The sequence below is a fragment of the Oncorhynchus mykiss genome, chromosome 5, assembly GCF_013265735.2.
Source record: "Oncorhynchus mykiss isolate Arlee chromosome 5, USDA_OmykA_1.1, whole genome shotgun sequence".
In the NCBI taxonomy this organism is placed as follows: domain Eukaryota; kingdom Metazoa; phylum Chordata; class Actinopteri; order Salmoniformes; family Salmonidae; genus Oncorhynchus; species Oncorhynchus mykiss.
The window spans coordinates 91,753,605-91,821,692 of record NC_048569.1 but is presented as its reverse complement, the minus strand read 5'-3'; the positions used below and the strand labels follow the sequence as shown (position 1 = coordinate 91,821,692).

The following is a 68,088-nucleotide window of genomic DNA, read 5'->3' as shown; positions in this document are numbered from 1 at the left end:
TTAGCTAATCCATGTTGTTCTACTTTAGCTACACTGTGCTGTACTACTTTAGCTACACTGTGCTGTCCTACTTTAGCTAATCCATGTTGTTCTACTTTAGCTACACTGTGCTGTTCTACTTTAGCTACACTGTGCTGTCCTACTTTAGCTAATCCATGTTGTTCTACTTTAGCTACACTGTGCTGTACTACTTTAGCTACACTGTGCTGTCCTACATCAGCTACACTGTGCTGTCCTACTTTAGCTACACTGTGCTGTCCTACTTTAGCTAATCCATGTTGTTCTACTTTAGCTACACTGTGCTGTACTACTTTAGCTACACTGTGCTGTCCTACTTTAGCTAATCCATGTTGTTCTACTTTAGCTACACTGTGCTGTTCTACTTTAGCTACACTGTGCTGTCCTACTTTAGCTAATCCATGTTGTTCTACTTTAGCTACACTGTGCTGTCCTACTTTAGCTACACTGTGCTGTCCTACTTTAGCTACACTGTGCTGTCCTACTTTAGCTACACTGTGCTGTCCTACTTTAGCTACACTGTGCTGTTCTACTTTAGCTACACTGTGCTGTACTACTTTAGCTACACTGTGCTGTCCTACTTTAGCTACACTGTGCTGTCCTACTTCAGCTACACTGTGCTGTTCTACTTTAGCTACACTGTGCTGCAGCCACTCTATACCCTACAGCCACTCTATACCCTAATAACATACAGCCACTCTATACCCTAATAACATACAGCCACTCTATACCCGAATAACATACAGCCACTCTATACCCTAATAACATACAGCCACTCTATACCCTACAGCCACTCTATATCCTAATAACATACAGCCACTCTATACCCTAATAACATACAACCACTCTATACCCTAATAACATACAACCACTCTATACCCTACAGCCACTCTATATCCTAATAACATACAGCCACTCTATTCCCTAATAACATACAACCACTCTATACCCTAATAACATACAACCACTCTATACCCTAATAACATACAACCACTCTATACCCTAATAACATACAACCACTCCATACCCTACAGCCACTCTATATCCTAATAACATACAGCCACTCTATACCCTACAGCCACTCTATACCCTAATAACATACAGCCACTCCATACCCTACAGCCACTCTATACCCTAATAACATACAGCCACTCTATACCCTAATAACATACAGCCACTCCATACCCTACAGCCACTCTATACCCTAATAACATACAACCACTCTATACCCTACAGCCACTCTATACCCTAATAACATACAGCCACTCTATACCCTAATAACATACAGCCACTCCATACCCTACAGCCACTCTATACCCTAATAACATACAACCACTCTATACCCTACAGCCACTCTATACCCTAATAACATACAGCCACTCTATACCCTACAGCCACTCTATACCCTAATAACATACAGCCACTCTATACCCTACAGCCACTCTATACCCTAATAACATACAGCCACTCTATACCCTACAGCCACTCTATACCCTAATAACATACAGCCACTCTATACCCTACAGCCACTCTATACCCTAATAACATACATCCACTCTATACCCTAATAACATAGAGCCACTCCATATCCTACAGCCACTCTATACCCTAATAACATACAGCCACTCTATACCCTACAGCCACTCTATACCCTAATAACATACATCCACTCTATACCCTAATAACATAGAGCCACTCCATATCCTACAGCCACTCTATACCCTAATAACATACAGCCACTCCATACCCTACAGCCACTCTATACCCTAATAACATACAGCCACTCTATACCCTACAGCCACTCTATACCCTAATAACATACAACCACTCTATACCCTACAGCCACTCTATACCCTAATAACATACAGCCACTCTATACCCTAATAACATACAGCCACTCTATACCCTAATAACATACAACCACTCTATACCCTACAGCCACTCTATACCCTACAGCCACTCTATACCCTAATAACATACAGCCACTCTATACCCTAATACCATACAGCCACTCTATACCCTACAGCCACTCTATACCCTAATACCATACAGCCACTCTATACCCTACAGCCACTCTATACCCTAATAATATACAGCCACTCTATACCCTAATACCATACAGCCACTCTATACCCTAATACCATACAGCCACTCTATACCCTACAGCCACTCTATACCCTAATACCATACAGCCACTCTATACCCTACAGCCACTCTATACCCTACAGCCACTCTATACCCTAATAACATACAGCCACTCTATACCCTAATAACATAGAGCCACTCTATACCCTACAGCCACTCTATACCCTAATAACATACAGCCACTCTATACCCTAATACCATACAGCCACTCTATACCCTACAGCCACTCTATACCCTAATAACATACAGCCACTCTATACCCTAATACCATACAGCCACTCTATACCCTAATACCATACAGCCACTCTATACCCTACAGCCACTCTATACCCTAATACCATACAGCCACTCTATACCCTACAGCCACTCTATACCCTACAGCCACTCTATACCCTACAGCCACTCTATACCCTACAGCCACTCTTGGAGGAGAATAATAGCTCAAGTAAAAAGTGATTGTTTATAAAATACATCTTGCTGAGACTGCATCTGTTCATCATGACAGAACTACAGGTGAAGGAGCCTCTACTGTTCTCAGGAAATCCTTTGTTTAAGGACTGTTTTTTTCCCCCCGTGCGGTCGGTCAAACACACACACGGACAGTCTGTCTTACCCTGGGTCAAACAGGGGGAGTGCGCACACAGAGCACATCTGTGAACGTGAACCCGAATGCCCCCAATTACACTCCATAGTCACCCTGTTCCTCACAACACACGAGCATGCACACAGACGCACAAACACCTCCGTCAGAGGAAACACAATTACCGCACAGGTTAAACTACACTCATCACTCAACCATGACACGTCCATTGGTGTCTGGTCTTGTAATAAAGGCTATGTTGAAAACGGCCACATAATAGAGAAACAAGAATATGAAATGATGTTCTTATTTTCTTTTGATCACTTTGTTGTAAAAGCACACGTTTATTCTGGTAAACACTAAGCCGAATTCCAGGCGTTCTTCACCTAGGTAAAATCATTTTTATGTTGGATATTCGGTTCTCTCATCAATAGCTATTGAACCAAGCATGCCATGGCAATGAAGATGGTATATTCTGAATCAGGGGTGGATGGACAAAAATCTGTGTGTTTATTTTTTAGCTATACATTTTGTTTTAGCTTTCAATCTTCAATAGTTGTTACACAAAAGCCCCTGTCCCCAGAATAAAATTAAAATGGTAATAAAAAAAGGTGTGGATTGTTGTCCATCCTCCCCCGATTCAGAAGATACCATCTTCATAGTCATAGAAGGAATTGTGTAAGACCTATTGAAGATCGAAATATGAAAACGTACTATTACATTTTGGGGGAGGGATTTTTCTTTATCCACCCGATTTAGAAGATACCATCTTCACAGTCATGGCATGCTTGGTTCAATGCTATTGATGAGAATATCCACCGAGTATCCAATGTAAAACTAATTTTTCCTTGGGTGTGTTCTTCCAGTTCTAACCGACTTATTACAAATAGATTACAATACTAAATGGTAATTTCTTTCGTATCAAACACTTATCAGGAACATTGTTTCTCAGAGGATCAGAGAATTCCAGGTACCAACAATCCAGTTTCCAAGGAAAAACAAAGCAGCCTTTTCCAGGATTTCCAAGGTTAATGATAATAACATATCAACAGGCCCATTATCAAGATGTCGGCTCATTGCCACCCATAGATGTAGACTTCCTTAATTCCAATAACTTGTATTTTGTTTTGTTACTTACTGTGTTCTCCATTGTGCTCTATTGATTCAGCAGTGTTTTACAGCTGGGTCAAACACATCCCCTAACTGCTGGAGAATTCATCAAGACCTGAGTAGATGCCAAAAAGAAAGGCATTTCAATATAGAGGTCTGCGCGCCACTAATTTATTCATCCCACTCCCGCAGCTTTTCATATCGCACCAGGAATAACTGGACCTGACCTCAACCCGTAGTCCCGCAACGTTCATTTAGGCGTCTGTGAGGACGCAACTCACTTGTCAGCCATGGTCCAGCAATTTTGAGCCCTATAGGCAATATCAAAAATCCACCGACATAATCTTAGAAATAGTTTCAATTACCAGAGATTCTCACGAATCAGCCGAGAGAGTTGGAGACGTTTGCACTTTCTCTTGAGCAACGTTTTATAGCCTACCTTTCAGGAGTGGGACGATTTTCAGACAGAGACAAATATGGGTGATCGATAATTATTTTTAGGCAATATAGTAAACTATAGCCTAATCATATTTAGGGAGTACATTTCCTTGGAAAGATATCTGCCCCATTCTTCTCCTACCCCAGCATAGGCAGTCTACTCTATTGCATTGGGACCACACATACACTGAGTGTACAAAACATTAAGGTCACCTTCCTAATATTGAGTTACAGCATGAACAATACAGACTGCGCCACAATGATCTCTGTCGGGACCCGCAGCCCTCTACTTCAACACCCGCAGTAAACAATGTGACAGAGAGACGGTGTGACAGAGAGACTGTGTGAGAGAGAGACGGTGTGTGCGTGTACGGCCGAGCACTGCCTATGTGACAGAGACCTGGGTGAGTAGGAATAAACTGGGGAAGAGGGGTGAGGAGTTCAGCGAGGAAACATAAATATTTAATCAAGGCCAGATGGAGAGAGGGAACAAAGGGCGCAGAGATGATCGCCTACCAAACTGTCTCTTTCCCACAGAACAGAGATGATCACCTACCAAACTGTCTCTTTCCCACAGAACAGAGATGATCACCTACCAAACTGTCTCTTTCCCACAGAACAGAGATGATCACCTACCAAACTGTCTCTTTCCCATAGAACAGAGATGATCGCCTACCAAACTGTCTCTTTCCCATAGAACAGAGATGATCGCCTACCAAACTGTCTCTTTCCCATAGAACAGAGATGATCACCTACCAAACTGTCTCTTTCCCACAGAACAGAGATGATCACCTACCAAACTGTCTCTTTCCCACAGAACAGAGATGATCACCTACCAAACTGTCTCTTTCCCACAGAACAGAGATGATCACCTACCAAACTGTCTCTTTCCCATAGAACAGAGATGATCGCCTACCAAACTGTCTCTTTCCCATAGAACAGAGATGATCGCCTACCAAACTGTCTCTTTCCCATAGAACAGAGATGGTCGCCTACCAAACTGTCTCTTTCCCATAGAACAGAGATGATTGCCTACCAAACTGTCTCTTTCCCATAGAACAGAGATGATCGCCTACCACACTGTCTCTTTCCCACAGAACAGAGATGATCGCCTGCCAAACTGTCTCTTTCCCATAGAACAGAGATGATCGCCTACCAAACTGTCTCTTTCCCATAGAACAGAGATGATCGCCTACCAAACTGTCTCTTTCCCATAGAACAGAGATGATCGCCTACCAAACTGTCTCTTTCCCATAGAACAGAGATGATCGCCTACCAAACTGTCTCTTTCCCATAGAACAGAGATGATCGCCTACCACACTGTCTCTTTCCCATAGAACAGAGATGATCACCTACCAAACTGTCTCTTTCCCATGGAACAGAGATGATCGCCTACCAAACTGTCTCTTTCCCATAGAACAGAGATGATCGCCTACCAAACTGTCTCTTTCCCATAGAACAGAGATGATCGCCTACCAAACTGTCTCTTTCCCATAGAACAGAGATGATCGCCTACCAAACTGTCTCTTTCCCATAGAACAGAGATGATCGCCTACCAAACTGTCTCTTTCCCACAGAACAGAGATGATCACCTACCAAACTGTCTCTTTCACATAGAACAGAGATGATCGCCTACCAAACTGTCTCTTTCCCATAGAACAGAGATGATCGCCTACCAAAATGTCTCTTTCCCATAGAACAGAGATGATCACCTACCAAACTGTCTCTTTCCCATGGAACAGAGATGATCGCCTACCAAACTGTCTCTTTCCCATAGAACAGAGATGATCGCCTACCAAACTGTCTCTTTCCCACAGAACAGAGATGATCGCCTACCAAACTGTCTCTTTCCCATAGAACAGAGATGATCGCCTACCAAACTGTCTCTTTCCCATAGAACAGAGATGATCGCCTACCAAACTGTCTCTTTCACATAGAACAGAGATGATCACCTACCAAACAGTCCCTTTCCCACAGAACAGAGATGATCGCCTACCAAACTGTCTCTTTCCCATAGAACAGAGATGATCGCCTACCAAACTGTCTCTTTCACATAGAACAGAGATGATCGCCTACCAAACATTCCCTTTCCCACAGAACAGAGATGATCGCCTACCAAACTGTCTCTTTCCCATAGAACAGAGATGATCGCCTACCAAACTGTCTCTTTCACATAGAACAGAGATGATCGCCTACCAAACCGTCTTTTTCCCACAGAACACAGAGATGATCACCTACCAAACTGTCTCTTTCCCACAGAACAGAGATGATCACCTACCAAACTGTCTCTTTCACATAGAACAGAGATGATCGCCTACCAAACTGTCTCTTTCCCATAGAACAGAGATGATCGCCTACCAAAATGTCTCTTTCCCATAGAACAGAGATGATCACCTACCAAACTGTCTCTTTCCCATGGAACAGAGATGATCGCCTACCAAACTGTCTCTTTCCCATAGAACAGAGATGATCGCCTACCAAACTGTCTCTTTCCCACAGAACAGAGATGATCGCCTACCAAACTGTCTCTTTCACATAGAACAGAGATGATCACCTACCAAACAGTCCCTTTCCCACAGAACAGAGATGATCGCCTACCAAACTGTCTCTTTCCCATAGAACAGAGATGATCGCCTACCAAACTGTCTCTTTCACATAGAACAGAGATGATCGCCTACCAAACATTCCCTTTCCCACAGAACAGAGATGATCGCCTACCAAACTGTCTCTTTCCCATAGAACAGAGATGATCGCCTACCAAACTGTCTCTTTCACATAGAACAGAGATGATCGCCTACCAAACCGTCTTTTTCCCACAGAACACAGAGATGATCACCTACCAAACTGTCTCTTTCACATAGAACAGAGATGATCGCCTACCAAACTGTCTCTTTCACATAGAACAGAGATGATCGCCTACCAAACTGTCTCTTTCCCATAGAACAGAGATGATCACCTACCAAACTGTCTCTTTCACATAGAACAGAGATGATCGCCTACCAAACTGTCTCTTTCCCATAGAACAGAGATGATCACCTACCAAACTGTCTCTTTCACATAGAACAGAGATGATCGCCTACCAAACCGTCTTTTTCCCACAGAACACAGAGATGATCGCCTACCAAACCGTCTTTTTCCCACAGAACACAGAGATGATCGCCTACCAAACCGTCTTTTTCCCACAGAACACAGAGATGATCGCCTACCAAACCGTCTTTTTCCCATAGAACAGAGATGATCGCCTACCAAACCGTCTTTTTCCCACAGAACACAGAGATGATCGCCTACCAAACCGTCTTTTTCCCACAGAACACAGAGATGATCGCTACCAAACCGTCTTTTTCACAACGAACACATAGATGATCGCCTACCAAACCGTCTTTTTCCCACAGAACACAGAGATGATCGCCTACCAAACCGTCTTTTTCCCACAGAACACAGAGATGATCGCTACCAAACCATTTATTTCCCACTTAACACAGAGATGATCGCCTACCAAACCATTTATTTCCCACTTAACACAGAGATGATCGCCTACCAAACCGTCTTTTTCCCACAGAACACAGAGATGATCGCTACCAAACCATTTATTTCCCACTTAACACAGAGATGATCGCCTACCAAACCATTTATTTCCCACTTAACACAGAGATGATCGCCTACCAAACCGTCTTTTTCCCACAGAACACAGAGATGATCGCTACCAAACCATTTATTTCCCACTTAACACAGAGATGATCGCCTACCAAACCATTTATTTCCCACTTAAGACAGAGATGATCGCCTACCAAACCGTTTATTTCCCACAGAACACAGAGCGATGATGACTCAAACAGTGACTCAGTAGAGAGTCACAGATGATCTGCTAAGATGTTTACACTTCTTCAGTCTGGCTAGAGTTGAGATCCACCAGTTCAAATGATCAGGACAAACAATGAAATACACTACTTACATTTTGGTATATTGCTAGAATAACTACACTTAAAGTCTGTGTTAGTGTTCCACCCTGTCACGTGATCTAGTGTGAGAGTGTCCTTTCTGCATGAGATGTATCCACGTTCAACCATTTATTTCCCTATACAGAAGTCTCTGAATATGATGTCCAGGATCTCCTCGGCTCCGACCCGTCCTGTAATGCGTCCCAGGTGGGTGAGGGCGAGGCGGACCCCCTCTGCGGCCAGGGCCAGGTCTTGGTCTCTGTACTGGTGGTACTGGTTCAGGGCCTGGACACTTTGCTGGAGGTGGGCTCTGTGACGGGCCTGGGTCAGACTGGGAGCTCCGCTCAGAGGGTCACCACACCTGGATGGAGCAGATGTGTTATAACTGATGTACTGTATGTAGGTGAGCCGGCCGGCGCTGCCAAATGTTTCAAAATAATGGGGTGTTTGATCTTCAGTCTGGGAGATGCTATCAGCGTTACTTTCTTCAAAGACTCAGGATGTATCAAATCTAATCAGAGTTTATTCCTCATATCCACAGGATACGGCAGGCTGTACGACACAATGAAACTCCTACCGTAGGGTAAGCACAGGGTGTTATGACTCATGTTATGACAAGTCATGCATGATATTATCAAAAGCTTAGGGACCAATCCTAACTTACTTGCGATATCAAAGTGTTACCTAAGTTTGATTTCGAATGAATTGCACAATGAATCTATCAATCAGAGTTAGGATTCCGCCCATGGTGAATACCTGATATACAGGAAAACCATTTTAAAAACCTACGTAGAAGCATACAGTAACATTAACACAGAACTGTACTCTATACTTACAGAGTCTTGACCCTGCTCTGCAGCACAGTGAGGAAATCCTCCAGCCCTGTACTGGTAGAGCAGGACAGAAAACATGCAGGAGGGAGACCCGGTCTCTCTCTCAGCTCTCCCTCTGTTCTTTCCCTCTGCTCCTCAGGTACCAGATCACTCTTGTTGAGCACCAGCAGGACCCTGTCTGAGGCAGCCTTCATGCCGGCCTCAGGGCTGGGCAGCACAGTGCTGAGGTGCTCCTGGAGGAAGGCTGGTACTAGCTGAGGGTCTGGGGGTAGCTGGGTGGAGTCCACCACTACTAGGGTCAGATCAGCCTGCTCCACCCTGAAGGGAAAATACGCAATCAAATAAAATGTTATTTGTCACATGCTTCGTAAACAACAAGTGTAGACTAACATGCTGACTAGACCGGGCGCGCGAAGGCATGCATCCACGTGCGCAATCGTGCACATGTTGATTTTGTCCACACACACCAGACGCGATTAGGACACACAGGTTGAAATATCAAAACAAACTCTGAACCAACTATATTAACTTGGGGACAGATCAAAAAGCATTAAACATTCATGCTGGCTAGCTTACTGTTGCTAGCTAATTTGACCTGGGATATAAACATTGGGTTGTTATTTTACCTGAAATGCACAAGGTCCTCTACTCTGACAATTAATCCTCCTTCATTTGGGGCGGCAGCATAGCCTAGTGGTTAGAGCGTTGGACTAGTAACCGAAAGGTTGCAAGTTCACATCCCTGAGCTGACAAGGTACAAATCTAATATATAAAAATATAACACGAATAATAAATATGTGATGAGTAACAATAACTTGGCTATATACATGGGGTACCAGTACTGAGTCAATGTGTAAGGGTACTTGGCTATATACATGGGGTACCAGTACTGAGTCAATGTGTAAGGGTACTTGGCTATATACATGGGGTACCAGTACTGAGTCAATGTGTAAGGGTACTTGGCTATATACATGGGGTACCAGTACTGAGTCAATGTGTAAGGGTACTTGGCTATATACACAGGGTACAAGGTATTTGAGCTATACACTACATTAACAAAAGTATGTGGACACCTGCTCATCAAACATCTCATTCCAAAATCATGCAGTAACAGCTCTTCTGGGAAGGCTTTCCACTAGATGTAGGAGCATTGCTGCGGGGACTTGCTTCCATTTAGATGTTGAAGCTCCCAGACTTATTCCAGTCTGGGGTAGTCCTGCATCCGCTTCATCGGACCACATGAATTGAATGAATCAGGAATAGAGTTCACGTGCATCCACGTGAGGGAAAGCCTTGTATGCATTTCTGTGTATGGAGTAAAGGTGATCTAGAGTTTTTTGGCCTCTAGTTGCACAGGTAAAAATGAAGTTTTTACAGAATTTCAGTTTCCCTGCATTGAAATCACCGGCCACAAGAAGTGTGTTTGCTTTTGGCCCTATAGAGCTTGTAGTGCCAGCATCGGATTGTGGTGGTAAATAGTATGGCCTGCAGCTTATCATAAGGTATTCTAACTCAGGCGAGCAAAAACTTGAGACTTCCTTAACATTAGAGATCACGCAGCAGCTGTTGTTAAGAGACACCCCTCCCCTGCTCAGCTTACCAGAGGCTGCTGACCGGTCTTGACATTGAAAAGCCAACAAGATGTACATTATCCATGTCCTTGTTCAGCCACGACTCCATGAAACATAGAATATTACAGATCTTGAGGTCCCGTTGATAGGATAATATCAAACAGAGCTTGTCCAGTTTATTCTCTAGTGACTGTACGTTCGGCAACAGGCGGTTTATTTGCACGCCAACGTAGTCTCGTCATGATGCCGGCTCGTCTGCCTCTTTTGCGCCGTCACTTCCTCTTTTGAGTCCCCGGGATTAGGGTCAGGTCCAGAGTCAAGAGAACGTCCAGAGTCAACAGAACGTCCAGAGTCAGCAGAACGTCCAGAGTAAACAGAACGTCCAGAGTAAACAGAACGTCCAGAGTTAACAGAACGTCCAGAGTTAGCAGAACGTCCAGAGTAAACAGAACGTCCAGAGTAAACAGAACGTCCAGAGTTAACAGAACGTCCAGAGTTAACAGAACGTCCAGAGTAAACAGAACGTCCAGAGTAAACAGAACGTCCAGAGTTAACAGAACGTCCAGAGTAAACAGAACGTCCAGAGTTAACAGAACGTCCAGAGTAAACAGAACATCCAGAGTTAACAGAACGTCTAGAGTTAACAGAATGTCCAAAGTTAACAGAACGTCCAGAGTAAACAGAACGTCCAGAGTTAGCAGAACGTCCAGAGTAAACAGAATGTCCAGAGTTAACAGAACGTCCAGAGTAAACAGAACGTCCAGAGTAAAGAGAACATCCAGAGTAAACAGAATGTCCAGAGTTAGCAGAACGTCCAGAGTAAACAGAACTTCCAGAGCTAGCAGAACGTCCAGAGTAAACAGAACGTCCAGAGTTAGCAGAACGTCCAGAGCTGCCGACTCGTTGAAGTACAAACTGCCATTCAAATGGAGGTTAGTGATCACTGTTCTGATCTCCAGAAGGTCATAGGAAATGATGGTGGAGACATTGTGTAAAAAAACATTTTTTAAGATCAGTGTAAAAAAACACTAAATAGCAGAACTGGTCAGGAGTCTGTAAATGTGTTGCTATCCACTGCAGTCCCACTTCATAATCCCCCAGATTAGAATAGAATTGCGTAGCATTGTCCATTTTTATTGTCCATTTTTGTTGAAACAAAAAAGCATAGGTAGGGAATCTAGAGACAGTCACATAATTAACTGTATCTCTGTGGGGACCCCCCCTCCCCAGGGACTCTCCCCTGCCCCCAGGGACTAGCAGCAGCAGAAGCAGCAGGATGCTTATTCTGACTACCTCCTTCCTGCCCCCCCCCCAGGTCATGAGCCCTGGATCCCCTGACAGACATACAGAAAGTACCTTTAAGCACAAGAACTGCCTGCACTTCCTACCGGACCAACTCTCCCCTCGATCCCTCCCCTCTCTCTCCCCTCTCCCTCTCGTCAGTCTGGCCAAGTCTGTGGAGGGTGTGTGTGTGTGTGTGTGTGTGTGTGTGTGTGTGTGTGTGTGTGTGTGTGTGTGTGTATTCAGGGAGGAGTATATACATTTATGCTGCTGCTATTCTACACTGGTGTAAACAATGGAGGCAGCCGTCAGTGCTCCGGTATGTATGTATTTGACTCTGTCACTGTGCGTGTGTGTGTGTGTGTATGTGTGTGTGTGTGTGTGTGTGTGTGTGTGTGTGTGTGTGTATGTGTATGTGTGTGTGTGTGTGTGTGTGTGTGTGTGTGTGTGTATGTGTATGTGTGTGTGTGTGTCTGTGTGTGTGTATGTGTGTGTGTGTGTGTGTGTGTGTGTGTGTGTGTATGTGTGTGTGTGTGTGTGTGTGTATGTCTGTGTGTGTGTGTGTGTGTGTGTGTGTGTGTGTGTGTGTATGTGTGTGTGTGTGTGTGTGTCTGTCTGTGTGTGTGTGTGTATGTGTGTGTGTGTGTGTGTGTGTGTGTGTGTGTGTGTGTGTGTGTGTGTGTGTGTGTGTGTATGTGTGTGTGTGTGTCTGTGTGTGTGTGTGTATATGTCTGTGTGTGTGTGTGCCTCACCCTCTGTATGGTAAATATTAATGTGTATAGTGGCACATCCTCCCACCTCCTGAGTGTGTTTACGTCTGGTATTTATACCCATACATTCTCTTTCCACTGAGGAACTGGAGCTGAAGCCAAAATACACCATAAGGAAAAAGCCTTGAATTATTTCTTCCTTTTTTTTTGTTTTCCAGGATTTTCAAGTATCTTGTTCATTTTGTTCATATTGCCCATACAATGTAGACAACACTAGACTTTGTTCTGTACAGAAGTCACAATTCACAGGAAGAGACTCCCAATAATTCTCCATTAGGTATTGTTTAAGGTCTTTCCATATCCTAGTCCTGATGATAAGAATTAGTGTATTCATTTTAGGTGAACTGCAAAACAAAGATATTCAACTAGTTGAAATGGAACATGCATTTGGACCATCATGCTTTGTACCATATGTGTGTGGTATGTATGTGGTGTGGTGTATACATGTTGATATTGATTGATAAGCACCTACCTCTGGCGTGCTCTACGGACCCCCTCTCTCTCCACGCTGTCTGAGGAGTCTCTGAGCCCTGCGGTGTCACTCAGGAGGACAGGGAAGCCCCCAATGTCCAGAGAGGTTTCCACAATGTCCCTGGTGGTGCCCGCGATGGGGGACACGATGGCTGCTGGACGCTGGCCTGGACAGAGGAATGGAGAGAAAGATGGAGATAGACAGAGAGATGGACAGAAATTGGGATAGAGAGATGGAGACAGACAGACAGACAGGGAGGGAGGGAGGGAGGGAGGGAGGGAGGGAGGGAGGGAGGGAGGGAGGGAGGAATTGGGATAGAGAGATGAGAGAAAGAGACAGAGAGAGAGGGAGAGAGAAGAGAGTGGAAAATTAAAGTGGAAAACCACACTACAGGCTGATCCATCTTTGATGTAATGTCCTTAAAACAAGTCAAAATGAGGGTCAGTAGTGTGTGTGGCCTCCACGTGCCTGTACGACCTCCCTACAACGCCTGGGCATGCTCCTGATGAGGTGGCGGATGGTCTCCTGAGGGATTTCCTCCCAGACCTGGACTAAAGCATCCGCCAACTCCTGGACAGTCTGTGGTGCAATGGGGCGTTGGTGGATGGAGCGAGACATGATGTCCCAGATGTGCTCAATTGGATTCAGGTCTGGGGAACGGGCAGGCCAGTCCATAGCATCAATGCCTTCCTCTTGCAGGAACTGCTGACACACTCCAGCCACATGAGGTCTAGCATTGTCTTGCATTAGGAGGAACCCAGGGCCAACCGCACCAGCATATGGTCTCACAAGGGGTCTGAGGATCTCATCTCGGTACCTAATGGCAGTCAGGCTACCTCTGGCGAGCACATGGAGGGCTGTGCTGTCCCCCAAAGAAATGCCACCCCACACCATGACTGACCCATCGCCAAACCGGTCATGCTGGAGGATGTTGCAAGCAGCAGAACGTTCTCCACGGCGTCTCCAGACTCTGTCACGTCTGTCACACGTGCTCAGTGTGAACCTGCTTTCATCTGTGAAGAGCAAAGGGCACCAGTGGCGAATTTGCCAATCTTGGTGTTCTCTGGCAAATGCCAAACGTCCTGCACAGTGTTGGGCTGTAAGCACAACCCCCACCTGTGGACGTCGGGCCCTCATACCACCCTCATGGAGTCTGTTTCTGACCGTTTGAGCAGACACATGCACATTTGTGGCCTGCTGGAGGTCATTTTGCAGGGCTCTGGCAGTGCTCCTCCTGCTCCTCCTTGCACAAAGGCGGAGGTAGCGGTCCTGCTGCTGGGTTGTGGCCTCCTCCACGTCTCCTGATGTACTGGCCTGTCTCCTGGTAGCGCCTCCATGCTCTGGACACTACACTGACAGACACAGCAAACCTTGTTGCCACAGCTCGCATTGATGTGCCATCCAGGATGAGCTGCACTACCTGAGCCACTTGTGTGGGTTGTAGACTCCATCTCATGCTACCACTAGAGTGAAAGCACCGCCAGCATTCAAAAGTGACCAAAACATCAGCCAGGAAGCATAGGAACTGAGAAGTGGTCTGTGGTCCCCACCTGCAGAACCACTCCTTTATTGGGGGTGTCTTGCTAATTGCCTATAATTTCCACCTGTTGTCTATTCCATTTGCACAACAGCATGTGAAATGTCTTGTCAATCAGTGTTGCTTCCTAAGTGGACAGTTTGATTTCACAGAAGTGTGATTGACTTGGAGTTACATTGTGTTGTTTAAGTGTTCCCTTTATTTTTTTTTGAGCAGTGTATATTCATGGGAAATACTAACTATCGAAGTGTCCTATTCTTGGTTATTTGGAATCAAAATAAGATCCTCGACAAACTCATCAATCTTCTCCTGCCATGGGATATTTTCATCCAGAACCACGCCTCTGTTCAGTGGAACTACGTACATAGAGCAAAGTGCTGTACGGTAGGATCCCTCCCTCCCTCCCCACAGCCCAGCCAAAACGACTGACAGCCCATTACTCTGTGTTAAGAGCTGTGGCCGGGAGTCGGGCCCTGGGAAAGACCAAGCTCAATAGGAAACAATAACAGGATTTTATCTGGAGTCTGATAAACACGTGTATTATTCTGATAGGAAGCTCTGTGGCGCAGCAGCCAAACAACCGTTCCACACGGTTTATACAGAGCCTTGCTTTATGACACAGGATGTCATATCTCAAACTCACGAGCACATGAGTGATAAACAAAAAACAGGTTCATTAGAAACAGATTCATTAGAAACGGATTGTCACGACTTCCGCCGAAGTCCCTCTCCTTGTTCGGGCGCGAAGTCCCTCTCCTTGTAGGTGCATATTAGGTGTGTATCAGGTGTGTATTAGGTGTGTATTAGGTGCGTATTTGGTGTGTATTAGGTGTGTATTTGGTGTGTATTAGGTGCGTATTAGGTGCGTATCAGGTGTGTATCGGGTGTGTATTGGGTGTGTATCGGGTGTGTGTGTTAGGTGTGCGTTAGGTGTGTAGTAGGTATGTATTGGGTGTGTATTAGGTGTGTATCGGGCGTGTATTAAGTGTGTTGGGTGTGTACCGGATGTGTATCTGGAGTGTACAAGGGGTGCGTCGGGTGTGTATTGGAGTGTATTAGGCGTGTATTGGGTGTGTATTGTGTGCTGGGTGAGCATCGGGTGTGTATTGGGTGTGTATTAGGTGTGTATTTGGTGTGTACTGTGTGCCGGATGAGCATTGGGTGTGTATTGGGTGTGTATTGGGCATGTATTGGGTGTGTATTGGGCATGTATTAGGTGTGTATTTAGCGTGTATTAGGTGTGTATTGGGTGTGTATTGGGTGTGTATTAGGTGTGTATTGGGTGTGTACTAGGGGTGTATTGTGTGCCCGGGTGAGCATTGGGTGTGTATTAGGTGTGTATTGAGTGTGTATTGGGTGTGTATTAGGTGTGTATTGGGTGTGTACTAGGGGTGTATTGTGTGCCCGGGTGAGCATTGGGCATGTATTAGGTGTGTATTTAGCATGTATTAGGTGTGTATTTAGCATGTATTAGGTGTGTATTGGGTGTGTATTGGGTGTGTATTAGGTGTGTATTGGGTGTGTACTAGGGGTGCATTGTGTGCCCGGGTGAGCATTGGGTATGTATTAGGTGTGTATTTAGCATGTATTAGGTGTGTATTAGGTGTGTAATGGGTGTGTATTGGGTGTGTACTAGGGGTGTATTGTGTGCCCGGGTGAGCATTGGGTATGTATTAGGTGTGTATTAGGTGTGTATTGGGTGTGTATTAGGTGTGTATTAGGTGTGTATTGGGTGTGTGTTTCACTTGTTTATGAGAAACGTACACCAACCAACGATTCACTTCCTCATCCTCGTTGTGTCGTACGGGGGGCTCTGAAAAAACATGACGACAAATGATCCAAAAAACCTTTTAGAAACACCCAGGATAATGACGCGGGGCTTTAGACGTTGTGCACATGAAATTATGTCATTCTGAACTTTATCCGTAACGTTATATTCCATTTGGTTTGCGACTCAAAATCTATCCAGAATGGAACAGCTGGATTGGGGATACAGCTCAAAGTCACACAACATGGAATACAACGCTGCGAACAGTGCCCCCATACTGCAAAAAGACGATTAGGAATTGAATCGCTGGTTGGTGTACGTTTCTCAAAAATAAGTGAAATCGCAACAACAACAACAACAACAACAACAAAACGTGTCTGGAACCTTCTAGAACATGCCATTTACATCAGAAATAGAGATTTGGTTATAAAAAAAAAGCATATTTAGGTGTATGACTGAGTGCACTCATACATGGCTGTCCAAATAAATGAGGACTCGCTCTGCAATGTGTCATACTTTGTGTGTGTGTGTTGTTCTTACAGAGCGTGTTGAGCAGACTGCTCTTCCCAGCATTGGTAGCTCCTGCTATCACCACCTGTACTCCGGTGCGCAGCCGCTCTCCTCTCCTCTCGTCCTTTAGGTGTCTCTCTATCTCTGTCTCCAGCTGGCGCACTGAACTGTCCACTGGGAAGGGGAGACGGGCAGGGATAGGACAACAGGGAGTCAAGTTCAATTTCATGTTTGCTTTCCAAATAACCAATGCCATGGAAACAGGAGAAAGTCTCTCTGCTCTGTGACATGTGAAACTAAACAATTAATGTCAACAATATTGTGACATATTTATAATGTGTCTCTGATGTGAAACAACCTTTTTTAAATTCCGATTACATGAGATGAATGAATGTCACCCATCGTGTAGACCCCTGTCCACCTAACTATGAACCAGAGGTGGCTCTGACTTCTCCTCTGAAAGGAAAGGACCCAATGGCGTGCCACCAAAAACCAAATGGCACGCAGCAAAGCATCTGTCCCTAAATCAAAAGATCAGAGGCTTCTGTTCTCTCAGCTGCCCCACCAGACTGCAGCAGGCGACGCTGAGGGGAATTTCCCTTCCCTCCGCTTCCTCTCTCTCCCCTTCTCCCCCCCACACCATGGGAAACACAGAAAGACAGAGAGACAGAGAGAGAGAGAAGAGAGAGAGGGAAGGAGAGAGACAGAGAGAAGGAGAGGGAGGGGGAGAGGAGAGAGACAATGGAAGACAGAGACAGAGGTGGTAGAGAGAGAGAGGAGAGAAGGAGAGAACCAGAGAGAGAGAGAGGGACAAAGAGGTGGTAGAGAGATAGAGACAGAGAGAGAGAGAGAGAGATACATTGAGAGACAGAGAGACAGACAGAGAGAGAGAGAGACAGCAAGGTGGTAGAGAGAGAGAGAGAGATGAAGAGGTGGTAGAGAGATAGAGACAGAGAGAGAGACAAAGAGACACAGAGAGAGATCGTTAAATTGAGAGACAGACAGACAGAGAGAGAGAGAGAGAGAGAGAGACAGAGACACCACTGTCAGATCACAGCCAGATCAACGTGTTTCTGAAGAAATTAACCGGCAATATTCATTCAGAAAAACAACCCATTAAACTCTACAACATGAACCAATGGTACAGATGGGCTCCAAACAGTGCAGAGAAATTCATTGAAACTTTGAACTCAAATGAAATGATGAACTCTATACAGGTCTTCAATAACTCACAATACCAAAACAATAAAGAAGGTGTCAATTTGGCTACTCAAAACATCAACTGCCTATTCCATAAAGAAGCATCAAAAGCAAATATGAGAAAAACAAAGAAATGCAACATCAGAAACAAATAAACAAATTGTTTCTGAAAAGTGGTTTGATAAATAATGTAAAACAACTAAGACAAATGTCAAATGCAAAACATTAGCAGCTAAACAACCCAGAGCTACCATATGAATACTAAGAAACTCTGAAACAGTATAAACAAACACTGAAACGCAAGAAATTGAATTATACCAACAAGACACTTGATGAAATTGAAAACGGACCAAAATCAGTTCTGGGACATGTGGAACAGTTTAAGCACGACAAAGGCACAACAATTAACCATAGAAGATGAAGGAATTTGAAAAACTTATTTTGATAATCTATACAAAAACATCCCACAAAAAGACTTACAACACAACCAATTAGAAATTCAAGAAAAATGGAACATCCTTGAATCAGTCATTAAAAACAACCAAAATCCATTACATTACCCACTAACCCAACAAGAACTAAATGAAAAGCTCAAATCTATAAAATCTAAGATGGCTTGTGGTCTAGGCAACATCAGAAATTAAATGCTGACAAACAGCCCACCTGAGTTGCAAAATGCTGAGCTTAAACGGTTCAACATGGTATTAACTTCTGACTGCTTTCCTGATGTCTGGAACCAGGGGCTCATCTCCCCTGATCCACAGAAGTGGAGACAATTCAGACCCCAATAATTACAAGGGAATTTGCATAAACAGCAACTTGGGAAAGGTTTTCTGTAGCACTTAGAATTAAGGTGTAAGGTGTATGTAAACTTCCGACTTCATCTGTATGTACACAGAAAATGTGTGTAATAAAAATCCAAAACCAAAGAACAGTGTTCTTTTCACAACGTCGAGGTGTGAGACAAGGCTGCAGTTTGAGTCCAAATCTTTTCAACATTTATATCAATGAATTAGCAGACATGTTGGACTATTCTCCAGCGCCAGGACTCACACTATTTGACACAGAGGTGAAATACCTGCTATATGCTGATGATTTGGTACTTCTATCACCAACCAAAGAAGGTCTTCAACAGAACCTTAACATTCTAGAGCAATATTGCCATAATTGGGTCCTGGCAGTAAATTTCCCAAAAAACAAAAATCCTGATTTTCTCTTAAAAAAAAACTGATGTCCGAAACACAAATATAAATTCACCCTGAACAACACCATAATTGAACACACAAAAAATGACTCATACCTTGGGTCTGACCATATCTGCATCGGGAAACTTTAATATGGCAGTGAATGCACTCAAAGAAAAAGCCCGCAGAGCAATGTATGCAATAATAATGAAATTATTCAAAATCCCAGTTAGAATTTGGACTAAAATATTGGACATTGAAATCCAGCTCTTTACGGAGGTGAGGTTTGGGGGCGACTCAATAAACTGGACTTTAAAATGTGGGACAAACATCCAATTGAAGTGAGGTTTGGGGGCGACTCAATAAACTGGACTTTAAAATGTGGGACAAACATCCAATTGAAGTGAGGTTTGGGGGCGACTCAATAAACTGGACTTTAAGATGTGGGACAAACATCCAATTGAAGTGAGGTTTGGGGGCGACTCAATAAACTGCACTTTAAAATGTGGGACAAACATCCAATTGAAGTGAGGTTTGGGGGCGACTCAATAAACTGGACTTTAAAATGTGGGACAAACATCCAATTGAAGTGAGGTTTGGGGGCGACTCAATAAACTGCACTTTAAAATGTGGGACAAACATCCAATTGAAGTGAGGTTTGGGGGCGACTCAATAAACTGCACTTTAAGATGTGGGACAAACATCCAATTGAAGCCCTACATGCAGAATTCTGTCGGAAAATTCTACAAATCCAGAGAAATACAGCAACTAATGCAGGAAGGGCAGAATTGGGCCGTTTTCCAGTAATAATGAAAATACAGATAAGATCATCAACATTTTGGCCACATCTAAATTCAAGTCTGCCATTTAAAGCACTTCAAACTCAAGAGCTGAGCCCAGAAACGAGCCCTCTCAGTCAGCTGGTGTTGGACCTCACCAACCAAGCTGACACCAGCACTGCTTCAAAAGAAAGAATTCCAATAAACAAAATCATGAACCAATCAAAGGACTCATATTTACAACATTGGAAAAACGAAACAAAATCCCAAGCCGACTAAATTGCTTTCTGGCCCTAAAAAGAGAATATGAATTGGCTGATTATCTCTACTCTGTCAGAGATACGAAGCAGAGACAGAGAAAGAGAAATATTCCTCACCAAGAGATTCATTATTCACAGAAATGACTACATTTATTCCAAATGTTAACTTATTAAACCCAGAGGAAAATCTAAAAATACTTATGGGTGAAGGAGCAATGGCTCCTCTTGCAGCCAAATATGTATTTTCCTGCCAAAGCCTGAGGGACACTGGATAATAACATCTGCATAGTAAGCAATAACTTATTTATTATTATTATTGTTGTTGTTGTGATTATCATTCCAAATAGTAGTGGTATGGGTAGTAGGGTGATGGTAATGATAGCAGTTTAGTGATGGTAGTAGTTGTAGTAATGATGATGGTGGTAGTTGTAGTAATAATGATGATGGTAGTTGTAGTAGTGATGATGATGGTAGTTGTAGTAATAATGATGATGGTAGTTGTAGTAATGATGATGATGGTAGTTGTAGTAATGATGATGATGGTAGTTGTAGTAATAATGACGATGGTAGTTGTAGTAGTAATGATGGTAGTTGTAGTAATAATGATTATGGAAGTTGTAGTAATGATGATGGTAGTTGTTGTAGTAATGATGATGGTAGTTGTAGTAATGATGATGATGGTAGTTGTAGTAATGATGATGATGGTAGTTGTAGTAATGATGGTAGTTGTAGTAGTAATGATTATGGAAGTTGTAGTAATGATGATGGTAGTTGTCGTAGTAATGATGATGGTAGTTGTAGTAATGATGATGATGGTAGTTGTAGTAATGATGATGATGGTAGTTGTAGTAATGATGATGATGGTAGTTGTAGTAATGATGGTAGTTGTCGTAGTAATGATGATGGTAGTTGTAGTAATGATGATGATGGTAGTTGTAGTAATGATGGTAGTTGTAGTAATGATGGTAGTTGTAGTAATGATGATGATGGTAGTTGTAGTAGTGATGATGATGGTAGTTGTAGTAATGATGATGATGGTAGTTGTAGTAATGATGATGATGGTAGTTGTAGTAATGATGATGATGGTAGTTGTAGTAATGATGATGATGGTAGTTGTAGTAATGATGATGATGGTAGTAGTAGTAATGATGATGGTAGTAGTAGTAATGATGATGATGGTAGTTGTAGTAGTAATGATGATGGTAGTTGTAGTAATGATGATGATGGTAGTTGTAGTAGTAATGATGATGGTAGTTGTAGTAATGATGATGATGGCAGTTGTAGTAGTGATGATGATGGTAGTTGTAGTAATGATGATGATGGTAGTTGTAGTAGTAATGATGATGGTAGTTGTAGTAATGATGATGATGGTAGTTGTAGTAATGATGATGATGGTAGTTGTAGTAATGATGATGATGGTAGTAGTAGTAATGATGATGGTAGTAGTAGTAATGATGATGATGGTAGTTGTAGTAGTAATGATGATGGTAGTTGTAGTAATGATGATGATGGTAGTTGTAGTAGTAATGATGATGGTAGTTGTAGTAATGATGATGATGGTAGTTGTAGTAGTGATGATGATGGTAGTTGTAGTAATGATGATGATGGTAGTTGTAGTAGTGATGATGATGGTAGTTGTAGTAATGATGATGATGGTAGTTGTAGTAGTGATGATGATGGTAGTTGTAGTAATAATGACGATGGTAGTTGTAGTAATGATGATGATGGTAGTTGTAGTAGTGATGATGGTGGTAGTTGTAGTAATGATGATGATGGTAGTTGTAGTAGTGATGATGATGGTAGTTGTAGTGATGATGATGATGGTAGTTGTAGTAGTAATGATGATGGTAGTTGTAGTAGTAATGATGATGGTAGTTGTAGTAGTAATGATGATGGTAGTTGTAGTAGTGATGATGATGGTAGTTGTAGTAATGATGATGATGGTAGTTGTAGTAGTGATGATGATGGTAGTTGTAGTAGTGATGATGATGGTAGTTGTAGTAGTGATGATGATGGTAGTTGTAGTAGTGATGATGATGGTAGTTGTAGTAGTGATGATGATGGTAGTTGTAGTAGTGATGATGATGGTAGTTGTAGTAGTGATGATGATGGTAGTTGTAGTAATGATGATGATGGTAGTTGTAGTAGTGATGATGATGGTAGTTGTAGTAGTGATGATGATGGTAGTTGTAGTAGTGATGATGATGGTAGTTGTAGTAGTGATGATGATGGTAGTTGTAGTAGTAATGATGATGGTAGTTGTAGTAATGATGATGATGGTAGTTGTAGTAATGATGATGATGGTAGTTGTAGTAATGATGATGATGGTAGTTGTAGTAGTAATGATGGTAGTTGTAGTAATAATGATTATGGAAGTTGTAGTAATGATGATGGTAGTTGTCGTAGTAATGATGATGGTAGTTGTAGTAATGATGATGATGGTAGTTGTAGTAATGATGATGATGGTAGTTGTAGTAATGATGGTAGTTGTAGTAGTAATGATTATGGAAGTTGTAGTAATGATGATGGTAGTTGTCGTAGTAATGATGATGGTAGTTGTAGTAATGATGATAATGGTAGTTGTAGTAATGATGATGATGGTAGTTGTAGTAATGATGATGATGGTAGTTGTAGTAATGATGGTAGTTGTCGTAGTAATGATGATGGTAGTTGTAGTAATGATGATGATGGTAGTTGTAGTAATGATGGTAGTTGTAGTAATGATGGTAGTTGTAGTAATGATGATGATGGTAGTTGTAGTAATGATGATGATGGTAGTTGTAGTAGTGATGATGATGGTAGTTGTAGTAATGATGATGATGGTAGTTGTAGTAATGATGATGATGGTAGTTGTAGTAATGATGATGATGGTAGTTGTAGTAATGATGATGATGGTAGTAGTAGTAATGATGATGGTAGTAGTAGTAATGATGATGATGGTAGTTGTAGTAGTAATGATGATGGTAGTTGTAGTAATGATGATGATGGTAGTTGTAGTAGTGATGATGATGGTAGTTGTAGTAATGATGATGATGGTAGTTGTAGTAGTAATGATGATGGTAGTTGTAGTAATGATGATGATGGTAGTTGTAGTAATGATGATGATGGTAGTTGTAGTAATGATGATGATGGTAGTAGTAGTAATGATGATGGTAGTAGTAGTAATGATGATGATGGTAGTTGTAGTAGTAATGATGATGGTAGTTGTAGTAATGATGATGATGGTAGTTGTAGTAGTAATGATGATGGTAGTTGTAGTAATGATGATGATGGTAGTTGTAGTAGTGATGATGATGGTAGTTGTAGTAATGATGATGATGGTAGTTGTAGTAGTGATGATGATGGTAGTTGTAGTAATGATGATGATGGTAGTTGTAGTAGTGATGATGATGGTAGTTGTAGTAATAATGACGATGGTAGTTGTAGTAATGATGATGATGGTAGTTGTAGTAGTGATGATGGTGATGGTAGTTGTAGTAATGATGATGATGGTAGTTGTAGTCGTGATGATGATGGTAGTTGTAGTGATGATGATGATGGTAGTTGTAGTAGTAATGATGATGGTAGTTGTAGTAGTAATGATGATGGTAGTTGTAGTAGTAATGATGATGGTAGTTGTAGTAGTGATGATGATGGTAGTTGTAGTAATGATGATGATGGTAGTTGTAGTAGTGATGATGATGGTAGTTGTAGTAGTGATGATGATGGTAGTTGTAGTAGTGATGATGATGGTAGTTGTAGTAGTGATGATGATGGTAGTTGTAGTAGTGATGATGATGGTAGTTGTAGTAGTGATGATGATGGTAGTTGTAGTAGTGATGATGATGGTAGTTGTAGTAGTGATGATGATGGTAGTTGTAGTAGTGATGATGATGGTAGTTGTAGTAGTAATGATGATGGTAGTTGTAGTAGTAATGATGATGGTAGTTGTAGTAATGATGATGATGGTAGTTGTAGTAGTAATGATGATGGTAGTTGTAGTAATGATGATGATGGTAGTTGTAGTAGTAATGATGATGATGGTAGTTGTAGTAGTGATGTAATGGTGAAGATGATGCAGTATAAGTTAGTTATAGTTTCATTTTCCATGTTTAGCTTTTTATATTTATTACATTTCTACTATTGACTGTTACCATTTTATTGTTATTTTTTAAATGTAATTTTGTATTATTATTTACTACCATTTTATATTATTATTTGTTATTCTTAATAATTTTATAACCATGTATATTGTATACATTGTTGCTTTGGCAATATTGACAATGTTTTTCATGCCAATAAAGCAGCTTGAATTTGAATTTGACAGAGAGAGAGGTGGTAGAGAGAGAGAGAGACAAAGGCAGAGAGAGAGGTGGTAGAGAGAAAGCGACAGAGACAGAGAGTGAGAGAGAGGTGGTAGAGAGACAGAGAGAGAGGGAGGCAGTGAGAGAGACAGAGAGAGAGAGGTGGGAGAGAGACAGACAGAAAGGTGGTAGAGAGAGAGCGACAGAGAGAGAGAGGGATGGTAGAGAGAGCAGGTTTGTAGCTGCTGACAGTGTATTCCTGTGTTGGACAGCCTGAGAGGCCAGGCTTTGAAGACAAGATGAATGCCTGCAGTGTCCCTGTGGCCCCTTCTCCCCACTTCCTCCAAGGAGACAGTCTTTTCAGCACTTTGATGCATATCTCCTCTCAATGACGCTAGCTCTCCCTCTCCGCAGATACAAACAGGAAAGCCATGCCAACTCCCCCTGGAAAACTCACTTCCGTAATTGTTATTTTGTTCCAGAGAAGGGGGAGTACCCACCTTGATTTAACACCCCGTCCTCGATGAGCTCATCTTCACTGAAGTCTATGAAGGCTTCCACGTGAGCCAAACACTGAAACAACAAACAGACAGATGTTGAGCGAGAGAGACAACAATATATGCGGTCCTCTCTATATTAATTCCTTTGGCAATGATTTAAGTTTCTCTGTCGTGACTGTCTTCTAGGTCAGAGGGATAGACTAAAACATCTCAGTAGACTAAATCATCTCAGTAGACTAAAACATCTCAGTGGACTAAATAATCTCAGTGGACTAAATTATCTCAGTGGACTAAAACATCTCAGTAAACTAAAACATCTCAGTAGACTAAAACATCTCAGTGGACTAAATCATCTCAGTAGACTAAAACATCTCAGTGGACTAAAACATCTCAGTAGACTAAAACATCTCAGTAGACTAAAACATCTCAGTGGACTAAAACATCTCAGTAGACTAAAACATCTCAGTGGACTAAATCATCTCAGTAAACTAAATCATCTCAGTGGACTAAATCATCTCAGTGGACTAAAACATCTCAGTAGACTAAATCATCTCAGTAGACTAAATCATCTCAGTAGACTAAAACATCTCAGTAGACTAAATCATCTCAGTAGACTAAATCATCTCAGTAGACTAAATCATCTCAGTAGACTAAATCATCTCAGTAGACTAAATAATCTCAGTGGACTAAATTATCTCAGTGGACTAAATCATCTCAGTAAACTAAAACATCTCAGTAGACTAAATCATCTCAGTAGACTAAATCATCTCAGTAGACTAAATCATCTCAGTAGACTAAATCATCTCAGTAGACTAAATAATCTCAGTGGACTAAATTATCTCAGTGGACTAAATCATCTCAGTAAACTAAAACATCTCAGTAGACTAAATCATCTCAGTAGACTAAATCATCTCAGTAGACTAAAACATCTCAGTAGACTAAAACATCTCAGTAGACTAAATCATCTCAGTGGACTAAAACATCTCAGTAGACTAAATCATCTCAGTGGACTAAAACATCTCAGTAGACTAAATCATCTCAGTGGACTAAAACATCTCAGTAGACTAAATCATCTCAGTAGACTAAATCATCTCAGTGGACTAAATCATCTCAGTAGACTAAATAATCTCAGTGGACTAAATTATCTCAGTGGACTAAATCATCTCAGTAAACTAAAACATCTCAGTAGACTAAATCATCTCAGTAGACTAAAACATCTCAGTAGACTAAAACATCTCAGTGGACTAAATCATCTCAGTAGACTAAATCATCTCAGTAGACTAAATCATCTCAGTAGACTAAAACATCTCAGTGGACTAAATCATCTCAGTGGACTAAATCATCTCAGTAGACTAAACAAAGCATCCTCTCCTTGTCTCCCTTCCTGTGCCATGACAGAAGTAAACAGGTGAAGGCATCATCGCTACTGAAATGCACCCTAAAGATCTGAGTGTTTATTGACACATGGAATGATTGACAGTTCAATAGGCCCACTAGGAGAGGAAACATCAGCCGACTGCAGGTTCCCTCCATCCACACATTGTACCAGAGAAACAATAGCAAAACAATAGCAGCATTGTCTGCATGCCGATCTAGGGAAAGGGTGAAACTACAGTAGGTAGATTCCAAACATACTATTTTGACAAATAGAGATTGGATTTTGTTAGGCTGCTGACGGTTTTCCTCAGGAAGGCCAAAATTAGGCTCTTTTCTGTAGCACTCCTCTCAGGAGAGGTGGCGAAGCGTTGATACCCAGGTCTGGTGCCAAGGTAGAGATCACACGATACACTCCGGGTAGAAGCTGCCCATGGGCACAGATCTAGGATCAGCTGGTTCCTGATCCCTGATCTCTCATCCCTGCTGTCAGACAACTACAGTATAGACAAGACACTCTCTGGACATCACACTTAATCAGACCACTATAACAATTGCCTGGAGGCGACTCGAAGCCAAATGGCAACCACGCCAACTCAAACAGCTCACCCTAGACTTCTAAAGTCTCCACAAAGGCCAGAATCCTAACTTTGAGATCTGTGTGTTTTTTATGCCACACCGCTAAACAACTGCCTGGCTAGCTTAGAGAACAACATGTTGGGTGAAGCCGATCCAGGCTAGGTAACCATCCACGTATTTTCTCTTTCTCTGGGGAACCTACTACCTACCCGTTTGAGCCTGTAACTCCAGTCCTGGTAGAGGCGGCCCAGCTCCCCATCCATCTGCCTGAGGGCCTGCCTCCTCTGGGCCTCAGTTTCAGCGTGGATCAGGTCCCCCAGGCCCTCCACCTCCGTCAAGCCCAGTTTCCCTGCGTGGAAGGCCCTCCGCGTGAACTCCCCTGCCTCCGCAGGCCTCACACCCTCCAGGCTTCCTGCATAACACACATCGCACAGCAAGACAGAGAAAACAGGGTCAAAGTCAGGGTTAATTAGTAACACACACACAGCAAGACAGATAATTACTCAAACAGGGTCAAAGCCAGGGTTAATTAGTTACACACACACAGCAAGACAAAGACAACACTTAGGTCACTAATAAGGTTCCCTATCGTTCACAAGCCAAGGTTACTAAGGTTCACTAAGGCAATGTACACTACCGTTCAACAGTTTGGGGTCACTTAGAAATGTCCTTGTTTTTTAAAGAGAAGCACATTTTTTTGTCCATTAAAATAACATCAAATTGATCAGAAACACAGTGTAGACATTGTTAATGTTGTAAGTGACTACTGTAGCTGGAAACGGCTGATTTTTTAAATGGAATATCTACATAGGCGTACAGAGACCCATTATCAGCAACCATCACTCCTGTGTTCCAATGGCATGTTGTGTTAGCTAATCCAAGTTTATCATTTTAAAAGGCTAATTGATCATTAGAAAACCCTTTTGCAATTACATTAGCACAGCTGAAAACTGTTATTCTGATTAAAGAAGCAATAAAACTGGCCTTCTTTAGACTAGTTGAGTATCTCAAAACAGCCAGAAACAAAGAACTTTCTTCTGAAACTCGTCAGTCTATTCTGGTTCTGAGAAATGAAGGCTCTTCCGTGCGATAAATTGCCAAGAAACTGAAGATCTCGTACAACGCTGTGTACTACTCCCTTCACAGAACAGCGCAAACTGGCTCTAACCAGAATAGAAAGAGGAGTGGGAGGCCCCGGTGCACAACTGAGCAAGAGGACAAGTGCATTAGAGTGTCTAGTTTGAGAAACAGACGCCTCACAAGTCCTCAACTGGCAGCTTCATTAAATAGTACCGTAAAACACCAGTCTCAACGTCAACAGTGAAGAGGATGCTGGCCTTCTAGGCAGAGTTACAAAGAAAAAGCCATATCTCAGACTGGCCAATAAAAAGAAAATATTAAGATGAGCAAAAGAACACAGACACTGGACAGAGGAACTCTGCCTAGACGGCCAGCATCCCGGAGTCACCTCTTCACTGTTGGCGTTGAGACTGGTGTTTTGCGGGTACAATTTAATGAAGCTGCCAGTTGAGGACTTGTGAGGCGTCTCAAAATAAGCATACAACGATTAAAACACCTGGTTTTCTGATCAATCTTTCAAATGAAACGTACATGGTCTAATCAGCGTTCCAGCGGTGTATTTGATCTGCACATGTCTTAGCACCAGCCGAGCGATCCGCCCTCTTTAGCGCGAGTGAAGTGAGTTTGGAACACCTGAATTTATGCGTCTTAGAAGTAGTGTTCACGTACAAACTGAATTTATCTGAACTCAGATCTGCTTCCCAAAAATAACACGGTCACTGTGTTAGAACGTTTATTTTGATTGGCGATTTTCTGTATTTATCAGAGTACCATCGGGTAGCCTGATTTCTGTATTTATCAGAGTACCATCGGGTAGCCTGATTTCTGTATTTATCAGAGTACCATCGGGTAGCCTGATTTCTGTATTTATCAGAGTACCATCGGGTAGCCTGATTTCTGCATTTATCAGAGTACCATCGGGTAGCCTGATTTCTGCATTTATCAGTGTATCATCGGGTAGCCTGATTTCTGTATATATCAGAGTACCATCGGGTAGCCTGATTTCTGCATTTATCAGAGTACCATCGGGTAGCCTGATTTCTGCATTTATCAGAGTACCATCGGGTAGCCTGATTTCTGTATTTATCAGAGTACCATCGGGTAGCCTGATTTCTGCATTTATCAGAGTACCATCGGGTAGCCTGATTTCTGTATTTATCAGAGTACCATCGGGTAGCCTGATTTCTGTATTTATCAGAGTACCATCGGGTAGCCTGATTTCTGTATTTATCAGAGTACCATCGGGTAGCCTGATTTCTGTATTCATCAGAGTGCCATCAGGTAGCCTGATTTCTGCATTTATCAGAGTACCATCAGGTAGCCTGATTTCTGTATTCATCAGAGTACCATCGGGTAGCCTGATTTCTGCATTTATCAGAGTACCATCGGGTAGCCTGATTTCTGTATTTATCAGAGTACCATCGGGTAGCCTGATTTCTGTATTTATCAGAGTACCATCGGGTAGCCTGATTTCTGCATTTATCAGAGTGCCATCGGGTAGCCTGATTTCTGTATTCATCAGAGTACCATCGGGTAGCCTGATTTCTGCATTTATCAGAGTACCATCGGGTAGCCTGATTTCTGCATTTATCAGAGTACCATCGGGTAGCCTGATTTCTGCATTTATCAGAGTACCATCGGGTAGCCTGATTTCTTAATTTATCAGAGTACCATCGGGTAGCCTGATTTCTGCATTTATCAGAGTACCATCGGGTAGCCTGATTTCTGCATTTATCAGAGTACCATCAGGTAGCCTGATTTCTGCATTTATCAGAGTACCATCGGGTAGCCTGATTTCTGTATTTATCAGAGTACCATCGGGTAGCCTGATTTCTGCATTTATCAGAGTACCATCGGGTAGCCTGATTTCTGCATTTATCAGAGTGCCATCAGCATTATTAGGGAAATCATTCTTCTTGCAGAGTATGTAAAAGTTTTAATCAAACTATTATATTCATCTGATTATCCACATTTAACACATTATTGTTTGCATGTGACCGTACTCGGTGTGTATTTGTAGACGTATTTAATGTTATGTGTCCGCTGGCTGACTGGTCTCTTGTCTTCCTGAGAAATACACACACTACCAGAAAGAGACAAACCCCCTAACCGGCTCTAGGCTCATGAAGGCATAGGGTCAGAGGTTCAGAGTTGAAGGGTCATTCTGGGGTCACTGTGAGTTGCAAAAACAACACTGGCAATGAGGTAAGGTGTTTTTGTTAGAACCTTTGCAGAACTTAATTTATTGGTTGTCAATGTGGTGGCCTGATTCTTACATGCTCTGCAAAGGCATTACATCAACCAGAGACAGTTGACTGTTGCCAGTTGTACTACTACAGCATTAGTAAATAAGAACAATGCTGATAACTACAGGAGATAGCAGGATTACACAATCATCAGCTTTATGTATTTTGTTGTTGACTGGCTGTTCTGAGAAGATGCAAATCTGAGACACTGCACCGTTTACATTCATTTATATAACACTGCCCCCTAGCAGCCAAACATGAACATTGCAAGGACGCTGACAACAGTTCTGCATTGCTCTCAAGTTCAAGGAAAGTGTTTGCAGGAAGGAAACAACGCAGACACCCAGATGGAACAGCTACAAGAACACTTATCTCCTCTAGGCTCTAGCCTAGTACTACATACATATATATATATATATATATATACACACACTATCGTTCAAAAGTTTGGGGTCACTTAGAAATGTCCTTTAAACTAACATCAAATTGATCACAAATACAGTGTAGACATTGTTAATGTTGTAAATGACTATTGTAGTTCTTTATAAAACATCTACATAGGTGTACAGAGACCCATTATCAGCAACCATCACTCCTGTGTTCCAATGGCACGTTGTGTTAGCTAATCCAAGTTTATCATTTTAAAAAGGCGAATTGATCGCTAGAAAACCCTTTCGCATCATCATCTTAGCACAGCTCAAAAACTGTTGTTTAAAGAAGCAATAAAACTGTCCTTCTTTAGACTAGTTGAGTATCTGGAGCATCAGCAGATACTCTGTACTCTCTGGACATCACACTCAATCAGACCACTCATATCTCTCTACAAATGACTTGTGTTCTAACCTAGTTCCATATCTCTTATCTCTCATCATATGACTGTGTGTTTACCTAGAGCTTGTAAGACAGCTGTGATGACTGCAGGACCTCCGTGAATATGAAACTCTGCACTGTCTTCCCCTGTGAAGCTGTGGGGACCTGACAAGAAAGCACAACAACAGTCACAACAACATTGGATAAGACAAACAAGAACAGCTACTATGAGATGCTTATAAACATTTTTTTTTTTTAAATCAAGATGCATTGTGGGTTTATCCAATAATAACTGTGTGATGTCCTCTAGGACCGATCTGACCTTTGAACCAGAGGACCAGTCCTCGGTCCAGCAGCTCTTTGGACTGGGGGTCAGTGATCCTCCGTAGCAGGGCGGTACGAGGAGGGGGTAGAGCCTGGGTCAGACCTGCCATGTTTCTCAGGACCATGGAGGAGGCAGGACCACTGACACGGACCACCGCCACACCACACCTGCCGTGGCCTGACGACAGGGCAAATATGGTCTCAGCATCACATACCGCTCTGGTCGGGATACACAGGCCCCTCGCTGATGGAGATGCTCTGCTGAAGACATTTATACAATTGTCAAGCGACTGGGTGCTTGAAAAGTGCGATATATATATATACACTGAACAAAAGATATAAAACACTATATGGAACTATTTCTAAGATCTTCATAAATTACAGTTCATGTAAGGAAATCAGTCATTAGGCCCTAATCTATGGATTTCACATGACTGGGAATACAGATATGCATCTGTTGGTCACAGATACCTTCCAAAACAGTAGGGGCGTGGATCAGAAAACCAGTCAGTATCTGGTGTGACCATTTGCCTCATGCAGCGCAACACATCTCCTTCGCATAGAGTTGATCAGGCTGTCGATCGTGGACTCGGACACCGATTTCTCAGAAACTTGGTGTACAGCATCTCAAGACCAAGATCTTCAGAAGCAGTTGATATCGTAAACATCATGGCCGCTGTGAGCCAATAAAGTTGAGTGAGGTCGGGCCTGAGGGAAGGCCCTGATGGAAGGCCATGAGGGAAGGTCCTGAGGGAAGGCCCTGAGGGAAGGCCCTGAGGGAAGGCCATGAGGGAAAGCCCTGAGGGAAGGCCATGAGGGAAGGCCCTGAGGGAAGACCATGAAGAAAGGCCCTGAGGGAAGACCCTGAGGGAAGGCCATGAGGGAAGGCCCTGAGGGAAGGCCCTGAGGGAAGGCCCTGAGGGAAGGCCATGAGGGAAGGCCCTGAGGGAAGGCCAAGAAGGAAGGCCCTGAGGGAAGACCCTGAGGGAAGGCCATGAGGGAAGGCCCTGAGGGAAGGCCATGAGGGAAGGCCCTGAGGGAAGGCCATGAGGGAAGGCCCTGAGGGAAGGCCATGAGGGAAGGCCCTGAGGGAAGGCTCTGAGGGAAGACCATGAGGGAAGGCCTTGAGGGAAGGCCATGAGGGAAGACCCTGCTGGCCATGCATCTCAATTCTCTACAATGTTTCCTGAAGTCTGCACTGGTCCACTACCCACATGGATTCAAAAGTATTCGATTGGTGAGAACACCAGAGATGAAGTCAGGACCAGAATCCTTTAAATCCAGATCAAGAGTTTTTAAGACCCAGACTAAGGACCAGTGGATCGAGACCATGACCTGACCAAGACCAGTTTGGGTAAAGATAGTATAGTACAGCACAGTTCAGTACAGTCTAGTATAGCACAGTATAGTTCAGTACACTAGTCTAGTATAGCACAGTATAGTTCAGTACAGTACAGTCTAGTATAGTACTGTATAGTTCAGTACAGTCTAGTATAGTACAGTATAGTTCTGTACAGTACAGTCTAGTATAGTACATTACAGTAAAGTACAGTACAATACAGTAGATTCAGTACAGTGAAGGACAGTGTATTACACTAGAATTATGTTCAGTACATTACAACACAGTACAGTTCAGTACATTAAAACACATTATAGTTCAGCACATGACAGTACATTACAGTTCAGTACATTACAGTACAGTTCAATCAATCAATCAAATGTATTTATAAAGCCCTTCTTACATCAGCTGATGTCATAAAGTGCTGTACAGAAACCCAGCCTAAAATCCCAAACGGCAAGCAATGCAGGTGTAGATGCACGGTGGCTACGAGACAGGAGAAATACACCAGATATAACAGACTGACCCTAGCCCCCCGACACATAAACTATTGCAGCATAAATACTGGAGGCTGAGACAGGAGGGGTTGGGAGGCATTGTGGCCACGTCCGACAATATCCACGGACAGGGCCAAACAGCCCCCAACCACCAACCTGAGACAAGGCCGAGTATAGCCCACGAAGATCTACCCCACTGCACGAACCCGAAGGGTTAGCCCATGAAGATCAACCCACTCAAGTGACGCACCCCTCCTAGGGACGGCATGGAAGAGCACCAGTAAGCCAGTGACTCAGCCCCCGTAATAGGGTTTGAGGCAGAGAATCCCAGTGGAGAGAGGGGAATCGGCCAGGCAGAGACAGCAAGGGCGGTTCGTTGCTCCAGTGCCTTTCCGTTCACCTTCACACTCCTGGGCCAGACTACACTCAATCATAGGATCGACCGAAGAGATGAGTCTTCAGTAAAGACTTAAAGGTCGAGACAGAGTCTACGTCTCTCACATGGATAGGCAGACCATTCCATAAAAATTGAGCTCTATAGGAGAAAGCCTATTGCGTACGTGTAGGTATGTACGGCAGGACCAAATCGAAGAGATAGGTAGGAGCAAGCCCATGTAATGCTTTGTAGGTTAGCAGTAAAACCTTGAAATCAGAGGGAGGCTAGCACTGGAGTAATAGGATTTTGGTTCTAGTCAGGATTCTAGCAGCCGTATTTAGCACTAACTGAAGTTTATTTAGTGCTTTATCTGGGTAGTCAGAAAGTAGAGCACTGCAGTAATCTAACCTAGAAGTGACAAAACATGGATACATTTTTCTGCATTATGTTTGGACAGAAAGTTTCTGATTTTTGCAATGTTACGTAGATGGAAAAAAGCTGTCCTTGAAAAAGTGATATGTTGATATGTTGATATGTTCGTCAAAAGAGAGATCAGGGTCCAGAGTAACGCCGAGGTCCTTCAGTTTTATTTGAGACGACCATCAAGATTAATTGTTAGATTCAACAGAAGATCTCTTTGTTTCTTGGGACATAGAACTAGCATCTCTGTTTTGTCCGAGTTTAAAAGTAGAAAGTTTGCAGCCATCCACTTCCATATGTCGGAAGCACAGGCTTCCAGGAAGGGCAATTTTGGAGCTTCACCAAGTTTCATCGAAATGTACAGCTGTGTGTCATCCACATAGCAGTGAAAGTTAACATTATGTTTCCGAATGACATCACCAAGAGGTAAAATATATAGTGAAAACAATAGTGGTCCTAAAACGGAGCCTTGAGGAACACCAACATTTACAGTTGATTTGTCAGAGGACAAACTGATATTGTTCCGACAGATAAGATCTAAACCAGGCCAGAACTTGTCCTTGTAGTCCAATCTCTCCAAAAGAATGTAGTGATCGATGGTATCAAAAGCAGCACTAAGGTCTAGGAGCACGAGGACAGATGCAGAGCCTCGGTCTGACGCATTAAAAGGTTATTTACCACCTTCACAAGTGCAGTCTCAGTGCTATGATGGGGTCTAAAACCAGACCGAAGCGTTTCGTATACATTGTATGTTTACAGGAAGCAGTGAGTTGCTGCGCAACAGCTTTTCCATTTTTTATTGAGTTTGGTACACATTCGGTGGATAGGTTTATTATGTTCAACATAGGAGGGCCAAGCACAGGAAGCAGCTCTTTCAGTAGTTTAGTTGGAATAAGGTCCGGTATGGAGTATGAAGGTTTAGAGGCCTTGACTATTTTCATCAATGTGTCAAGAGATAGAGTACTAAAAAAACCTGAGTGTCTCCCTTGATCTTAGTGTTTTGCAGACTCAGTACAACTGAGCGGACTCCTCTTTACGCAGATGTAAAGAGGAGTCCGTAATTTGCTTTCTAATGATCATGATCTTTTCCTCAAAGAAGTTCATGAATTTATCACTGCTGAAGTGAAAGCCATCCTCTCTTGGGGAATGATGCTTTTTAGTTAGATTTGTGACAGTATCAAAATTACATTGAGGATTGTTCTTATTTTCCTCAATTAAGTTGAAAAATAGGATGATCGAGCAGCAGTGAGGGCTCTTCGATACTGCACGGTACTGTCTTTCCAAGCTCGTCGGAAGACTTCCAGTTTGGTGGAGCAGCAGTGAGGGCTCTTCGATACTGCACAGTACTGTCTTTCCAAGCTCGTCGGAAGACTTTCAGTTTGGTGTAGCACCATTTCCGTTCAAATTTTCTAGAAGCTTGCTTCAGGGCTCGGGTATTTTCTGTATACCAGGGAGCTAGTTTCTTATGACAAATGTTTTTAGGGGTGCGACTGAATCTAGGGATTTACGCAAGGTTAAATTGAGTTCCTAAATTAGGTGGTTAACTGATTTTTGTCTGACGTCCTTCGGTAGGTGGAGGGAGTCTGGAAGGGCATCTAGGAATCTTTGGGTTGTCCAAGAATTTATAGCACGGCGTTTGATGATCCTCGGTTGGGGTCTGAGCAGATTATTTGTTGAGACTGCAAACGTAATAAAATGGTGGTCCGATAGTCCAGGATTATGAGGAAAAACATTAAGATTCACAACATTTATTCCACGGGACTAAACAAGGTCCAGAGTATGACTGTGGCAGTGAGTAGGTCAGGAGACATGTTGGACAAAACCCACTGAGTCGATGATGGCTCCGAAAGCCTTTTGGAGTGGGTCTGTGGACTTTTCCATGTGAATATTAAAGTTACCAAACATTTTAATACTATCTGCCATGAATAAAAGATCCGATAGGAATTCAGGGAAATCAGTGAGGAACGCTGTATACGGCCCAGGAGGCCTGTATGTAAACAGTAGCTATAAAAAGTGATTGAGTAGACTGCATAGTTTATGACTAAAAGCTCAAAAGATTAAAGGTTTCAGTCAGGCCAATCATATCAAGGATATGATCAGTTCATTGACTATAACTTCCTTGGAAGTGAGGGATCTAACACTAAGTAGTCCTATTTTGAGATATGAGATATCACAATCTCTTTCAATAATGACAGGAATGGAGGAGGTCTTTACTCCAGTGAGATTGCTAAGGCAAACACCGCCATGTTTAGTTTTGCCCAACCTAGATCGAGGCACAGACACGGTCTCAATGGGGATAGCTGAGCTGACTACACTGACTGTGCTAGTGGCAGACTCCACTAAGATGGCCTGCACCCTCTCACTGTGGAGCTAGGTGAGTTAGAGCCCTGTCTATGTTCGTAGATAAGATGAGAGCACCCCTCTAGCTAGGATGGAGTCCGTCACTCCTCAGCAGGCCAGGCTTGGTCCTGTTTGTGGGTGAGTCCCAGAAAGAGGGCCAATTATCTACAAATGCTATCTTTTGGCAGGAGCAGAAAACAGTTTTCAACCAGCGATTGAGAAGTGAGACTCTGCTGTAGAGCTCATCACTCCCCCTAACTGGGAGGGGACCAGAGACAATTACTAATCCTAATGTTTTGTCCACTCAGCGTATTTGTGCTATTGGAGGGTTTGGAGACCTTGCAGGCTATGCATGTCACTACTCTGCACTTTTTCCCTGAAGTGTGCAGTTGTCCACTACCCACATGGTGGTTCTCTGTAGCTCAGTTGTCCACTACCCACATGGTGGTTCTCTGTAGCTCAGTTGGTAGAGCATGGCGCTGGCAAAATAGTGTAAAGAACTTGTATCCATGCATGACTAAGTTGCTTTGGATGAAAGCGACCTGCTAAATGGAATGTTATATGATTTGTGAAACACTGGAACCTGCAATTCATCCACATACAGTGCATTCTGAAAGTATTCAGACCCCTTGACTTTTTCCACATTTTGTTACGTTACAGCCTTATTTTGAAATGGATTCAATTGTCCCCCACCAACCTAAAAAAAAAATCACATTTACATAAGTATTCAGACACTTTCTTCAATACTTTGTCGAAGCACCTGTGGCAAGGATTACAGCCTTGAGTCTTCTTGGGTATGACGCTACAAGCTTGGCACACCTGTATTTGAGGAGTTTCTACCATTCTTCTCTCAAGCTCTGTCAGGTTGGATGGGGAGCATTGCTGCACAGCTATTTTCAGGTCTCTCCAGAGATGTTGCTACACAGCTATTTTCAGGTCTTTCCAGAGATGGTCAATCGGGTTCAAGTCCGAGCTCTGGCTGGGCCACTCAGAGACTTGTCCCGAAGCCACTCCTGAGATGTCTTGGCTGTGTGCATAGGGTCATTGCCCTGTTGGAAGGTGAACCTTCACCCCAGTCTGAGGTCCTGATGGTACACCCATCTCCACAGAGGAAGTCTAGAGTTTTGTGAAAGAGACCATCGGGTTCTTGGTCACCTCCCTGACCAAGGCCCTTTTCCCCCAATTGCTCAGTTTGGCCGGGCGGCCAGCTCTAGGAAGAGTCTTGGTGGTTCCAAACTTCTTCCATTTAATGAATGATGGAGGCCACTGAGTTCTTAGGGACCTTCAACGCTGCAGACATTGTTTTGTACCCTTCCCCAATTCCGTGCCTTGTCACAATCCTGTCTCGGCGCTCTACGGACAATTCCTTCAACATCACGGCTTGGTTTTTGCTCTGACATGCACTGTCAACTGTAGGACCTTATATAGACAGGTGTGTGCCCCTTTCCAAATCATGTCCAATCAATTGAATTTACCACAGGTGGACTCCAATCAAGTTGTAGAAATAGCTCAAAGATGACCAATGGAAACAGGAAGCACCTGAGCTCAATTTCAAGTCTCATAGCAAAGGGTCTGAATACTTATGCAAGTAAGTATACATTTTTAATACATTTGCTAAAATGTATATATTTTTTTTACTTTGTCATTATGGGGTATTGTGTGTAGATTGCTGAAGATTATTTTTTATTTAATCAATTTCAGAATTAGGCTGTAACGTAACAAAATGTAGAAAAAGTAAAGGGGTCTGAATACTTTCAGAAGGCACTGTATGCTCTTCCATAGTGTTCAACCATGAGGTGAGCATGGCTCAGAGGGCTAGTGCCTTAGTCTTGTAATACATACCAGCCCAAGGTTAACCCTCACCCCTGCAGCTTTGACAGACATACCTGGACAGGGAGGGGTGTTGTACCAGAAACACATTTTATGACTTGTAAAATAAGGCATAATATTTGAGCTAGTGAAAAGAGGACAAAAAAAAGGCTTGGACCCCAGGTCATCGCTGCTTGCAACTATATTTATTATTATTGCTCATTTTAAGACCGGGAAGACACGTCAGATCATGGGACTGTTATATGGCTGGGTAACAAAATGTGGGTTATCGATTTGTTAAGGGATATATTGGTTATAAAACGGTAGAAGTATGGTTATGATCAGGATACATTTAATTGAAATAAAAGCAACTAGCTCAGAGAGTTTTGACTAACCTGAATGTCTTGAGGGTGTGAATAGCGCTTCTCCACAATCCCCAAGAGCATGGCAACATTATGATTCAAAGCAAATCACAACAAATGTTGCATAGCTGATAGGTTCTGCCCATTGTATGTAGATAGATAGCTAGGTTATGTGTAGACCCTATTCTCGGTAGAAGCTATAACAACTACAGCTGTCCATGTGAAATGTTACCATCGTTTGTTACCAATGTTACCATCAAAAGGCGAATCTCACGTGAGATTCACTCAAGGCAAACGTTCTGGTGGTGACTGAAATACTTGAATATGGAAGTTAGATAACGCAGAGTTGTAGTTACTATCTATCGGTGACATTCAGCGCACAAACTCCCATCGCCTGTCTCCATGCTTCTTTCTTTCCGTTTCCAAAAAGACGAAAGCGTGTTAATACTACGGATGGTTTGTATTGGTCTGGAGTCCTCAATCTCGTAAGAGATGCATGGATGTAACTGGTCCAACCACCGTCAATCAAGAATATGCCCTCCTTTTTTGTGCTATCAAAATGGGTCCGTGCTGCTACTGCAGCGACATCATGTGCGCAATTTTGCATTCTGTTGATTTTGCATAAATATGACATCATTCGCTGACCTTGTTAGTTAATATCGTTTTGTTCAACGTTGTAGCAGAGATCTTAATATAATGACGAGATGCTCATGTCTACGTCCTTACATTGGGAGTCGTTAACCTAAACACGGGAAGGCAGGCGACAAGCTTACTGTAGGTCCAAAATAAGCCTTTAGAAACGCACTGGGCTTATTTTGCACATACTTTGGCGAGAGTGAAACCTCTCGCTTCGCCTCTTCCTCTCTGGTTGAATCTAGTAGCTGACCTGCGGTTCTCGGTACTAGGCACATTATGAACAGGGGAACATTAAAGGTGCAGTATGCAGAAATCCCTCCGTCATTTCCTGGTTGCTAAAATTCGAATAGTTCGCCTAATTACAGTTTATGTGACAAAACAAACAAGTACAGTGTATAGAATCATTGTACCATCTAAACCACAGTGAAATATATTTTCCATAACCAAAAATATAGTATTTTCATCTGTTTGAAGCTGGTGTGCAAAACTGAAAGTAGAAGACGCAATAACGAAACTTAAGAACGAGAAGCATAGAAATATTACACATAGAACAGATCTACAGCTTCGTAGACTTGCTTTAAATTAGAATGACAGATCTATAACTCACATTTCTATGGTCATTGGGTGGGATCACCCCAAAAGTTAACTTACATATTGCACCTTTAATATCATACTCTTTGATAACGTGCATGCCTAGAGATTGTTCAATGTAGTTTTCTATTATATTTTAAGGATGTTTTAGAAAGTGTTTTAAATTTAATTTTTACTAAAAATTTATATTTTGGGGAGAATAATCATCATGATAGAAACCTGACATATTTTCTTTGAGCACTTGCAGCAAATGCATTATGTAACAGGCCCATCTACAGTAGAGTCATTTATTTTCTCTCTGTGAAACACACGATAAGCTGTCAGTCACTGTGTTGACGTCACCATCTGACCACTTGCCTTGAAGTGAAGCTGTTTCTGTCAGCTCAGTTTCAGTCTAGTCCTTGTACTTTGATCACTGAAATAAATCCCATATAAACTGTAATTTACATTGTGATTGAAATTCGGTTTTTACTTCTCATTCTTAAAGGGTTGTGAGGGATCCAATTATTTGATTGAGAAGATACAATATTATATTGTTATTATTATACAAGCCTTTTTTGATTTAGTTAAAAAGTAATAATCCAGTCTCTTTTGGATGATTCGAGGATTACCTGTCAAAGCTTCACAACGGAGCTCACAGCTCTCCTGCCCTAGCACCCATGGGGGTCAATAAATAGACAAAGTCCCATAAATGAAATTTGTTTTGACGCCAAGTTTGAATACTCGCCATCCTCTAAGTCATCTGACAGCCACAAACATCTGCAGTGGGGCTCCCCAGTGAACATATACACTGAGTGTACAAAACATTAGGAACACCTTCCTAATATTGAGTTGTACCCCCTTTGCCCTCCTTTGCCCAGCCTCAATTTGTTTGGGCATGTACTCTACAATGTGTCGAAAGCGTTCCACAGGGATACTGGCCCATGTTGACTCCAATGCTTCCCTCCGTTGTGTCAACTTGGCTGGATGTCCTTTGGGTGGTGTTCCATTCTGGAAACTGTGAAAAACCCAGCAGCGCTGCAGTTCTTGACACAAACTGGTGCGCCTGGCAGCTACTACCAGACTCCGTTCAAAGGCACTTCAGTATTTTGTGTTACCCATTCACCCTCTGAATGGCACACATACACAATATTCAGAAGGTGTTCCTAATGTTTTGTACACTCAGTGTATATGTTCACTGGGGAGCCCCACTGCAGATGTTTGTGGCTGTCAGATGAGAGAGAGGATGGTGAGTAAGCAAAATGTATGCTGGTGATTGTAGCTACCTCTGAGCTTCACCGAGGAGAGTGCTGGGAGGGGTTGGAGGGCTGGGCTGTGAGGGGTTGGAGGGCTGGGCTGGGAGGGGTTGGAGGGCTGGGTAGGGGGGTTTGGAGGGCTGGGCTGGGAGGGGTAGGAGGGCTGGGCTGGGAGGGGTTGGAGGGCTGGGCTTGTGAGGAGTTGGAGGGCTGGGCTGTGAGGGGTAGGAGGGCTGGGCTGTGAGGGGTAGGAGGGCTGGGCTGTGAGGGGTAGGAGGGCTGGGCTGTGAGGGGTAGGAGGGCAGGGCTGTGAGGGGTAGGAGGGCTGGGCTGTGAGGGGTAGGAGGGCTGAGCTCCACGGCAGATGGTGGCCAGGGGGGTGGAGAACAGGAGAAGACTCTGTGTGTGTGTCTCAATAGTCTCAATAATTTCAATTTAAAGGCTTTATTGGCATGGGAAACATATGTTTACATTGCCAAAGCAAGTGAAATAGATAAAAAAAAAAAACAATAACAAATTAACTGTAAACATTACACTTCCAAAAGTTCCAAAAGAATAAAGACATTTCAAATGTCACATTATGTATATACAGTGCCTTGGGAAAGTATTCGGCCCCCTTGAACTTTGCGACCTTTTGCCACATTTCAGGCTTCAAACATAAAGATATAAAACTGTATTTTTTTGTGAAGAATCAACAATCATGAAGTGGAACGACATTTATTGGATATTTCAAACTTTTTTAACAAATCAAAAACTGAAAAATTGGGCGTGCAAAATTATTCAGCCCCTTTACTTTCAGTGCAGCAAACTCTCTCCAGAAGTTCAGTGAGGATCTCTGAATGATCCAATGTTGACCTAAATGACTAATGATGATAAATGCAATCCACCTGTGTGTAATCAAGTCTCCGTATAAATGCACCTGCACTGTGATAGTCTCAGAGGTCCGTTAAAAGTGCAGAGAGCATCATGAAGAACAAGGAACACACCAGGCAGGTCCGAGATACTGTTGTGAAGGAGTCCCTCTAAACTTTCAGCTCATACAAGGAGAAGACTGATCAGAGATGCAGCCAAGAGGCCCATGATCACTCTGGATGAACTGCAGAGATCTACAGCTGAGGTGGGAGACTCTGTCCATAGGACAACAATCAGTCGTATATTGCACAAATCTGGCCTTTATGGAAGAGTGGCAAGAAGAAAGCCATTTCTTAAAGATATCCATAAAAAGTGTTGTTTAAAGTTTGCCACAAGCCACCTGGGAGACACACCAAACATGTGGAAGAAGGTGCTCTGGTCAGATGAAACCAAAATTGAACTTTTTGGCAACAATGCAAAACGTTATGTTTGGCGTAAAAGCAACACAGCTGAACACACCATCCCCACTGTCAAACATGGTGGTGGCAGCATCATGGTTTGGGCCTGCTTTTCTTCAGCAGGGACAGGGAAAATGGTTAAAATTGATGGGAAGATGGATGGAGCCAAATACAGGACCATTCTGGAAGAAAACCTGATGGAGTCTGCAAAAGACCTGAGACTGGGACGGAGATTTGTCTTCCAACAAGACAATGATCCAAAACATAAAGCAAAATCTACAATGGAATGGTTCAAAAATAAACATATCCAGGTGTTAGAATGGCCAAGTCAAAGTCCAGATCTGAATCCAATCGAGAATCTGTGGAAAGAACTGAAAACTGCTGTTCACAAATGCTCTCCATCCAACCTCACTGAGCTCGAGCTGTTTTGCAAGGAGGAATGGGAAAAAAATTCAGTCTCTCAATGTACAAAACTGATAGAGACATACCCCAAGCGACTTACAGCTGTAATCGCAGCAAAAGGTGGCGCTACAAAGTATTAACTTAAGGGGGCTGAATAATTTTGCACGCCCAATTTTTCAGTTTTTGATTTGTTAAAAAGTTTGAAATATCCAATAAATGTCGTTCCACTTCATGATTGTGTCCCACTTGTTGTTGATTCTTCACAAAAAAATACAGTTTTATATCTTTGTGTTTGAAGCCTGAAATGTGGCAAAAGGTCGCAAAGTTCAAGGGGGCCGAATACTTTCGCAAGGCACTGTATACAGTGTTGTAATGATGTGCAAATAGTTAAAGTACAAAAGGTAAATTAAATAAACATAAATATAGGTTGTATTTACAATGGTGTTCGTTCTTCACTGGTTGCCCTTTTCTTGTGGCAACAGGTCACAAATATTGCTGCTGTGATTCCACACTGTGGAATATGTGAGTTTATCAAAATTGGATTTGTTTTTTTGAATTCTTGGTGGGTCTGTGTAATCTGAGGGAAGTATGTGTCTCCAATATGGTCATACATTTGGCAGGAGGTTAGGAAGTGCAGCTCAGTTTCCACCTCATTTTGTGGGCAGTGTGCACATAGCCTGTCTTCAATTGAGAGCCAGGTCTGTCAAGGCCATGCTCACTGAGTCTGTACATAGTGAAATATTTCCTTAATTTTGGGTCAGTCACAGTGGTCAGGTATTCTGACACTGTGTACTCTCTGTTTAGGGCCAAATAGCATTCTAGTTTGCCCTGTTTTTTGGTAAATTCTTTCCAATGTGTCAAGTAATTATCTTTTTGTTTTCTCATGATTTGGTTGAGTCTAATTGTGTTGCTGTCCTGGGGCTCTGTGGGGTCTGTTTGTGTTTGTGAACAGAGCCCCAGGACCAGCTTGCTTAGGGGACTCTTCTCCAGGTTCATCTGTCTGTAGGTGATGGCTTTCTAATGGAAAGTTTGGGAATTGCTTCCTTTTGGGAGGTTGTAGAATTTAACGGCTCTTTTCTGAATTGTGATAATTAGTGGGTCTCGGCCTATTTCTGCTCTGCAATCATTATTTGGTGTTTTACGTTGTGTTTTTCCCATTTTATGAATTATTGGTTGGTGAGCAGACCCCAGACCTCACAACCATAAAGGGCAAAAGGGTTCTATAACTGATTCAATTATTTTTGCAAAATCATAATTTGTATGTCGATTTTTTTATAAACCTTTTGATGGCATAGAAGGTCCTTCTTGCCATGTCTCTCAGATAGTTCAAAGCTGTGTGGAACTTACCTGTGGCGCTGATGTTTAGGCTTAGGTATATGCTGTATAGGTTTTTGTGTGCTCTAGGGCAATGGTGTCTAGATGGAATTTGTATTCGTGGTCCTGGGAACTGGACCTTTTCTGGAACACCATTATTTTTGTCTTACTGAGATTTACTGTCAGGGCGGCCCAGGTCTGACAGAATCTGTGCAGAGGATCTAGGTGCTGCTGTAGGCCCTCTTTGGTTAGGGATAGAAGCACTAGATCATCAGCAAACAGTAGACATTTGACTTCAGATTCTAGTAGGGTGAGACTGAGTGCTGCAGACTATTCTAGTGTCCTCGCTAATTCGTTGATATATGTGTTGAAGAGGGTGGGGCTTAAACTGCCTCCCCGTCTCACCCCCCGGGCCTGTGGAAAGAAATGCGTGTTTTTTTGCCAATTTTAACCACACTCTTGTTGTTTGTGTACATGGGTTTTATAATATTGTATGTTTTTCCCCCAACACCACTTTCCATCAATTTGTATAGCAGGCGCTCGTGCCAAATTGAGTCGAAAGCTTTTTTGAAATGATCAAAGTATGAGAAGACTTTGACTTTGTTTTGGTTTGTTTGTTTGTCAATTAAGGTGTGCAGGGTGAATACGTGGTCTGTTGTACAGTAATAATCCCTCCTCTCTTGTCTCTTCTCCTTCGTCAGGACTGATCTAATCTTGGTTAACCCAGAACTAAAATCTTGCGTAATTTGGTCAGATGCTCAGTTATGTTTACGAGAGATTAGCACTAATTTAACAGGACTGGACAAGTGACAGCATATCCTCTGGGTGTATCCTGTCATTATTGCTGTCGGCTCCTGTTTCTTTTTTAGATCAGTGCAGATGAAGGAGACAGAGAGAGGAATCCACTTTAGACTATTGAGATGCAGCCTGTTTATAGGCAGGGTACCTATGCAGTCAGAGCCTAGTGCCTGAGGGACACTCTTTAAGTCTTTTGATCTGAATTATTCAATGGGCTCCATCGAGGACAGCTGGCACCGTCCTTGAACCATCAGCACCAAGACTTTTGTCTTCATCCCTCCCTCTGGCTGTTGGTGTCAACGCCACTCCGACATTGCTCGATCGAATATTGATATATTTCTTATTTCCGTTCTTTTACTTTTAGATTTCAAATCAAATCAAATCTAATTGTATTTGTCACATGCACCGAATACAACAGGTGTGGACCTAGAAATGCTTACTTTACAAGCCCTTTGACCAACAATGCAATTTTAAGAAAAATACCAACAAAAATGAGGAAAAAAAGAAACAAATCATTAAAGAGCAGCAGGAAAACAACAACAGGGTAGCCTAGTGGTTAGAGTGGAGGGGCGGCAGGTAGCCTAGGGGTTAGAGTGGAGGGGCGGCAGGTAGCCTAGTGGTTAGAGTGGAGGGGCGGCAGGTAGCCTAGTGGTTAGAGTGGAGATGCGGCAGGTAGCCTAGTGGTTAGAGCGTTGGACTAGTAACTGGAAGGTTGCAAGTTCAAATCCCCGAGCTGACAAGGTACAAATCTGTCGTTCTGCCCCTGAACAGGCAGCTAACCCCACTGTTCCTAGGCCGTCATTGAAAATAAGAAATTGTTCTTAACTGACTTGCTTAGTTAAATAAAGGTAAAAAAAATAAATAAAAAAATAGTGAGGCTATATACAGGGGTACTGGTACAGAGTCAATCAATGTTCAGGAGTCTTATGGCTTGGGGGTAGAAGCTGTTTAGAAGCCTCTTGGCCCTCCGGTAACGCTTGCCGTGCGGTAGCAGAGTGAACAGTCTATGACTAGGGTGGCTGGAGTCTTTGACTATTTTTAGGGCCTTCCTCTGACACCGCCTGGTATAGAGGTCCTGGATGGCAGGAAGCTTGGCGTACACACTACCCTTTGTAGTGCCTTGCGTTCAGAGGCGAAGCAGTTACCATTCCAGGCAGTGATGGTGCAGATGTAGAACCTTTTGATGATCTGAGGACCCATGCCAAAATGTTTAAGTCTCCTGAGGGAGAGTAGGTTTTGTTGTGCCCTCTTCATGACTGCCTTGGTGTGCTTGGACCATGTTAGTTTGTTGGTGATGTGGACACTAAGGAACGTGAAGCTCTCAACCTGCTCCACTACAGTATCGTCGATGACAATGGGGGCGTGCTCGGGCCTCCATTTCCTGTAGTCCACAATCATCTCCTTTGTCTTGATCACGTTGAGGGAGAGGTTGTTGTACTGGCACCACACAGCCAGGTATATTTGTGTGTATTGTGTGTATTTGTGTGTATTGTTGTGAATTGATTGACACTGTTGGAGCTAGAGAACATAAGCATTTCGCTACACCCGCAATAACTTCTGCTAAATATGTGTATGTGACCAATATAATTGGATTTGATTTTTGTATGGTAAAAGCAATCATCATGTTATTCTCTTGGTGCACCTTACACACACACACACAACACACACACACACACACACACACACACACACACTCTAAACTAATAAAAGTTGGGGAGTTTGTCATGTGTGGAGACTGTTATGTTGGCTACCATCAATATTAGCTCAGAAGAAGACTTGAAAGCTGCCGTTCTCTGTCTACAGTAGGAGTATTTTCAAACTGAATCTTTGTGGACAGTGTGCCCCTTTTGTGTTCCTGTGTTTTGACGGTTTGACAAAGTAAATACAATTTATGAGGTCTCGGGGTTTACCTTCTTTCTCAAAGGCTATTTACAAAGTAAAGAAATAGTGGGTGTTGAGAAAGATAATACTGTTTACAACAGTGTTCTAAACATGGAAAAGCATGAAAACAGAACAAACATGCATCATAGGCCACTGTAAGTGGACCTGTCGTCCAGGAAATATTGTAAAGCATATGTTAGGCTATGGTATGTCTATTAAATGGGGATGACTCCAATGTGGGATAGAGAGGAAGCAGATGATCTATCTCACAAAAAAAAATTTATCTGTGAAGAAATTTCTTGCATTGATAAATAAATAATGATGTACTTAATCCTTCTTTGTTATGTATTACACATCCTAGGAGAGGAGCTTCACCTGCCCGCCTGTCTGTCTGCTGGACTGCTCAAGCACCTGCCTGCCTGTCTGTCTGCTGGACTGCTCAAGCACCTGCCTGCCTGTCTGTCTGCTGGACTGCTCAAGCACCTGCCTGCCTGTCTGTCTGCTGGACTGCTCAAGCACCTGCCTGCCTGTCTGTCTGCTGGACTGCTCAAGCACCTGCCCGCCTGTCTGTCTGCTGGACTGCTCAAGCACCTGCCCGCCTGTCTGTCTGCTGGACTGCTCAAGCACCTGCCCGCCTGTCTGTCTGCTGGACTGCTCAAGCACCTGCCCGCCTGTCTGTCTGCTGGACTGCTCAAGCACCCGCCTGCCTGTCTGTCTGCTGGACTGCTCAAGCACCTGCCCGCCTGTCTGTCTGCTGGACTGCTTAAGCACCTGCCTGCCTGTCTGTCTGCTGGACTGCTCAAGCACCTGCCTGCCTGTCTGTCTGCTGGACTGCTCAAGCACCTGCCTGCCTGTCTGTCTGCTGGACTGCTTAAGCACCTGCCTGCCTGTCTGTCTGCTGGACTGCTCAAGCACCTGCCTGCCTGTCTGTCTGCTGGACTGCTCAAGCACCTGCCTGCCTGTCTGTCTGCTGGACTGCTCAAGCACCTGCCCGCCTGTCTGTCTGCTGGACTGCTCAAGCACCTGCCCGCCTGTCTGTCTGCTGGACTGCTCAAGCACCCGCCTGCCTGTCTGTCTGCTGGACTGCTCAAGCACCCGCCTGCCTGTCTGTCTGCTGGACTGCTCAAGCACCTGCCCGCCTGTCTGTCTGCTGGACTGCTCAAGCACCTGCCCGCCTGTCTGTCTGCTGGACTGCTCAAGCACCTGCCCGCCTGTCTGTCTGCTGGACTGCTCAAGCACCCGCCTGCCTGTCTGTCTGCTGGACTGCTCAAGCACCTGCCCGCCTGTCTGTCTGCTGGACTGCTCAAGCACCTGCCCGCCTGTCTGTCTGCTGGACTGCTCAAGCACCTGCCCGCCTGTCTGTCTGCTGGACTGCTCAAGCACCCGCCTGCCTGTCTGTCTGCTGGACTGCTCAAGCACCTGCCCGCCTGTCTGTCTGCTGGACTGCTCAAGCACCTACCCGCCTGTCTGTCTGCTGGACTGCTCAAGCACCCGCCTGCCTGTCTGTCTGCTGGACTGCTCAAGCACCCGCCCGCCTGTCTGTCTGCTGGACTGCTCAAGCACCTGCCTGCCTGTCTGTCTGCTGGACTGCTCAAGCACCTGCCCGCCTGTCAGTCTGTCTGTCTGTCTGCTGGACTGCTCAAGCACCTGCCTGCCTGTCTGTCTGCTGGACTGCTCAAGCACCTGCCTGCCTGTCTGTCTGCTGGACTGCTCAAGCACCTGCCTGTCTGTCTTTCTGCTGGACTGCTCAAGCACCTGCCCGTCTGTCTGTCTGTCTGTCTGTCTGCTGGACTGCTCAAGCACCTGCCCGTCTGTCTGTCTGTCTGTCTGTCTGTCTGTCTGTCTGCTGGACTGCTCAAGCACCTACCACAACATAGGCTATTTTGCTGCTAAACTGTCTAGAGAGTGATCTGATAAAAAAAAAAGTAAGTACATAAACCTTGCTTTATAGGAACATAAAAGTATGTTGTGTCTTATAATTGGGTATGTTATGGGGTGGCATCATGAGTGACTGACATGACTAGTGGTGGCATACTTTTTCCTATGGCATGGAATTTAAAATGAAATATAAACGTTTTATATTTTCAGTGATATCATAGCTGGTGGTGGCGCGTTTGCATCGGCTCGTGGTTCTATCAAAATACACAATTTGTTCTTTAGCGGTTTGCAGAGGTCAGGGGGACTTGAAGGGTGCATTTAAAGCAATTCTCTCTTTGAGGGCGAGGAGGAGAACCATGCTATTATATTTCCAGCATGCCTGTGCGTGTATGTGTGTTTTCGTGCGTGCGCGTGTCTGTGTGTGAGGCTGGCTGTAGCCCTACGTGTGTCGTCCCCCCCTTCTCTCTTTGTCCCTCCTCCATAGTAAGAATCAACCGAGCGCTATCAATCGGCTCGCATCCTGCTGCAAACTAGGATAAGCCACCACCACAACAACCTTCACTTCACTTTCACGTTCATTTAGCCCCTCTCTCTCTCTCTGACACACCGACCAGCAGCGTCCTATGATTTGCCTGCCTGAGATGCGATTTCGCTCTCCCCTTTCCCGGAGAATATCGTCCGTTACTCCCCACTGAAAGACCATGCCCGAGACGGGGGCGGCGGGAGCAGCAGTCCCTGCAGCAGCGGGTAGCAGCTCCTCCGACAGCAGTGGTGGCACCGAGAGCTCGCGGCACAGACACCGATCGCAAGGCGAAGGGGAAAAGACAGATCAAAGTGCTGCCTCCTCGCAGCAAACATCATCCGGTGTACTGGGTGAGTCCGTCTTTTCAAAGGGTCGGTTGGGCCGGGGACGGAAATTGAATGTAGAATTGTAGCGACAGGACAGGTGGATGTGGCTGGAAAATGAGATGAGCAGGGCATCACAATATAGCCAATAGCCTACTGCCACCGCAGCGTCTTTTTTGTCTTTATGCACCGGGCCCTTAGAAAAACATCCCACATCTTGTCTGGTTTGTAAAATGCTGTATTTGTCCTCAAAGGTCACTGTATATTCGTCGCTGTTTACTAGGCTACAAACATCCTATTCCATATGTTCAGAGACATTGTGTTGTCTATGTAGGCTATCTCCAGCAGCCTGACATGTGGGAGGTTAGCCTGTAAATGCAGCAACGTCCCAGTTGCCAGCTTCTTGACGAATGAACCTTTTAATGTCACCGAAAGATCAGGCGACAGTATTCTGAGCTTCCGAGCGGTCCGGGTTATGATCGTTGGCCACGAAAACATCACATTATACTCTACACTACACAGCCTGTTCAAACCGAAACGGATTTCGCACAATAGACAGATTAATGTTTTGTTATTTAAATGATGTATTGTGGGAAGAATGTTGGTGACATTGTGTCCCTTCTATCACTGGGTTTATGAATTCGTTCGGCTTTGTAGGGTCTATAAACTGGACCCGTTTATTTGAATAAGCAACATCGGTCATATTCTGCGCGGGGCCTGTATTATTTTTGGGATACGGTCCCGGGGCCTGTGATATTTTTGGGATACTTGATGTGGGAACTGGAGCCGGGATTCTGGGAACTGCATCAGCTGCGTGTGGCTGTTTTCGTGTCTTGGCTGAAGGGCGGCCGAGAGAGCACAGGCAGCATGCTTTCCCCCCCCCCCCCCTCCCCCCCAAAAATCGGCCTCACTTGAAGGCATAGATAACAATTTAAGTTGTAATGGTAATTTCCTGTAATTCAATACATTTCGCCATGGAGTTGGGTGATCACATGTCCCGGATTGTGCGGGACAGTCCCGCATTTTGGCCCTTTGTCCCGTGTCCCGCAACCAAACAAGCATGTCCCGCAATTTATCAACAAATTCAAACGCCACTGATTTGGATTTTTTTTTAATGTTCCGTATTTCAGTCAGACATTCCAACCTGTCTCTTGCAGTCACGTTGCGCGTATGAAAAAAATCCATATCATAAGGATGTGATAGCCATGGTGATATTAAACACTTCTCCAATCGTTGTAGAGATCTGATATCCTGTGCAGCGCAAGACCAGAAGTTGGCCAATGTTTCGTTTCTAGGTGCGCTTCAATTAGCTCGTTCGGTTGCAGCAAGAGCAGTAGTGCTGCTGGAGCGGGCTGGAGCGGGCTGGAGCGGACTGTAAAGCGGGCTGGAGCGGACTGTAGCGGGCTGGAGCGGACTGTAGCGGGCTGGAGCGGACTGTAAAGCGGGCTGGAGCGGACTGTAAGCGGGCTGGAGCGACCTGAAACTTCTCACAATGGGGCTTTTTTAGTAAAGCTGAATCAATGTCTTTGAATATCACATAATTCATTCGTATTCTTTTTTCTTTTTTTTCTTTTTTAAAATGTTTACCCCTTTTTCTCCCCAATTTCGTGGTATCCAGTTGTTGTAGTAGCTACTATCTTGTCTCATCGCTACAACTCCCGTACGGGCTCGGGAGAGACGAAGGTTGAAAGTCATGCGTCCTCCGATACACAACCCAACCAAGCCGCACTGCTTCTTAACACAGCTCACATCCAACCCGGAAGCCAGCCGCACCAATGTGCCGGAGGAAACACCGTTCACCTGGTTCACCTTGGTTAGCGTACACTGCGCCCAGCCCGCCACAGGAGTCGCTGGTGCGCGATGAGACAAGGACACCCCTACCGACCAAGCCCTCCCTAACCCGGGCGACGCTAGGCCAATTGTGCGTCGCCCCACGGACCTCCCGGTCGCGGCCGGTTACGACAGAGCCTGGGCGCGAACCCAGGAACTCTGATGGCACAGCGCGCCTTTAACCACTGCGCCACCCGGGAGGCCCATTCATTCGTATTCTACATAACATAACCAAATATGTACAGTATAATGTTACTGTTACACCAAAAACACCACCTAATTTCTGATGATATTTTAGGTTAGCTGAATGAATGGTCACTAAACAAACATTAAGAACACCTACTCCTTCTGTGAATCCAGGTGAAAGCTATGATCCCTCATTGATGTCGCTTGTTAAATCCACTTCAATCAGTGTAGATAAATAAGGATTTTTGCACCTTGAGACAATTGAGAAATGGATTGTGTATGTGTGCTGTTCAGAGGGTGAATGGACAAGACAAAATATTTATTAAGTGCCTTTGAAAGGGGTATGGTAGTAGGTGTCAGGCGCACCAGTTTGTGTCAAGAACTGCAACGCTGCAGGATTTTTCACACTCAACCGTTTTCTGTGTGTATTAGGAAGGTGTTCTTAATGTTTTGTGCACTCAGTGTGCAGTTTACACCATCTGCTCTAATTCACTCATTCAGTCATTCAATAAGATCTGAATACAAATTCCCATCAAACTGACGGAGATCAAATGATTGGTATGCAGATACAGTTTGGACGTTTCACCAGTAAAACATGAAGAATTGTCATTCGCGATTGACAGTGATTATGGCCTATTTTGAAATTGGGCATGCCTAACTTGGTGATTGAGGATATTAAAAAAATAAATATATATATTTTTTTAACAATATACAGTGGGGCAAAAAAAGTATGTAGTCAGCCACCAATTTTGCAAGTTTTCCCACTTAAAAAGATGAGAGAGGCCTGTAATTTTCATCATAGGTACACTTCAACTATGACAGACAAAATGAGAAAAAAAAATCCAGAAAATCACATTGTAGGATTTTTAATGAATTAGTGAAGTATTTGGTCAATAACAAAAGTTTATCTCAATACTTTGTCATTGCCAACAAAGGGTATATAACAGAGGTCAAATGTTTTCTGCAAGTCTTCACAAGGTTTTCACACACTGTTGCTGGTATTTTGGCCCATTCCTCCATGCAGATCTCCTCTAGAGCAGTGATGTTTTGGGGCTGTTGCTGGGCAACACGGACTTTCAACTCCCTCCAAAGATTTTCTATGGGGTTGAGATCTGGATACTGGCTAGGCCACACCAGGACCTTGAAATGCTTCTTACGAAGCCACTCCTTCGTTGCCCGGGCGGTGTGTTTGGGATCATTGTCATGCTGAAAGACCCAGCCACGTTTCATCTTCAATGCCCTTGCTGATGGAAGGAGGTTTTCACTCAAAATCTCACAATACATGGCCCCATTCATTCTTTCCTTTACACGGATCAGTCGTCCTGGTCCCTTTGCAGAAAAACAGCCCCAAAGCATGATGTTTCAACCCCCATGCTTCACAGTAGGTATGGTGTTCTTTGGATGCAACTCAGCATTCTTTGTCCTCCAAACACGACGAGTTGAGTTTTTACCAAAAAGTTATATTTTGGTTTCATCTGACCATATGACATTCTCCCAATCTTCTTCTGGATCATCCAAATGCTCTATAGCAAACTTCAGACAGGCCTGGACATGTACTGGCTTAAGCAGGGGGACACGTCTGGCACTGCTGGATTTGAGTCCCTGGCGGTGTAGTGTGTTACTGATGGTAGGCTTTGTTACTTTGGTCCCAGTTCTCTGCAGGTCATTCACTAGGTCCCCCCGTGTGGTTCTGGGATTTTTGCTCACCGTTCTTGTGATCATTTTGACCCCACGGGGTGAGATCTTGCGTGGATCGAGGGAGATCGAGGGAGATTATCAGTGGTCTTGTATGTCTTCCATTTCCTAATAATTGCTCCCACAGTTGATTTCTTCAAACCAAGCTGCTTACCTATTGCAGATTCAGTCTTCCCAGCCTGGCGCAGGTCTACAATTTTGTTTTTGGTGTCATTTGACAGCTCTTTGGTCTTGGCCATAGTGGAGTCTGAAGTGTGACTGTTTGAGGTTGTGGACAGTTGTCTTTTATACTGATAACAAGTTCAAACAGGTGCCATTAATACAGGTAACGAGTGGAGGACAGAGGAGCCTCTTAAAGAAGAAGTTACAGGTCTGTGAGACCCAGAAATCTTGCTTGTAAGATTTAATTTGCAAATTAATTAATAAAAAATCCTACAATGTGATTTTCTGGATTTTTTTTCTAATTTTGTCTGTCATATGACATTGCGATTGGAGGATATATTTTATGCATTTTCTTTTTTTGTTGAATTTTACCCCTTTTTCTCCCCAATTTCGTGGTATCCAATTGTTTTTGGTAGCTACTATCTTGTCTCATCGCTACAACTCCCGTACAGGCTCGGGAGAGACGAAGGTTGAAAGTCATGCGTCCTCCGATACACAACCCAACCAAGCCGCACTGCTTCTTAACACAGCGCACATCCAACCCGGAAGCCAGCCGCACCAATGCGCCGGAGGAAACACAGTGCACCTGGCCACCTTGGTTAGCGTACACTGCGCCCAGCCCGCCACAGGAGTCGCTGGTGCGCGATGAGACAAGGACACCCCTACCAACCAAGCCCTCCCTAACCCGGGCGACGCTATGCCAATTGTGCGTCGCCCCACGGACCTCTCGGTCGCGGCCGGTTACGACAGAGCCTGGGCGCGAACCCAGGGACTCTGATGGCACAGCTGCGCCACCCGGGAGGCCCCATATTTTATGCATTTTCTATGATGATATAGAATTATACTCTATAGGATGATATATTCTATATCTGTCGGTACAAACTTTGAGGAAATTACGACGTCATTTCTATTCTAATTGTGCTCAAGCACCTAAAAACATATCACTAAACAATGAGTGGGAGGGTGGCGAGACAGTTGTTTAAGATACTGTATCAAGAGAGAGTTGTTGAAGATACTCTTTAAGATACTCTATCAAGAGATAGTTGTTTAAGATACTCCTTAAGATACTCTATCAACAGACAGTTGTTTAAGATACTCTATCAACAGAGAGTTGTTTAAGATACTCCTTAAGATACTCTATCAACAGAGAGTTGTTTAAGATACTCTATCAACAGAGAGTTGTTTAAGATACTCTATCAACAGAGAGTTGTTTAAGATACTCTTTAAGATACTCTACCAACAGACAGTTGTTTAAGATACTCTATCAACAGACAGTTGTTTAAGATACTCTATCAACAGAGAGTTGTTTAAGATACTCTATCAACAGACAGTTGTTTAAGATACTCTTTAAGATACTCTATCAACAGAGAGTTGTTTAAGATACTCTATCAACAGAGAGTTGTTTTAAGATACTCTTTAAGATACTCTACCAACAGACAGTTGTTTAAGATACTCTTTAAGATACTCTATCAACATAGAGTTGCAGTGGTACGGACGGGAGATGACAAGTGCCTGGATTAGGACCTGTGTCACTTCCTGTGTGAGGTAGGGTCGTACTCTCTGGATGTTGTAGAGCATGAACCTGCAGGAGCGAATCACTGCTTTGATGTTTGTAGAGAACGACAGGGTGTTGTCCAGGGTCACACCAAGGTTCTTTGCACTCTGGGAGGAGGACACCACAGAGTTGTCAACCGTGATGGAAAGGTCTTGGAGCTGGCAGGCCTTCCCCGGGAGGAAGAGCATCGCCGTTTTGTTGAGGTTGTGGGCTGTCATCCAAGCTGAGATGTCTGCCAAGCATACATAGATACGTACCGCCACCTTGGTGTCAGAAGGGGGAAGGAGAAAAGTAGTTGAGTGTCATCACAATGATAGGAGAGACCATGTGAGGATATAACAGAGCCGAGTGACTTGGTGTAAAGAGAAAAGAGGAGAGGGCCTAGAACCGAGCCCCGGGGGACACTAGTAGTGAGAGCACGAGAGCCTGAGACGCCCAGCCCTGAGAGGGTGGGGAGGAGGATCTGATGGTTCACGGTGTTGAAGGCAGCAGATAGATCTAGGAGGATAAGAACAGAGGAGAGAGAGTCAGCTTTGGCAGCGCGGAGAGCCGCCTTGAAGCCTGAGAGAGATAACGAGAGGGTTTGTCAGAAACAGCACGTTCAAGTGTTTTGGAAAGAAAATAAAGAATGGACACTGGTCTGTCGAGAGGGGAGAAATAGGTCAAGGCCTAGGGTAGTTCTGTGTGAGTGGGATCAGTGGACTAGTAGGCTGAGTGAATGAGGAAGAAATGTCGTCAACCTTTTTTATGGTTGACAAAGTCATCTGCGGAGAGTGGAGAGGGAGGAGGTGGAGAGGGAGAGTGTAGAGGGAGGAGGTGGAGGATTAAGGATGGAGGAGGAAGTAGAGAAGAGTTTCTCAGGGTTTACATTTTGAGTGATAGAAAGCGGCTCTAGCAGCGAACACAGAGACAGGAAGGAATGGAAGGATGATAGGTCCTCTGGAAGTTGAGCTTTTCTCCATTTCTGCTCAGCTGCCCGCAGCCCTGTTCGCAACCATGGTGCGGGAGTCGAAGGTTGAGCCGGTGGGGAGGAAATGGGACAATGAGTATCAGAGGATCCGGAAAGGGAGGAGAGAAGGGTACAAGAGGCAGAGTCAGGTGACAGGAGGGAGAAGGATTTAGCAGAAGAGATAGAGGATTGAAGAGAGTAGTGGGAGAGAGAGAGCGAAGATTGCGGCGGCACATGACCATCTGGGTAGGTGCTGAGTGGGTTGGAGGAGAGATGGGTAGGAGCTGAGTGGGTTGGAGGAGAGATGGGTAGGAGCTGAGTGGGTTGGAGGAGAGATGGGTAGGAGCTGAGTGGGTTGGAGGAGAGATGGGTTGGGTTGGAGGAGAGATGGGTTGGGTTGGAGGAGAGATGGGTAGGGGCTGAGTGGGTTGGAGGAGAGATGAGTTGGGTTGGAGGAGAGATGGGTAGGGGCTGAGTGGGTTGGAGGAGAGATGGGTTGGGTTGGAGGAGAGATGGGTTGGGTTGGAGGAGAGATGGGTAGGGGCTGAGTGGGTTGGAGGAGAGATGGGTTGGGTTGGAGGAGAGATGGGTTGGGTTGGAGGATAGATGGGTAGGAGCTGAGTGGGTTGGAGGAGAGATGGGTAGGGGCTGAGTGGGTTGGAGGAGAGATGGGTTGGGTTGGAGGAGAGATGGGTTGGGTTGGAGGAGAGATGGGTAGGAGCTGAGTGGGTTGGAGGAGAGATGGGTTGGGTTGGAGGAGAGATGGGTAGGAGCTGAGTGGGTTGGAGGAGAGATGGGTAGGGGCTGAGTGGGTTGGAGGAGAGATGGGTTGGGTTGGAGGAGAGATGGGTTGGGTTGGAGGAGAGATGGGTAGGAGCTGAGTGGGTTGGAGGAGAGATGGGTAGGGGCTGAGTGGGTTGGAGGAGAGATGGGTTGGGTTGGAGGAGAGATGGGTTGGGGCTGAGTGGGTTGGAGTATAGATGGGTAAGGTTGGAGGAGAGATGGGAAAGGGCTTCGTGGGTAGGAGGAGAGATGGTAGGAGGAGAGATGGTAGGGGCTGCATGGGTAGGAGGAGAGATGGTAGGGGATGAATGGGTAGGAGGAGAGATGGTAGGGGCTGAGTGGGTAGGTTTGGAGGAGAGATGGGAAAGGACTTTGTGGGTAGGAGGAGAGATGGTAGGAGGAGAGATGGGTAGGGTCAGCGTGGGTAGGAGGAGAGATGGTAGGGGCTGCGTGGGTAGGAGGAGAGATGGTAGGGGCTGCGTGGGTAGGAGGAGAGATGGTAGGGGCTGAGTGGGTTGGAGGAGAGATGGGTTGGGTTGGAGGAGAGATGGGTTGGGTTGGAGGAGAGATGGGTAGGAGCTGAGTGGGTTGGAGGAGAGATGGGTTGGGTTGGAGGAGAGATGGGTAGGGGCTGAGTGAGTTGGAGTATAGATGGGTAAGGTTGGAGGAGAGATGTAGGGGGTGAGTTGGTAGGTTTGGAGGAGAGATGGGAAAGGGCTTCGTGGGTAGGAGGAGAGATGTTAGGAGGAGAGATGGTAGGGGCTGCGTGGGTAGGAGGAGAGATGGTAGGGGATGAATGGGTAGGAGGAGAGATGGTAGGGGCTGAGTGGGTAGGTTTGGAGGAGAGATGGGAAAGGACTTCGTGGGTAGGAGGCGAGATGGTAGGAGGAGAGATGGGTAGGGTCTGCGTGGGTAGGAGGAGAGATGGTAGGGGCTGCGTGGGTAGGCGGAGAGATGGGTAGGGGCTGAGTGGGTTGGAGGAGAGATGGGTTGGGTTGGAGGAGAGATGGGTTGGGTTGGAGGAGAGATGGGTAGGAGCTGAGTGGGTTGGAGGAGAGATGGGTAGGGGCTGAGTGGGTTGGAGGAGAGATGGGTTGGGTTGGAGGAGAGATGGGTTGGGGCTGAGTGGGTTGGAGTATAGATGGGTAAGGTTGGAGGAGAGATGGGAAAGGGCTTCGTGGGTAGGAGGAGAGATGGTAGGAGGAGAGATGGTAGGGGCTGCATGGGTAGGAGGAGAGATGGTAGGGGATGAATGGGTAGGAGGAGAGATGGTAGGGGCTGAGTGGGTAGGTTTGGAGGAGAGATGGGAAAGGACTTTGTGGGTAGGAGGAGAGATGGTAGGAGGAGAGATGGGTAGGGTCAGCGTGGGTAGGAGGAGAGATGGTAGGGGCTGCGTGGGTAGGAGGAGAGATGGTAGGGGCTGCGTGGGTAGGAGGAGAGATGGTAGGGGCTGAGTGGGTTGGAGGAGAGATGGGTTGGGTTGGAGGAGAGATGGGTTGGGTTGGAGGAGAGATGGGTAGGAGCTGAGTGGGTTGGAGGAGAGATGGGTTGGGTTGGAGGAGAGATGGGTAGGGGCTGAGTGAGTTGGAGTATAGATGGGTAAGGTTGGAGGAGAGATGTAGGGGGTGAGTTGGTAGGTTTGGAGGAGAGATGGGAAAGGGCTTCGTGGGTAGGAGGAGAGATGTTAGGAGGAGAGATGGTAGGGGCTGCGTGGGTAGGAGGAGAGATGGTAGGGGATGAATGGGTAGGAGGAGAGATGGTAGGGGCTGAGTGGGTAGGTTTGGAGGAGAGATGGGAAAGGACTTCGTGGGTAGGAGGCGAGATGGTAGGAGGAGAGATGGGTAGGGTCTGCGTGGGTAGGAGGAGAGATGGTAGGGGCTGCGTGGGTAGGCGGAGAGATGGGTAGGGGCTGAGTGGGTTGGAGGAGAGATGGGTTGGGTTGGAGGAGAGATGGGTTGGGTTGGAGGAGAGATGGGTAGGAGCTGAGTGGGTTGGAGGAGAGATGGGTTGGGTTGGAGGAGAGATGGGTAGGAGCTGAGTGGGTTGGAGGAGAGATGGGAAGGGGCTGAGTGGGTTGGAGGAGAGATGGGTTGGGTTGGAGGAGAGATGGGTTGGGTTGGAGGAGAGATGGGTAGGAGCTGAGTGGGTTGGAGGAGAGATGGGTAGGGGCTGAGTGGGTTGGAGGAGAGATGGGTTGGGTTGGAGGAGAGATGGGTAGGGGCTGAGTGGGTTGGAGTATAGATGGGTAAGGTTGGAGGAGAGATATAGGGGTTGAGTTGGTAAGGTAGGAGGAGAGATGGGAAAGGGCTTCGTGGGTAGGAGCAGAGATGGTAGGGGCTGCATGGGTAGGAGGAGAGATGGTAGGGGATGAATGGGTAGGAGGAGAGATGGTAGGGGCTGAGTGGGTAGGTTTGGAGGAGAGATGGGAAAGGACTTCGTGGGTAGGAGGAGAGATGGTAGGAGGAGAGATGGGTAGGGTCTGCGTGGGTAGGAGGAGAGATGGTAGGGGCTGCGTGGGTAGGAGGAGAGATGGTAGGGGCTGCGTGGGTAGGAGGAGAGATGGTAGGGGCTGAGTGGGTTGGAGGAGAGATGGGTTGGGTTGGAGGAGAGATGGGTTGGGTTGGAGGAGAGATGGGTAGGAGCTGAGTGGGTTGGAGGAGAGATGGGTAGGGGCTGAGTGGGTTGGAGGAGAGATGGGTTGGGTTGGAGGAGAGATGGGTAGGGGCTGAGTGAGTTGGAGTATAGATGGGTAAGGTTGGAGGAGAGATGTAGGGGGTGAGTTTGTAGGTTTGGAGGAGAGATGGGAAAGGGCTTCGTGGGTAGGAGGAGAGATGTTAGGAGGAGAGATGGTAAGGGCTGCGTGGGTAGGAGGAGAGATGGTAGGGGATGAATGGGTAGGAGGAGAGATGGTAGGGGCTGAGTGGGTAGGTTTGGAGGAGAGATGGGAAAGGACTTCGTGGGTAGGAGGCGAGATGGTAGGAGGAGAGATGGGTAGGGTCTGCGTGGGTAGGAGGAGAGATTGTAGGGGCTGCGTGGGTAGGAGGAGAGATGGTAGGGGCTGCGTGGGTAGGAGGAGAGATGGTAGGGGCTGCGTGGGTAGGAGGAGAGATGGTATGGGGTTGCGTGGGTAAGAGGAGAGATGATAGGGGCCGCGTGGGTAGGAGGAGAGATGGGTAGGGTAGGAGGAGAGATGGGAGAGAAAAGGAAACAAAATAGTGATTAGAGACCTGGAGGGCGGTTGCAGTGAGATTCGTAGGAGAACAGCCTCTAGTAAAGATGAGGTCAAGCATATTCCCTGCCTTGTGAAAGGGAGGGGACTGGGAAAGGGTGAGGACAAACGAGGCAAGGAGGGGAAAGTAAGAGGTGGAAATAAATGAATTGACAACTGACAGTGACCACATGTAATTCAAATGAGGATATATACAGGTGACAGTGACCACATGTAATTCAAATGAGGATATATACAGGTGACAGAAGGGGAAGAGAAAATCTCCATTTATGAGTAATTGTCTGCCCTGTGCCACCACCGCAACGACCAGATGCTCTCGGACTATGAGAGAACATATGATGAAGAGAGAGCAGCTGGAGTAGCAGTGTTCTCTGGGGTGATCTGTGTCTCCGTCAGGGCCAAACATTGTAGGGACTAAAGGGCAATATACTGTAGGCTGAAATGAACTCAGCCTTACTGACCGCGAATCGCAGTTCCAAACACTGCCAGAGACTAGGAATTCTACATGGGCTGTACGCGCAGGGTAAACTAAATTGGAAGGGTTACAGCCCCGGGGTGGGGAGCGTCTGTAAAACATACAGGCAGAGGAGAGAACTAGGACACTTGACAAGCTACAATATGAGATCACCAGTAGATAACAGAGGAAGATAACCATAACAGGGTTATGCCATGTTAATGATATCTAAGTGAGAGTGACTAACACAATCAATGGGGCCCCCCTGGAAGTCAGGGCCCCTGAGCTCATGCCCTGCGTGCCCCCCCCCCCCCCCCCCCCCCCCCCCAGGGTAACTATCCAGGAAACATAGCTTACAGTAGATGTCGACCGATTATGATTTTTCAACGCCGATACCGATTAAACATTTTAAAAAGCCGATACCGATTAATTAGCCGATTTCTTTTTTTAAATGAATTTGTAATAATGACAATTACAACAATACTGAATGAACATTTATTTTAACTTAATATAATACATCAATAAAATCAATTTAGCCTCAAATAAATAATGAAACATGTTCAATTTTGTTTAAATAATGCAAAAACAAAGTGTTGGAGAAGAATGTAAAAGTGCAATATGTGCTATGTAAGAAAGCTAACGTTTAAGTTTCTTGCTCAAAACATGAGAACATATGAAAGCTGGTGGTTCCTTTTAACATGAGTCTTCAATATTCCCAGGTAAGAAGTTTTAGGTTGTTGTTATTATAGGAATTATAGGACAATTTCTCTCTATACGATTTGTATTTCATATACCTTTGACTATGTTCTTATAGGCACTTTAGTATTGCCAGTGTAACAGTATAGCTTCCGTCCCTCTCCTCGCTCCTTCCTGGGCTCGAACCAGGAACACATCGACAACAGCCACCCTCAAAGCAGCATTACCCATGCAGAGCAAGGGGAACAACTACTCCAAGTCTCAGAGCGAGTGACGTTTGAAACACTATTAGCGGCCCAAACTGTTGCAAATACCCTGACTCTGCGTGCAATGAACGCAAGAGAAGTGACACAATTTCCCTGGTTAATATTGCCTGCTAACATGAATTTATTTTAACTAAATATGCAGGTTTAAAAATATATTATTTTGTGTATTGATTTAAAGAAAGGCATTGATGTTTATGGTTAGGTACAGTCGTCCAACGATTGCGCTTTTTTCGCAAATTAGCTTTTGTTAAATCATCCCCCGTTTGGTGAAGTTGGCTGTCTTTGTTAGGAACTGCATTCGGGTAACAGGCAGGCTCCTCGTGGAGTGCAATGTAAGGCAGGTGGTTAGAGCGTTGGACTAGTTAACCGTAAGGTTGCAAGATTGGATCCCCTAGCTGACAAGGTTAAAAATCTGTCGTTCTGCCCCTGAACAAGGCAGTTAACCCACCGTTCCTAGGCCGTCATTGTAAATAAGAATGTGTTCTTAACTGACTTGCCTCGTTAAATAAAGGTTAAATAAAGGTTAAATAAAGCTGTAAAAATAACAAAAATCTGCCAAATCGGCGTCCAAAAATACTGATTTCCGATTGTTATGAAAACTTGAAATTGGCCCTAATTAATCGGCCATTCCGATTAAATGGTCGACCTCTAGCTTACAGTTAATGAAAGAGAGTGGCTCTTCACTTGGCATGGGCTGGTCTTTGACTTAGTCCACGATAAAGTAACTAAAGATATTATAAACTGTGAGTGTAGCTACATTTGGGTTAATATGGAGAGACTGACTTCACTGTAGTCTAATAGTAATAATATGAATCCTGCAGCGATTTTCTCTGTAAGCATTAGTGTATAGTCTGTATAATACTATGGACTGTATTTACCAGTTGGTTCATGGGGGAGAAGAAGATTGGAGCTGGGGAGTCAGTGGGTTTTTAGCTTCATCTGGATTATCATGATATCACATAACTGCCTTCTCACGTGTCAGTGTCTGTCAGAGCCCTTCCCACAGTTTATTGAGTCCTGATGCTTGATTCTCCCTCAGCCCTGCTCCCCGTTTCAGCCGGGCGGGACGGCAAGGATTGGATGATTGGATGTTTCTTCTCCATGCCTTCCTAATCCGTTTCTGTTTAGTCTGAAGCAGCTTTGATCCGTTCAGCCACTGTCCTTTGTGACTCCACCCCTTCCAGTCCCTGCCCTCGTCCTCCACATGAATTATACGTCCCATCATAGGACCTAGGCATCTTCGCCCTATGGGCTCTCGCTGAACGAGTACACTACACAGAGAATAGGGTTTCATTTGGGACACATGCTGCGTTGCAGCAATTACTGGCTGTGTCTGTCTGCAGACTGCTTTAGAGCAGCTGCTGATAAGGAACAGTTCCATTAGGGAAATTAGGGCATGGATTTCACAGTGGATACTCATTCAACCACAATATCAAAGGGCTTTGTTTTGATTGGTTGGGAGGGAGGGAGGGAGTTTCCCTAATCTGATAGAAGAGGTATTGGTTGTTAGGAGTCTTACTCTTCTAAACATGGGCTTGGTCTGTGCTTATTTATTATTATTTAAATGTAACCTTTATATAACTAGGCTAGTCGGTTAAGAACACATTCTTATTTACAATGATGACCTAAGAACAGTGGGTTTAACTGCCTTGTTCAGGGGCAGAATGACACATTTTTACCTTGTCAGCTCGAGGATTCGATCTAGCAACCTTTCGGTTACTGGCCCAACGCTCTAACCACTAGGCTACCCCTAGTAACAAGTATATTTCCCAATTATCATTAGTTTAACTCTATCTCTCTCTGTAGATCAAGTGAATCACTGATCTTAGCGTTACCCAGGTAACATCTCAACTCAAAGAGAATTCTCTTGGAAAACAAACTCTGAGCATGAGACTGTGGAGCGCATTGAGAAACACCCATCCTTGTCTAAAACAATCAGATCATGAGAACTGTTTTCACTCTGCCGACTCAAACATCCTCAGAAAGTGGCACCCGATCTATTCTGGGATCTTGGTGAGATAGGAGGTTCGAGGGGTCCATTTTGGGAAAACTTAGTTTCATTCTTTAGAGCTCAGCATTAATAAAGACACTTCACCTTGTGCAATAATGCATGAGTGAAATGTTTTAAGCAGGGATGTGCACTCTGACTCAGCACACATCATCCACACAGCCTTGGCACTGGCAGGGATTCCACTTTCTCTGGGTATCTCTCTTTACCCCTCAGCGAGAAGTCCCCTACTCTGGTTTAAGCAGATTTAGACAGGTACAATGGCACACAGCTTGGTTTAAATACATATATCCTCTGTGACAGCACTGAAAAGCAAAGCAAATTATTCAAAAGCATCAAACTTGCCACACCTGTAGAAGCAAGAAGCTACAATTTTTACTGCAGACATTCTAATATATTCTATCTGAACCTATTGTATTCTAGTCTATCTGAACCTATTGTATTCTAGTCTATCTGAACCTATTGTATTCTATTCTATCTGATCCTATTATATTATATTCTATCTGATCCCATTGTATTATATTATATCTGTTTCTATTATATTCTATCTGATCCTATTGTATTATATTCTATCTGATCCTATTATGTTCTATCTGATCCTATTATATTCTATCTGATCCTACTCTGTTCTATTCTATCTGATCCTATTATATTCTATCTGATCCTACTCTGTTCTATTCTCTCTGATCCTATTATATTCTATCTGATCCTACTCTGTTCTATTCTCTCTGATCCTATTGTATTCTATTCTATCTGATCCTATTATATTCTATCTGATCCTACTCTGTTCTATTCTATCTGATCCTACTCTGTTCTGTTCTCTCTGATCCTATTGTATTCTATTCTATCTGATCCTATTATGTTCTATCTGATCCTATTCTGTTCTATTCTATCTGATCCATCGATAAAAGACAGTACTGTGCAGCCGTCTTCATAGACCTTGCCAAGGCTTTCGACTCTGTCAATCACCGTATTCTTATCGGCAGACTCAGTAGCCTCGGTTTTTCGGATGACTGCCTTGCCTGGTTCACCAATTACTTTGCAGACAGAGTTCAGTGTGTCAAATCGGAGGGCATGCTGTCCGGTCCTCTGGCAGTCTCTATGGGGGTGCCACATGGTTCAATTCTCGGGCCGACTCTTTTCTCTGTATATATCAATGATGTTTCTCATGCTGCGGGCGATTCCCTGATCCACCTCTACGCAGACGACACCATTCTATATACTTCCGGCCCGTCCTTGGACACTGTGCTATCTAACCTCCAAACGAGCTTCAATGCCATACAGCACTCCTTCCGTGGCCTCCAACTGCTCTTAAACGCTAGTAAAACCAAATGCATGCTTTTCAACCGTTCGCTGCCTGCACCCGCACGCCTGACCAGCATCACCACCCTGGATGGTTTCGACCTTGAATATGTGGACATCTATAAGTACCTAGGTGTCTGGCTAGACTCTAAACTCTCCTTCCAGACCCATATCAAACATCTCCAATCGAAAATCAAATCAAGAGTCGGCTTTCTATTCCGCAACAAAGCCTCCTTCACTCACGCCGCCAAACTTACCCTAGTAAAACTGACTATCCTACCGATCCTCGACTTCGGCGATGTCATCTACAAAATTGCTTCCAACACTCTACTCAGCAAACTGGATGCAGTTTATCACAGTGCCATCCGTTTTGTCACTAAAGCACCTTATACCACCCACCACTGCGACTTGTATGCTCTAGTCGGCTGGCCCTCGCTACATATTCGTCGCCAGACCCACTGGCTCCAGGTCATCTACAAGTCCATGCTAGGTAAAGCTCCGCCTTATCTCAGTTCACTGGTTACGATGGCAACACCCATCCGTAGCACGCGCTCCAGCAGGTGTATCTCACTGATCATCCCTAAAGCCAACACCTCATTTGGCCGCCTTTCGTTCCAGTTCTCTGCTGCCTGTGACTGGAACGAATTGCAAAAATCGCTGAAGATGGAGACTTTTATCTCCCTCACCAACTTCAAACATCTGCTATCTGAGCAGCTAACCGATCGCTGCAGCTGTACATAGTCTATTGGTAAATAGCCCACCCATTTTCACCTACCTCATCCCCATACGGTTTTTATTTATTTACTTTTCTGCTCTTTTGCACACCAATATGTACAATACCTGTACATAACCATCTGATCATTTATCACTCCAGTGTTAATCTGCATAATTGTAATTATTCGCCTACCTTCTCATGCCTTTTGCACACAATGTATATATAGACTCCCCTTTTTTCTACTGTGTTATTGACTTGTTAATTGTTTACTCCATGTGTAATTCTGTGTTGTCTGTTCACACTGCTATGCCTTATCTTGGCCAGGTCGCAGTTGCAAATGAGAACTTGTTCTCAACTAGCCTACCTGGTTAAATAAAGGTGAAATAAATAAATAAAATAAAAAAAAATCCTATTCTGTTCTATTCTATCTGATCCAATTGAATTCTATTCTATCTGATCCTATTCAATTCTATCTGATGCTATTATATTCTATCTGATCCTATTATATTATATCTGATCCTACTCTGTTCTATTCTGTCTGATCCTATTATATTCTATTATATTCTATCTGATCCTATTATATTCTATCTGATCCTACTCTGTTCTATTCTGTCTGATCCTATTATATTCAATTGTATTCTATCTGATCCTATCTGATGCTATTGTATTCTTTTCTCTCATAGCACCATAGAGATAGAATACGGTACAGTAAAGCACCATAGAGATAGAATACGGTACAGTATAGCACCATAGAGATAGAATACGGTACAGTATAGCACCATAGAGATAGAATACGGTACAGTATAGCACCATAGAGATAGAATACGGTACAGTATAGCACCATAGAGATAGAATACGGTACAGTATAGCACCATAGAGATAGAATACGGTACAGTATAGCACCATAGAGATAGAATACGGTACAGTATAGCACCATAGAGATAGAATACGGTACAGTAAAGCACCGCAGTATAGAATGTTCCCTAACGATTTCCTGCTTACCGGCTTTTCCTGTCGTCTCAGAGCAGAGCCTGTATTAGGTAGAGACATCTTCCTCCTCACGTCCACCATCCTCTTCCAGGATACTGCTGAGCTGCACATGATCAGCATTAGTAAAGTGAGAAACAGCTAAATGTGGGGTGACCTTGATGCCAGTAATCAGATAGTTGTCTGAACTTTAACCTTAATATATGACCAACGCTGCTCTGGCCTGACTGACGCTGCTCTCGCCTGACTGGTGCTGAGTCTGGCCTGACTGACTCTGAGTCTGGCCTGACTGACGCTGAGTCTGGCCTGACTGACGCTGAGTCTGGCCTGACTGACGCTGAGTCTGGCCCGACTGACGCTGCTCTGGCCTGACTGACGTTGCTCTGGCCTGACTGACGCTGAGTCTGGCCTGACTGACGCTGAGTCTGGCCTGACTGACTCTGAGTCTGGCCTGACTGACGCTGAGTCTGGCCTGACTGACGCTGAGTCTGGCCTGACTGACGCTGAGTCTGGCCTGACTGACTCTGAGTCTGGCCTGACTGACTCTGAGTCTGGCCTGACTGACTCTGAGTCTGGCCTGACTGACTGAGTCTGGCCTGACTGACGCTGAGTCTGGCCTGACTGACGCTGAGTCTGGCCTGACTGACGCTGAGTCTGGCCTGACTGACGCTGAGTCTGGCCCGACTGACGCTGCTCTGGCCTGACTGACGCTGAGTCTGGCCTGACTGACTCTGAGTCTGGCCTGACTGACTCTGAGTCTGGCCTGACTGACACTGAGTCTGGCCTGACTGACGCTGAGTCTGGCCTGACTGACGCTGAGTCTGGCCTGACTGACGCTGAGTCTGGCCTGACTGACGCTGAGTCTGGCCTGACTGAGTCTGAGTCTGGCCTGACTGACTCTGAGTCTGGCCTGACTGACTCTGAGTCTGGCCTGACTGACACTGAGTCTGGCCTGACTGACGCTGATTCTGAACTGTCTGATGCTGAGTCTTCCATAACATGGCACACTGCATGGACGTCTGGCTGGGATTTCATTTCACCTCCTAATAGGTTTATCATGCTTCCAGTCAACTTTGATACCTGTCACTCATTTTGTTGTTCAGGAAAGGAAGCAGAATGACATTTTCTGTTATTTTGTATCATACTGTATGTTGGTGCCAAAATGAGAGAGCCTCTGTCTATATGAACAAATGAACTAACATGGACGGTCCTGTAGCCTTGAGTGTTCATATCAGACATGACAGTGACCAAATGGTTTCACAGAGGAAATTGAGAATATTGATGAAGACTGTCTGGATTAAAGATAGCGGTAGCTGTGCGGTCTAAGGGCCATATAAGGGATGATGAGAGTATCTGAGAGCAAGCTGGTGGGGCCCTCCTTCAGCATCAGGCCGAACCCATTCTCTGTCTCGGGTTGCTGTCTTGTGTTACTAAATGTTCTTCCAGAGATGAGCAATGCAAGTGGCGCTAGTCATACATCGATGTTGTCTGTCTGAGGGTCAAGTCTAGTCAGCCTGCCACAACACCAACCCGACTTCGAGCTTACTCACTAAGCCTACTTCGCTTGAGAAATTAGAAAAAAAACGCAATAGTACTGTTTGTCTATTTTGAGGCGCCGTAGCCAGTATACACTTCCTCAAAATAGTC

At 44.5% G+C, this 68,088-nt stretch overlaps 2 protein-coding genes across 9 annotated transcripts in view; one reads left to right on the top strand and one right to left on the bottom strand.

Moving 5' to 3' along the window:
• Window positions 1–8,068: 8,068 nt before the first annotated feature.
• gtpbp3 (GTP binding protein 3, mitochondrial) lies at window positions 8,069–39,152 on the bottom strand. Of its 2 annotated transcripts, none has more exons than XM_036978782.1 (9): window positions 38,767–39,152; window positions 31,589–31,851; window positions 31,345–31,431; window positions 27,340–27,542; window positions 25,178–25,250; window positions 17,002–17,145; window positions 13,157–13,322; window positions 9,066–9,380; window positions 8,069–8,590 (listed from the first exon to the last, which is right to left on the bottom strand). In XM_036978782.1, the coding sequence occupies exons 1-9, from the start codon at window positions 38,823–38,825 to the stop codon at window positions 8,359–8,361; spliced, it is 1,542 nt and encodes a 513-aa protein (XP_036834677.1). In that variant the 5' UTR covers window positions 38,826–39,152; the 3' UTR covers window positions 8,069–8,358. The 2 variants fall into 2 exon arrangements, with proteins under 2 accessions (XP_036834677.1, XP_036834678.1); XM_036978783.1 differs by having other exon boundaries at window positions 31,589–31,848.
• A 10,089-nt stretch (window positions 39,153–49,241) lies between these two features.
• The window catches only part of ano8b (anoctamin 8b), a 90,607-nt gene continuing 71,760 nt past the window's right edge, over window positions 49,242–68,088 (top strand). For 4 of the 7 annotated variants that reach the window (XR_005051895.1, XM_036978779.1, XM_036978777.1 and 1 more), the window contains exon 1: window positions 49,243–49,651. Coding sequence is in view for 6 of the 7 variants with exons in the window: in XM_036978779.1 (XP_036834674.1) it covers window positions 49,480–49,651 (172 nt within the window). In the remaining variant the exon portion in view is untranslated. Of the gene's footprint in view, window positions 49,652–68,088 lie in introns of all 7 variants that reach the window. The other 3 variants (XM_036978775.1, XM_036978774.1, XM_036978778.1) reach the window with 1 other exon arrangement.

Coding starts and splice junctions, on each gene's coding strand:
- gtpbp3 (XM_036978782.1), bottom strand. CDS start 38,825: ATGTTGCCATGCTCTTGGGGATTGTGGAGAAGCGCTATTCACACCCTC. Junction 31,852..38,766: donor CACACCCTCAAGACATTCAG/GTTAGTCAAAAC, acceptor AAATGTCTTCAG/CAGAGCATCTCCATCAGCGA. Junction 27,543..31,344: donor AGCTGTCTTACAAGCTCTAG/GTAAACACACAG, acceptor TGTGTTATGCAG/GAAGCCTGGAGGGTGTGAGG.